This window comes from Diadema setosum, chromosome 8, assembly GCF_964275005.1.
Source record: "Diadema setosum chromosome 8, eeDiaSeto1, whole genome shotgun sequence".
NCBI classification, from domain to species: domain Eukaryota; kingdom Metazoa; phylum Echinodermata; class Echinoidea; order Diadematoida; family Diadematidae; genus Diadema; species Diadema setosum.
Window position 1 is genome coordinate 34070760 of NC_092692.1, and position 64133 is coordinate 34134892.

General features: G+C 40.0%; 1 protein-coding gene across 1 annotated transcript; it reads left to right on the forward strand.

Annotated features, from left to right (window-relative positions):
* Positions 1–31425: 31425 nt before the first annotated feature.
* LOC140232022 (collagenase 3-like) lies at positions 31426–60734 on the forward strand. The gene is made up of 8 exons (XM_072312173.1): positions 31426–31554; positions 39444–39775; positions 53737–54050; positions 55188–55343; positions 57848–57993; positions 58549–58690; positions 59278–59532; positions 60610–60734. The coding sequence occupies exons 1-8, from the start codon at positions 31426–31428 to the stop codon at positions 60732–60734; spliced, it is 1599 nt and encodes a 532-aa protein (XP_072168274.1).
* The last annotated feature ends 3399 nt before the right edge of the window (positions 60735–64133 follow it).

Below are 64133 nucleotides of genomic sequence, written 5' to 3' on the forward strand. Positions count from 1 at the left end.
TAAATCGATACGTTAATTTAGACCGGCCAATGTTCGAACAGTTTTACATTATGTTGCGGATATATTATATTAAACAAGCAATTATCTGATTTGGTCTAATCAATTACATTTTAAAGGAAGTTTTCACTACATAATATGCTCAAGATTAAGCCCCCGAAAAAGTTAAACCTCAAAAACTAGAGAATAATTTGACGTGAATATGATATATTAAGATCTATGTTATCAACAATTTAATATCAATACTTATATAATATATTCAAATGTTAGAATATAGCATCTCAAACAAGTAACATTTTGTGAAAGTTTGTCAGTTTAAGATTTCTAAGATGATCTTTCCTTCAAATTTGCATATCATGTGATTGTGAGTAATATCATCACTTGTTGAAAAGAAAAAAAGACAGATATAGAAACCTATGAAATCCACTCCTTATTTTAGTGATGATTTCATTGAAACTTTTACCATTCTGCTTGTTAGAGTTAACTTTATTTCTCAAAGTCAACCATTAACGGGAACGCAAACCCAAAGAGCAATGTGGATTGAGTGAAAGCAGCAGCATTAGTAGAACACATCAGTGACAGTTTGAGGAAAAGCGGACAATCGATGCAAAAGTTAAGAACTTTTAAAGTTTTGGTGGATTAGGAGACTACTAGAGGTTATGACGTATGAGTCGACAACAATACAAAGAAAATATAAAGAAAATTTAAAAAAAAAAATCACTTTTCTAGCATTATGAAAGAGCACTTGACTAACCGCTTTCATATAGCAGGGGAATAATTGCTACCCTTAGCATATGTTTCTATCAAGTTGATGGAATTTTTAATTTTCTTTATATTTTCTTTATACTGTTGTCCACTCATACGTCATTACCTCTAGTAGTCTCCTCATCCAGCGGTTCCAACACCAAAACTTTCAAAATTCATAACTTTTGCATCGATTGTCCGATTTTCTTTAAACTTTCACCGATGTGTTCTACTAATGTTGCTGCTTTCACTCAATCCACATTGCTCTTTTGGGTATGCGTTCCCTTAAACAAAGAGTGGATTCACACTTCAGTGTATTAGGCTCCTTTGATTAATAATTACTAACCTTCCTCCCTGTCCCAAACCTCTTCCTAATTCTACCCCCACTTCACTCTCTCTCTCTCCCTCTCTCTCTCTCTCTCTCTCTCTCTCTCTCTCTCTCGCTCTCTCTTGATATTTGGAATAGTTCACCACGATCACAACACACGTAAGATACGGGTGTGGAGTACGAACATCCAAGACAAATTATTCACGTCCGATATAATGGTTATGCAATACTTCTACAAGTTTTTGCCTTTAATTAAAAAAAAAATGCTTATTTTGTTTAATTTTACGGTACTTTAATCATTAATCTTTAATTAATGATTAATGAGTGAGCAGTGTATGGCTTCTTAAATAGTCACGGTGAGATGATTTTGGGCTCTCCGATGTGTAAGATTTCAGGGATACTTTCCGCGATCGTGTTCTAACAATGTAATAATCCGATGGCGATGCAATAATGCTATGATAATTTCTAAAACCCCCTTATAGTAACGCCTTGAGATTGATTAGGAGATCATTAAATTTTGCCAGTTTGATGAACATTTGGGAATAGAATTTACTTTGTTTCAATCGCCATGCTCGCCGCAGGTGTAACCTTTCACATCACATGATTATGATTATGATATTTTGAAGTGAAATTTGCAATAATAAGAATATAAGAATGATGAAAATCATTGTGGGTCTTTACTTTGACTGTATTATGTGCCCAAATTTAGTTCTCATATCGACAAGATCTAGTTAAACACAAAGCAGAAATAAAAAACAAGACCGTTTGATAACGTTCATAGGTATCACTTAGCGGTATCCTGGGCACATGCCTACAAAATAATCTGCGATTTCATCACATGATTGGTAGCGTGTTGGCATTTGCTCGTCAAACTTAATAACATTCTTTCGTTTTACAGGACATCCTTACTGCGTATAACTGCCACTATACTGACCGCATAACTCTCAACCTCGGTCTCCTTTACCATGTTTATAACTTCTTAAAGCTGCAGGTTTTCATTCCGCCTCCCTTGGTTTGAAAAGACTTCCTTTCAAAAGTTTAAACATTCCGTCGCTTTTGTTACTGATGAAAAGAAGAGAGACATTGGTTACTACACCGCCTTGCCTTGAAACCGTTTAATCCCTGTTTTTAGGCTCAAAGAGCATAGTTATTAATGGACTGACAGTTTACTGTACTAGTAGTTGTGGAGAACGGCATGCTATACCATTTCAAAGCTTTGATACGTACTTAATAAGTTTGCACGTTCAAGTTATGATTTTGTGGTTGTCATGATATAAGTAATGCGATATTGTGCCATGGATAAGATGGAATATTTTTTCAGAGCAATGATTTGTGGCTGTCGAGGAAACGTGGTAATTTACGCGTGTTTGTGCAGTGATACTCTTTAGATAGGCATAAATATTCTATTGATTTGTAGCAGAGGAGCAAATTAAGGGCACGCCTTTTTCAATGAACCTTGCAGGAGAAAGAGAAAGAGGAGCTACAACAATGTTCATCATTTATATGATAAGCAAGCACGATTGATACGTGTTTTGGAAGTATGGATTTATGTAACATATACTGCTAAGGGTGTGCGTGATTATAGTTTTGTTTGCATGTGTATACGAAGTATATGTATGTATGTATGTATGTATGTATGTATGTATGCATGTATGTATGTATGTATCTATGTATGTATGTATTTACCTATCTATCAATAAATATCGATGCATGGATGTTTGTGTGTATAAAGTTATGACTTGTATATGTTAACACCGGTAGCCTGTGGGTTAAGATGTAGGTATAGGTGCGTTGATAGGTGTAGGAGGATACGTGGGTGAGTAAAAGAGCATGTTTATCTTCAAAAAAACTCTGATGAACGTATAGCCGCTGTTGTGCCTATCTAAAGCATGCTTATTGGGAAATAAAAGGATCAAAGAATGAAGTGAAGTGAATCGTCCAAAAAGGCCGTGAAAAAAGAACAATACATTTCCTTACAGTGTTTGGGAGATTTTGGTCTATTACATAATTTTAGTTGAAACTATCTCCATGAAGATAATTTCAAACTTTGTTTGGTTATAAGAATTACAATCTATCACTCTTTATTCCCCAGGTGAGTTGACGTTTTTGTCAGTGCAATGTATGTTTATTCATTTGTCCTTATGCTGTTGTTCGTTTGCCTTTTAAAAGTACAGGAACTGATTCGATGGAAAAAAAAAATATGCGATTTGGATTTACAGGATTTTCATTGAGGCTAAACGAGCAAGACAGTGATCAGTCTGTGTTGGTGAGCCGGATTCTGATCTGAAGTCAGGATCTTCAAAAAGGATAGGTTCACAATTTTAAGGTATTAGTGACGATAAGACGGCCTACACATAGGCTTGGTAGAGGTTTGTATCCTCAGAGAACTAGTAGCTTATAGTCAGTCGATTTTCCAAGAAATTACGACCGAAATATTACTTGCTTCATTCGGACACTCATCTGCGAAGTCTTATACATAACAATCCTTCCATTTATGACCGTAGAAAATAGACGTTCTCTTCACCAGAGGTATGATCACTGCAAACCAAAAATCAGATAATCTGTTGCACAACAAAATCAGAAACATAGTTGGCTGCAACTATGCTATTTTCTTTTATTGCGATCAAAAATAGATCTTAGCGGGACGTTTTGTTTTGTTTTGTTTTGTTTTTTAACAAAGTAGAGGAAGAAAGGGTCCAAAAGAATGTAAAACATCGGAAAAGGCGTGCAAAGTTTATTGAGGCGTGGAAACGATCGGACAGTGTGTGCTTAACCTCGCCCTGAATCCAAGCAGAGTATGTCATTGATGCCGCATTATTAAAGAAGAAGACCAAAACAAACGCAAGCCAAAGAACCGACTCACGTTTAACACGGGGCCAGCACAGACTGTTCTCGCACGTGATTGGCTGGCGGCTGATCTCTCTCGGCCAATCAACTCACAATGATAACAGCAAAAGTTTTCGGCGCATGCGTGCGTAGACGGGTACATTCACCACTCACAGCGACGTTATCTAAAAAGAAAGAAAAAAAAAACTCATCTCCCTATCTCACAAAAAAAAAGAAAAAAAAAGGTACAGGGTATTTCTTCATGTCAATGGCACTGTGATTTTGTTGTTTTTCATTCAAAGAAAAGTGCATTCGTCGAAATGGCGCAAAAGAAATGAAATAAAGTTAAACTCTCGAGAGCAAAGTTCAGCGATCGCAGCAGCGATGCAGGTCTCGAAAGACAGGAGAGTCGATGAATGAAATGATCACAACACGGAAGAGCGGTTGAAGAGCGGTTGAGCTGCTCGCCTACTACCTCGCTCAACTTCCTCAGTGTGAGGTTTGGCATCCAAGCTGAGCGGTTGCCCGACCAGACCGAACTTGAAGGGAGCGGCTGTGAACGAGGAAGCTACATCTGCAGATTTCCTCAAGTTCGTATTTCACACTTCAGGACTATTTCGCTGGGACCCGTTCGCTAGACTGCGATCCGTGAGTGAAGTTCTGAATGCACCGATGTGACCCTCTGTCTTGATAGAGAAAGTCACATCCTATCGCACTGGGGATCCTTCCTAGAAACGGTGAACATCAGCTATGGCAACAAACTGTGGATGGATGTTCGCCTGAAATTAGATGCTCTCTTCAAGTGGATTGTTACCAAGCGGCGTCGATCGTGGATTTATAACATGCACACTGGAATGTCATAATATATTCTCTATGCCATTACCTGATCGAGTTAGAGTTTGAGGACCAAACTGAAGGCTTTTTGAGCTGAGCTCTTATCCATATTTGAGGAATTATGCGGCTGTGGTGAGTAACGATTCTCCCTGATTGTAGTTTCTGTATCTTCCGACACAAATATTTCCTCGTCATGATGCATTTTGTTCTCATGTAAATAATATTATCTACAATGTCAGGTCCTACGTTCCAGGTGCAAAATGAGCAAGAATTGTTTCCTGCTCCAACAGTTGAAGAGGACAGAGAACTTTCATGGTTTTCCAGGACTCTGTATGAAGACGTGTCAAAGTCAGCAGCTAATGGTAAATGGAAGATTTAAAAACCGACAACCTCTGAAATCTCATATACAGCGAATGTTATCACAAATTATAGTCAAATTCAGGTGAACAACGCAATAGCTTTTGCCTATTTACCTACAGTACACACAGTTATTCCAAAGAAATAGATTATCTATCGATCGCAAACATAATTCAACCGTCTAATTGGCAGTCGGCGGCTGCTATCCATAAAAGCGTTCGCCTTAAGCGATGAGAATTACATTCTTTTCTAATTCCAGCCCATCAATCTACCGTTGTAACGCAACGTGTCAAGGCAAACGAGCAATTCATAGCTTCAACACTGGCAGAAGAAAAGAAGCGAGCGAATCAAAGTAGATGCAGACCTGTTCAGGGCCAGTCGGTACCTGAAATTACCCAGGACGTGAATAAAATTGCAATTTGTGTGAAAGGCGAACGTCCAATTGTCTACAACAAACACCAGCGCTTGGGGGAAAGTTTTTGAAAAGGCAGCTATGAAGGAAGGTTATGAGATTCTTCATCACGGGATTTGTCATTACTGCACTGGATACACTTAATCAGTGGTTTTCTTGGTGTTTTTATGAGAATGTGCATCATCTGTAGGAACATTCAATCATTCATGCTGTACTGTCAAAAGGCATTCAAAACCTGGATCCCACGCAAAAGAGAATGATAGATACCACTGAATAAACCACTGCCCCGTGTGGTTGCCATGACAACGTCTGGCTTGTCCGGGTTTCGGGTACCGCGTACCTGGATGACGATGATGGGAGCCGATGTTAGAAAACACCTCGGTGTCAAGAGAAAAACTCACAGAGGGCAAGTGACGTCACACGAATAACTCAACTGGATTAGTTACCGCCGGCCAGCATGATGCCTAACGTGTCTTGCAGGCGTATGTTCTCAGACAAGCGAGACATACTGACGCCATGATCTTATATGTTGTGTACTGCTCCAGCTAATAATAATCGAGATGATAACAACACATAGGCCCTGCAGATAATAAAAAAAACAATCTAATTCTGATCGTACAAAGTGTCCAGTTTGCTCCCATGATTGCCTGTAAAATAGGACACACTTCATTAAAGAAAAGAAGAAAATCAATTCCTCTGTAACATTTAAACATCTGAACATGGGATCTATATGGATCACATTCGGAAGTCGAAAAACAAGATATTTCCGGTATGTTTACATTTTGACTGTCAAATGTAAACATACCGGAAGTATCTTTTTTTCTGGATAATTTCAGTGTGATGTTCCTCAGGCCCCCTTAAGCAGTGAAGCCAAAGTAAAGATGCTAACACGAAAGGTTTTTACTTTTTACGTTTATCGGAAAAGATGAATTAGCCGAGCAATGTCGTTCGCATAGGCCCCGTGGAAAGCCTTATGTGTATGTTATCTTGTCTGTTCTTTGACCGTCGTGGCCTGAATTCTGTGTTGCAGATCTTTTGTGGTTTCCTTTGAGATGGGCTTTCTCATTCACAGTGTCCTTCGACTTTATCCTTCATCTCCCTTCCAAAATGACTCCTTTATCCGATGTAATGAACATAATCAAACATTGATTAAGTGAAGACCCTGCGGTCACTCATTACTCAGGAAATAAATTAGGAATCCCATGAAATCTAGTCTTTGATGATAATCGTTGAGACCGGCTTTGCCATCTATAGGTGGAACGTTGCAACACGGAAATGTGGAACAAGTGTAAAGTGCTGTTGTATTTTAAGTGTGTAGTGATCATGTTCTGGAAGTCTACAGTTTTCTTCGTCGATGCAAGATTTCACTCTTTATCAGTGGATGTATTGGTCAATTATTGTTTACGTGCGTTGGATTTGTTATCGAAGTGAAATCCAGGGCGCGTGTCGGGTAATAATGATATGTTGTTCTATTTTCATCGAGATGCTTTCACTCAAAGAGTTACTTCATCCCCATTAGGCAATGTTAGGAGATCCCTGAGCCCCCAATTATCTCCAGGGTAGACGACGAATATGAGCGCAGCAAGTTAAAGAGATACGGACATGATTTATGCAAAATGAAAAATACAAAGATAAAAACTTGAAACGTGAAGATTTCATATACATCACCATTCAGCAGCTGTCGTGATATACATTGTACCTTACTTCAGAACTAGGGGAACCGTCTACGACATTGTTATAGGCAGGAACCCCAAGGTATCGTACTAACAAATCTCCTCTATCCAAAAATTTGTCCAAGGGCTAGATTCTTCAGTGTTGACACTGCTCTACCAGAGGGTCCTGACAATATTATTACCCTAGCGTTGCCAGGTACCCATTTACACACCTGGGTCGAGGGACATGGTGGGTAAAAACATCTTGTCCAAGTTAAAGTGTACACTGGACGGGATTCGAACTCGGATCATCATGCTGATTCGAACCCGGATCCTCTGATGCTGATTGAAAGTCCAGAGTCTTATTCACTGTAGGCCACATGGCCACGCTATACCCCTGAAGTATATCAGATCATTTGCATTTCGAGTCCACTGCTCTACGGATGGAATTTTTATTAAAATGCGTCTTGAGGGGATATTCAAATTTCAGTGAGCTCATCCTGTAATATTTCCTTACGCTGCATATACGTGAATTTGCTCTCCGGCATAATTCGCCGTAGATAATTAACAACGGGTTTAAACTTGGTACAGTGCTTTGGTGAATACTAAGTAATCTTTGCTAGTCGCTCTAACGGGGTGTCAGAAAGAGCCACCCTCCTCCACGTCGTATCCTTTAATATACGTCTGTTATTATCACATTCAAACTAAACAGCATAGGAAGTCATTGATATTTCCATGTTATGGACTGGAGAGGGGTACCAAAGGTTCAGTTTGTATTCCGCCAGAGAGTGCACCCATTCAACACAATGCGGCTTGATCAGTTGATATGGCCAGAATGATATCTGGCATTAGTTAATCCATAATATTCGATCCCTTCTTTTTTATCATCAGGTATATGCCCTGCTACCGCAAGAGTGTTCGTTGAGGGGGAAAAAGTTGACCTTGTCCATAAGGATGAATACACGATCATGAGGTGTTGAACAATAAAGAGATTAAAAGACAAGGCAAGGCGGGAAATTGCCTTCTGTTTTTTAATTATCGGTACATAATGTTGGTTACATTCGATCGTTGTGAGGATGTACTTGAAATACTCTACGCCTCGAGGGTTTATCCACTGTCTGTCTGCCATGTCTGTTGATTTCAGTGTTTGTTCGTTTGTTCGAATTATATTCGGAAGCATGTACAGCATCGAGTATAGTAAAACGCAGTAACTGTTCTATTATGATGTGCCAGCAACGCAAGCACGTGCACAGCAGTTTGCTTAACATTCACTTATAAGGGGTAATTAGTATACCCATAATTGATACCATCCTCGTGAATCATGCAACTGCCGAACTGATTGTCATTAGCAGGCAGTAATCCTGACAGTACATCGATGCATTTCAAGGGCGTGTGCTGTGGTTATGAAAGCAGAGAACTGGCAGATTATTTTTTATGGTATATGATGCTGAGCGGCTCAAAGAAGACGCATTTTCCCCTTTCGTGAGCTTCATGCACACCATGCTTCTCCATTCACCACTGGGAACAGATTTGCTAAATACGTCCTAAACATCATCGTCGCGCAGTACGCCTTCCAGAGCAAACGGGTGTGGCATCTCCTGGAGCCTCGGTGGTTGGCATTCGGTCGGAGTTAAGTCTCGCGACTGAATATTTCGTGCATCAGAAGTGTTCAAATTTACAGAGTAGTTTAGTGTCATGATTTTAATCTTTGGGACACTGTGGCATAGTGGATAAAACTCTTTACTTCGAATCGGAGGTATACTTGGACAAGACGCTTTTACCCACCACGTCCCTAGTCTCGATCCAGGTATGTATAAATGGGTACTTGGCAACGCTAGGGTAATAATAATGGAAGGGCCCTCTCACTGGTAGAGCAGTGGCAGCACTGAACAGGCTAACCTACTTGAACAAGAAGACCACAATCAGCTTTATGTTTGAGTGTCTATACACCCATCCCCCACTATTCGCTTTCTGTCACATTATGTGAGCATTCTAGGAGGCTCGCCAACCAAGACATACAACGAATCAACGAAATAACTTGAATAGCGCTGAAAGGCATGGTTCAGACAAGCAGTACATGAGAAAGGAAAAATCCTTTCCCGTCAGCGCTGTGTCATAGATTTATCTCCATGGTCATCCAAATGAATGACTTTTACGTGTTTCTTTATCCTGGTCACAAATGGCTTCCGGTCCGTGCCAAAAATATGTAGAGCAGCTATCCAACACATAATTACGTGACTTATTTCAGGTCGGCACACCGCTAGGAATCGTAGACAAAACCTCGACAAGCATACGAATAGTAAAAGTCGGTGGTCAGAATACACTTAAGACGCGGGGAGAAGGGGGCGCTGTTGATAACATTTAAAGGGGAAAGTCAATACTTTGTACACCGACAATTTCATAACAAGTGTAGATTACGCTTGGTATTGCTCACACTCCTCTGACTATAATACCTTCACCACAGTAGATCTTTCAAATTAGATCACAAATTTGACCATGGAATAGGACCATGTGATATATCTACGCTGTGACTCATGTCATATGTGATCGGCCAAAATTCAGAGGAATTTTCCTCCGATCGACTATGCGCAAGACGGTTACTTTTCATGCCGATTACGCCCCAAAGAAGTACAAGAAACAGAGAAACTGACCAGCGACAGTTTCAGCTAAATTGCAAGAATATTGACCTGATCTAAGATGATGCTCTATAGGAATGGGAACACTGGAAATAAGCTATCTTTTCTAACGTGACTGTGACACAGCAACAGAAACTCGTTTTTGTGTTTATATCTTTGTTAGACTGTTTGTTTGTTTGTTTGTTACCTCTAACATATTCAAGAGGAAGAATGATCTTGATTTTTTTTCATATGTAATATGATATGATATATATATATGGATATATATATATATATATATAGGCCTATATATATATATATACATATCATTATAAAATGAGTAACACTGTTACTTTCCAGGATCTTCAAGCTGTCTATCCCCTATCATTTTACCCTGTATTTTTAGTCAAATCATGCTGCATTGTCATTAAGAAAAATGATGGGTCAGAAATATTTCACGGGGGAATACAACTGAAGAGTTTCAGACAAATCACATCACTGTCACATTTACAAAGAAGCCTAGATCTATCGAGTGGACTCCTTACTTAACACCATGATAGATTACTACCCGCCACGAAGGAAGGTCGTAACTTTTGGTCGTATTTGTTCAGTCTTTTGTGTGTCTGTGTTTGTCCGGAACTGCACTCAACATTAACTGACAGGTTTTGCTTTTTGTTCTCGTGTTGCAATTCTCACGTTGGGGCGAAAAGGCGCTTTAAATCTGGTTCTCAATGACTGCACCTGTGTTCGAGCAGGCAGACGACGAGAAGAGAATGACGGGGGTATTTTCCGCGCCGTGAACTTTTCCCTTGCAAGTTTCACGAACATCCGTCTGGAAAGAGGTAACAACAACCCTAAATTGCATAAATTAGGCACAACGGATACCCTTATCATACGTTACTACATTGAAGAGCTCTGGTAGCGGAAAATCGTTATCCAAAATGTGCTATGACAGTTTTGTGGGGTTTTTTTTTCAAAATTACTTGCTACTCTCTGTGCAAATCTACTTGTAAGATCGCGACTGCTGATCTACATTTTTGACAAACATTTCGGAAATTTGAAGCCTGGGTATTTGTTCCGAAAGGAAGGGATAGCCTGGTGGTGGTGTTGCTGCCGAGGAAGCATAGTAAATAACGGTTTCAAATCCCACTGGTTCCCTTTTTTCCGGCATGTTTGTTAGATACATGTATGTAAATCAGCAGTTACGATCTTACTTACATTTTTGTACAGAAGATGGCAATTGAAAAAAAAAAATGTCATTGTACATCTTCACCCCTCTACATTTTATGTCTTTCTTTCATTATCCAATATTGTATTGTTTTGATTTCGTTGCTTGCAAAGCCAGGATGATGGAGAGTTGGAAAACAATGACACATGGATGAATGAAATCTGTCGAAATATATGACAGCGGTCACAGGTTAACGAGAAGGGGACACGCTGGGTGAAGTGCGAGACAACCAGCGATGCCCAACTCATTAAATAGCACAGAGACGGAAAATGAGTGTAAATACTCCCTTTTCTCAATCCGAGTTTCGCCTGATCGGTTTGTATGGGAATTTAATGTGTCAGACGAGGCGAGGAAAATCGTAGGTAATTTTCTACGCCGCGTTGCCCGAGTTAACGATCCGGTTCGGGAGGGAACATAATATGGCATTGTGAAGCCGTATTCACTGGCACATTCATATACCTAATACCTCTGCGCATAATCGCTCTCTTTTTAAACAGCAGACAAAGTTTACCTTTGTTCTGTCTGGTCCATGCTCTGTATTTTTTTTCTCCAGTTTTCAAAGACTTCAAGGATGTCCCGAAAAATGTGTTTAGCTGCTCTTGATTGAAACACCTACAATTGGCGTCCGTCAGACGGGTAGTCAGTGAAAGAGGATAAGGACGGGATGGAAAGAAAGATAGATGGTAAAAAAAAAAAAAAAAAAGATATAGAGACAGTACAAGAAAAAAGGAAATGAAATTGAATGGTATTTCAAATTTCTGGAATGTGTAGGTAACCATATTTATCGCAGTTTATATCACCATCCGCCAAAGGTAAAATTGATGCTCAGTGTAGTGGACAGGTGATAGAACTTTGCAACCGACGCGTCCGCTGCAAAGTTCTAAAATTCACTTAACTCCTTGACTACAATGGTAATCTTCGTAGCCTTTTTGTAAACAGCAATCCCGGTCCTGGTAAGTAATGGGTTAATTTCGTTGCTGACTTCCAGAGATATGTGATTACGTGCCTGCGAGTATCTGTGCATCTTTGGTACTATACAATGTACATATGCTTCACGGTATACTGTGGGACAAATACGTTCTTCCGATTCATTCCTGAATTCGGCTACTTTTACTAACACAGTGCCCTCTGGAATGGCTTCGACGGTGAGCTCTTTATTAAGGTTACTATTTGTCTTTCCAATGTCCCAGGTACCCGCGTTCAAACTTTTGCCCACATCCATGTCCTGTCTATACCTGAAAACTGATTCTAATGACCATGATTGATGGATCTCGAGAGGGTCATTGTGTCGTCGGCGGAGTGACCTCAGTGGCAATAATTGTCCTATTAATGTCCATATTTGTCTTGACAAACCAGCATTGGAGCGCGAAATAATGACATCAGCTTGAAATGAATACTATTGTACTCATTTAATAGCCTGCTGGTTCAAAAAAAAAAAAAAAAAAAAAAATCCCTTATTAGCCTACTCCAAAAGCCCGGTTTATTAATTTTCTGCCATTCGTGATACAGGAATATAGCTCTTGCTCTTTCCCTGCTTAAGATTTTAATAACCTTGTTGAATAAGAATGACAATCATGAAAATAGTTGTTACGACTTAGACGTATAATTCTGTTGCATGCTTCACTGTAATTATATCGTGCGTATTTAGGTCGGCATCAAGCGACTGTACCGTTAATGTTTCAAACTATACAGGCGCACGCAAAGGATCTATCATACAAGCCTCGCAGAGATGAGCAGGATTTTTTTTTTCTCGTTGCAATTACTGTTTTTGTATCAGATTTTACGTAATTCATCCAATTATGAGAAACATTAACCAACCCTTGAGTGTATGATGTGAGATAGTTCAGTATACAACTGCAGTGATCGGAATACAATGCAGGGCCTAGGAGGGCCTTATACATCTCTGTCTCAGTATTATCATCTCTTACTTTTTCCCCTCGCGGAACAATTTATTTCAATTCTTCCGTACCCTGACTTCCCACGATGCGTTTTCAACTTTGAAAAGTCACGAAATAAAATTGCATTCACTTGCGTATAGCAAGAGTTGAGAAGGTCTTACTTCCTCCAAATTCTTCTCCCCACGTTCAGGTAGGGTTGAAAATTAAATCAGGCCATTTTCCTTGACTTCTTGGTGTATCTGGGTAATCAATTCACGTGCGTTACGTCTGCCATCCACTGTTCCCTACACAGTAATCTAATAACTTCTCTGCTCAGTAGGTGGGTCTCTATGTGCTTTCTCACCCGTGGTGCATACGTTTGAAAATCCCTACTTCGATACAGGTGACGGTTCTTGCGGTGCTGGAAACCACGCGGAGAATGTCGGGATACGAAGGAGGAACAAAAGGGTAAAACAATAAGAAATCATGTTTTCGGCCATAATTTGCTGAACAGGCTGGGTCGGGATTCACATAAACGCATTTATAGACGCATTACATGGAATCATTTCGTGCGAAGAAGACATTCGCGCCAGCAGACTGTCGCGGGGAATAAAGGGAATTGTGAGAAATGTTCAACTCCTCAACATCAATTGTGCGCTTAGCAGATGTCAGAGGCACGATTTGATTTTCAGATGTCCTGATTATTTCCATTTGAGTAGCTCATGGCCCGTTGAACTCGAAGTACGTTAAAACTTGAGTTTCTTTTTTTCAGGATGTTACCCACCCGAGTTCTCGAAAATATGTTACAATACGGGACAATGTAATCCCACTTAAAAGATGATAGAAATTGTGCTATCCCAACACTAATTCACATCCCCGCACAGGCACACACATTATGTATATGACAGCGCACAGTGCTGATTTTTCATCACCTGATTTAGGAGGTATGACGTATGATATAATGATGGCTGCGTGGGAGACGTTGATATAGTCGTTCTGTAGAAGTCACTGGTAGCATAATAATCGCTCTCTTCTCCTCCGAATAAATTGTAAGGGCAGCTCCCCCTCCCTCCTCCGGGGGGGGGGGGGGGGGGGACTACCAACCGCTACAAAAATGAACGCTAAATCGATGTATCCCACTAGCACATGCATGGTAGAACTACATGTCTCATAGCTACCCCACCTCCAGTCGGAAATTCATTTGCAATCAAGTGACTATGTTGCCGCCGCGGCTCCAACAGAAGATGTGAGAGTGAGTATAACCTCTTGTGAGAAAATATACATTTGAAAAGGATCTCTTCGGTGTGACAATCTTATTGCGAAACTTTGCTTCGAATCGATTAAGTCGCCATTAATAAAGATGGAATAACATAGATTTAACATCATTTTAGAAGAGAGTACTGTGATATGCCTCGATAGTTTGGGTGGAAAACAAGTAAAAAAAAAGTTGGGGGGGGGACTCTTTTTCTCAATGATCTTATTAACTACAAGCTACCGATGACAGAAAGAAAAACAAACTGTTGAGCTGTTGTTGTTCACCCCCGCTTCACAACATACAACTCTTTCGATTCGTGGTAACCCCAGACGATCAAACTTCACCGCGAGACATCCTCTCTCCAACACCTCGGCAAATTTTTGGCTCACTCACCGCGTGCTACAACGGTGTGAAGAAACAGAGTTGATGTCACTGCCAATAACAAGAGTCTGTTCATGCTTCTCATTTTGACCTTGTCTGTTAGGGAACCTCTTCCCCTCTCTTTCACTCCTCCCAGGCTCGAATTACGTGAAACGCTCCACCACTTTATTAAGGTCGATATTACTTTAAGCAAAAGAGCGAAATGTTAACAAACTAGAGATAGGTTCATTAGAATCGGAAAGTTACCTAGAGTTTTAAAATCGTCGATTTTTTTTTTCCAGTGTGTATGGTTTCAATAGGTTTGGTCACAATCATGACATACACTTAACTCTATTTTCGGGGGGGGGGGTTAGAATTGCGATTGACAAAACTGTTTATAAACAAACCGGCAAAGAAGATAGTAAGGTCATGACGTCATCACCTGTAAACGAGAGACATCACATGATTGCTTCGTGAAAATGAGAACTGTGAATTATGTAACGTCTTGGGCGTATTTCTGTCTCTACATTCTTACTCAAGAAACACTTACAGTTTTGTTTCTTTAGCTTTACTCTATTAGAGTCATCATCACATGTAGTGAAGGTTCCCTTTAAAGGTAGAAGCATTTCTTTGAAATCTCCACTGCGTTCCAACATTTGGTGTCAAGATATAACTATCAAACATAAGATAGATTTAATAGATCAACGGTTACCAGTCATTATGTGGTGGAATACGTCATCTGTGCAATTTTTCTGTCAGACTGAACTCGTGGATTGTTCTGTTTTCCATGATAGCATACATAGGATGAAACAGGCACACCTATGTCCTCGGCTGTGAATTATAATGTTAAAAAATGACAGCTTTGTCAATGTGTTGCGGTTTGCATTCACTCTACTCTTGAAGGTTATACATGTATCCACACATTACGCGCACACACTCACACAAACATCTCCGTCAGACAACACATCACATGATATGCTTTCATCTTGAATGCCTGCACTTAGACCTATTATTTCATAGAACTTCTTCTGTATTTTTTTCTTGTTATTATACGCTGCCTATTCATGTTAAGTAGTTTCACACTCAAATCTTTTAAATCTAAACTTTTGATGAGATGACTTGAAATCGAACAATCTTATACGATTTTTCCTTCCAGAATGAGCGCAGATATAGTACAGCAGAATCGTGATAAAGGTAAGTTATCTGGACCTGATTGTTAGTCTGACAGCATAGTCAGAATAGGACAAATTATGTCACGTTTGAGTGAAATCTGACCAATGATAGAAAATGAATTAACCACTTTAATGTCCATTATTATATCTAATCATACAAGTTACATCAGGACCGAACAAGGCTTGGTTTCACCTAGATCGTCACTTGTGATTTCAACAACACAAATATATCAAGAAATTTGCTAATAATTGAATCGTTGACTAGAACATTTAGTTTGCCGCATCCTTGTTGAAAGATTGATAGCTTTTTTTCTTTCCTTTGGCCAACCAATCCCTATAATGGTAGTCGCTCTGGCTGCAGCGTCATTGGGGTATCTTACATACACTGACAGTGAAACATATTATACAAAACATCGTCTTCTACTCCGTCAACTTGTGAAATACTACTTGGATAAAGAAACATTGATCCTAGTATGGAATAATAATTCATTCTTTTCAATATCTTAGCTCCATCAAACTCTGGCTGACCAGCGGGGTTTCTGCTTCATTTGTGTCTGAAACACATAACGTTTGTGGTCAGCTGATAAAAATGGGAAAAAATATGCTGTTCATGTCTAAGCTTATAGAAATAAACATTCTGTTGCCCCAAATAATTGGCCCATGTATTGACACAGTCGCCTTGGTAAAAAAAATCCAGGTGATTTGCTTTTTCATTTAATGCTTCGTATTCACAAGAAGCCATCGTGAAAAGAGTAGACGATGTTTCTCCAACAATAGCATTAAAAGATAACTAAGAATGTGACGCACAATCAGTATGAATGACCTCGATGTTTATCACTAAAAACCAGGAATACAATCAGAGGTTCGTCGAGGTTTACGATTCGAAAATATAGCCTCTAAAAAGGGGGCCCGGCAAATAAAAAGTGATTTGTCCAACCGATGGCCGACAGCCTTTAGAAATGTGTCTCCTTGGGACGAGCCTATTCAATGGAGATGTGGGTGAATAGTCGCAGAGAAGCCGTGGTTATACCTACTACTTCTAGACAGACGGACAGACACTCTGGTAACCTCAGTTCGGTCGGGATCCCTTGTCGGAAAGGGTGTATTTCCTCTAAGAGGAAATACTCTTGTGAGAACGATATGGGCTGTTTAAGGAAATCAAACACTTGTACAGCGATAACAGTAAAAAAAAAAAAAAAAAAAAAAGGCTTTGGGGAAGATGGCAAAAAAAAAAGTAGCCGGGAAAAGAGAGAGATAGAGAAGGAGAGATCGAGAGAGAGAAGGAGAGAGAGGGAATAAGAGAGAGGATATGGAGAGAGATTATATTAGTATCTATGACGAAACCTGGAAATATGTTTCTGCTGACGTCATCTTTGGGGTGGATGAGTAAATTCCAAAATCGCTGAAATTGACAATATGCCAGCGAGTTTTCCCCAGGTCACCGGTTCCCAGCATCTCACACATCACTGTATCTTGTGTGAGATATCATGCTGGATATTGCCATGATGTATCTATATTGCCAAACAGTAGGCCTATGGCTGAACTGTCGAATAGTCTAGTAAATTATGTGGTTTAGAGAACTAAAACACACTATAATAAGAATTACGGGTTCAAATTTGATCCCCAAAATTGTCGCTATACAACCACCCTATAGGGTGCAACTTTGCGCCCCAATAAGCAATTGCACCCTTAGAGGTGCAATACGCTGAATTTTGAACCTGCAGGGTGCGAATTTGCACCCTCAGTTTTGTGCTAATCAAGGGACCAGTGCAACCATGCACCATAAACATTAATTCATTGTGAATTTAAAATTTGGACCACGAGTACCAAGGTTTTACTCGTAAGATCAAACTTACACCCTTATGGATATGTCTGCATTTATAGATATACGAATATAAATATCAAGATATTTAATTTTCTACTTGCATGGTAAAAGGTGCAATTGTGCACCCGAGGGTGCTGCTATAGAGACAAATAAGGTGCAAATTTGAACCTTTATTTTTTAGTGTGAACATGTAGAATGGGTCCTTGGACTCTTGTAAAAGATTATGTCGGCTTAAATCGCAATGAGATTCAAAGTTTCGTATACGTGTGCCAAATTCATTTCTTGTCTCTAGGGTGTGAAATTGTGTGCATTTGACTCGTTCAGTGCAATTACAAAGAGTTAAACTGATCATTCGAGACGAAAATCCGATGAAAAAAAAAACTGTAACGTATAACGTAAAATGCTGTATAACAGTTGTGCTATTGGCTTGGCTGTTGTTACACGTAAATCTGAGAGAAATAAGCGTAACTGAGCGATATGAGAGACACTTATTGAAGTTGAGAAAAAAAGAGAGATTAATACATGAGTGAAATATATTATGAAATACAATGAGTGGAATTTTGTTTCCAAACCATATGCCAAACAATCCAATTTCGACATTTTATTTGACAAATTTTTACTTTGGGTGTATGGAATTGTTTTGCAGAGTTTTGATGTCTTCTTTAGCATGGGTTTGTTAATTCGTTTGTTTGTTTGTTTGTCTGATGGCATGCTTTCTTGCTTTGACAATCTGTCATCGGTAGAATTCAGTGAAGAAATGGAAAGATAAATCTTGTATATTAAGTCACTCATGACAATATTATTTCTCCAGAGAATCACGTACACATATAGGTGCGCCTGAGTTTTATGACTAAGAGAGAGGGGGGGGGGGAGGAGAAAGAGAAGGGGTGAGAGAGGGAGAGAAAGAATGGGAAAGAAATGATGAACAATCGTGTCCCTGCTATTTCAATTCCACATAATTATGATCCTCAAGTCACCTTCTTCACCCCTTCACTAAATCTATTTTCAGTCAGACTTTGCCCCATGTTCGTCTCGTTGACATAGACTTTGTGGTCAGCTTATTCATGTGAGATATACCTTGCGAACTAAAATTAGATATCCTTTCGTCCATTCATTCATTTTGTTGAGTCACCCGCATCTCTGATTCAGTCTATTCTTGCGTTTGAGTGTGAATAGGGTGCTGTTGGATTTTTTTTTTTTTTTATCCCTTTATACGTTGTCATCATAGGACCGTACACGTTCTAGCCTGGCTAACTTTTTTTTTTTTTTTTTAATTTACTGGCTTATTTACTATGACTAACATTTCTTCCATATTAGCATGATTAGGCTTTATAGGGAAAATGTACTTCACTGTGAGTATGAAATCAGAAGGTAATTCCGTGATCGATGTACACGCATCGAAGAAAAATAGGCCAGCGTTTTAGGCTGTGCTGTTTGCAGTTTTTTTTTTTCATTCACAAGTCTTACTTTGAATATGATACCGCTAGAATGACTGACGTCTTTCACAAAATAAATGGATATAAGCTCCTCTACCTCGTCTCTTGGGGAATTGAACTGATTCCGTGATGTAAGTGTCCAAACAAAGTTTGCGCTAATTTGAGACTTCTGATTGGTCGGAAGTTGTTGTAAGAGAAACCTCCTCCGCAACGGTCACGTTGAGTTGCCCGAAATGAAGCCAGCCCAATAAAACCGTCAAAGTGGTGATTTATAGACCAAGCACAGTGATTTAAAGGAAAGGAAATTCTCCCAGCGCCACTATGTTGAAGTGCATGGGCTTACGTGTTTTCTATCAATCAATCTAGAAATCTGACAGACAAGCAGAAGTGAAATCCCCCCCCCCCCCGAATAGTCTGCAGAAAATATCCTAAGGAGCAACTTCTTTTTACACGTACATGACGTATCTCATTAAATTGTGTCTTTGTTGGTGTCATACAGATTACAGCGTATTTTTTGCAGAGGCGTTGGAGACTTTCGATGGGTGCCAGTTGCCTCACTGATTAATAACTGCAGTCACTAATCTGCAGTTTATCGCCAAAAAGGGAGAAAGGAAGAAAGCAACCTTCACCGTGGTTACGAGATAAAAGTAATCGATCTTGTAGTCATAATACAGTCGTGTTAAACGAAGAAAAAAATGTATTTCAAATTGAGCAAAGTTGCTAGTCATGATGCGTGTGCAAGCTGGATCCTCTTCTTTATAGTTCACTAACACTGGACAGTGGGCAGTTCCCTCAATTCAGGCGATACCTCCATCCTCCAATGGTCACTCCGTACACCGCCCTCTTTTGGCTTTAATCTGCCAGTTTTTACGCACTTTTCCTGCCCGTAGGTTATCTGCACGTTTGCTCTCGTCGCACTCTGCTGTGATATGCCATCGAATCCAACGTTAAGAACCTTTTTACTAATATCACAAGTGTTTTATTACTCTAATCATCACATGGATTAAGCTCCACGTGTATGCAAATTCTCTCATAAGACTGCATGAAAGAAGGGGAAATAGCATTATTAAAGTCGGACACCGTTGCAACGTGGTTACTTTAAAAGTCAGACACGCCCAAAAGGAATAGGCCCTGCAGAAGAAATGTTAATGAGCACGAACAAATTCAGTTGTTGTTAATTTTCTACTAATAATATGTTTATAATGGCACCACGGCTCTGGCGTACTTTGGACCATTCCTTTTGTGTATTTTGTTTCTCTGTGTGGTGTCGATGGTGGGCGATTATTTCTTTGTGCGTGCTTATTCGTCGAACAGACGTCTTAACAACATCTGGTGTAATCATATTGGAGAGAAAAGGGGACAAGTGTTAGGATTGTTAGTCCTGTTAACCGAATAACCGAGAAAGGGAAACTTGTCATCTTTGCTTTTGACACCAAGGAGCAACATTGGGGAAAACAGGGAGGGGGGGGGGGATGAGGGTAGGGAGGCGATGGAGCATAGAAGCACATGCCAACACGAATGCTCCAGAGGGTAGAAGGTTAATGCCGTGTTGTGATTTGATTCCCTCGACAGTGAGAGAGAAAATATCTCGCTGTAATTGACTTTGCGGCTGCTTATCTCTGTCGGTCACAATCTAATGGTCTACTTCTTCTCTAACACTTGTTAGGAACGGCTTCATTCGTCGGCGCTAATTACAGCGCGCCCCTGAAATGTTTACCTGTCTCGATCTTGAACTTTCCTGTATGGGCGTGGAAAGAAATGCTGTTACCGCCAAATAACACGTTTAGCCCGCCCTACTCCCCATAGATGATTTGTATGATCTCTAGAGGTTTGCTCGCAACGACAAGGCGTGTACACAGATTTGATCTTAACTATACTCAAGCATTAATTTGGCAAGTTAGTGTAGCTGTCTTCCTCTTGATGAGCTAAGTATGCTTTCCTCACAGTCTCTTTATAGAAAAGGAGCGAGCCGCGGTATGATGCATCATTATGAATGATGTTGCTGATGATGGCAATGAAAATGATGTGATAATTGCTCGATTTGGCCCTAGAAACAAGCGGACGTTCATGTGTTGAGATCCTGCACGAATTAAGAAAGAATTCTTCTTACTGTTCCTTCACCAACCTTAAGAAGCCCGTGGGAATCACGATTTTAAGTGTATAACTGTTTTCATGGATGTCACATGTGTAAGAAGACAAAGACAATGATGACCTTTTTTGCCATTTTTTCTGTTTTCCATCGGATGTTACCAGCCATTGGATTCGGCCTCGGTGTGCGATTGATCGGAAGTTAACGATCATATCTGCATCGTATTCAAGACGTGCCCGACGTGGATTGTGAACAAACGGGAGAAAGCTATCGTAATCTGCATCGCATTGAAAACGTGCCCCGATTAAGGCTTGCCAATAAATAGATGACAGCTATCACACCTGCATCACCCGCACGCTGAAGGCATTAGAAAAAATGGCGTGTGAACAAACGGAAGGTTACGATCGTATCTGCGTCGCATTAAAACATACCCGACGAGATACGTAATGATTTGAGACTGAAGGAAATGATCGTATCTCCATCGCACTCCTGACATCATGCCCCTGACGAATTCGTGTGAACAAATGGAAGGCGACGATCGTATCTGCGTCGCATTAAAACATACCCGACGAGATACGTGAGTAAGGACTTGCGATTGTAGGGAAATGATCGCATCTCCGTCGCACTCATATACAGCATGGCCCAGACGAATTCCAACGGGAGGAATCTCAGCAGCGTTCGTCCCGACGATGTCGATAGCAATCAGTCGCCACTCGCATACAATTAACCCTTTCATAACCTTCGGTTCGAAAAATGTTATTGACATTGTATAAGAACTGATCGCCTTTGGCAATGTCAGAGTTAAATACATGGTGAAGACAGGGAAGAAAGGGAAGGGTTTTTTTTGGCAGAGAGGTGTCAAGATTAATCGAACGAACAGGCGGCCAAAAGGGGAGGTGGTGTTAAGTCATGTAAGTGGCGCGTTATTGAGAAGGAATTGAATGTGTGTGAGGGCAGTGTGGGGAGGGGATAACGGTGGACATGGTTGAGGAGAATAACATGAAACGAGTAGTTGCCGATGGAGTAGAAGAAGAAAAAGAAAATTGTATAGATTGAAGAGGAGGAGAAATAGAGAAGATTGAAATGAGAAGATCGAGACATGAAAGAACAAGAAGAAAGTGGAAAAGGAAGACAGAATAAAGTGAAAATAACGAAGAATAAGAAAGACGAATAACAGTTGAATAAGAAAGGGAAGAAGGAGTTCGAGGAGACATTTGTAGAGAGCATTTGTAAAGAATTATGTGGGGTTGGAGAAGGAAAGATCTAATGAGTACATCAATATAAAAAAAAAATCAAAGAAGGCATATAGAAAAAGGTACGACCAGCAATTTTACGACGGGAAAATGACGCGTGTTAGCTCACATTTAGTTTTTAAAACCTTACGAGTCGAATGAAACTGCCTTATGAAAGTGATTACCCTCATCTAAATATTCGTCAATTACAAATTGATGCTGTCATAAGCATTATTGGGTTTTTTTTCTCTCTCTCTCTCTTATCATATAAGCTTAGTACCACGTGAAAATTTCGATGGGATTTGTTTAGCATGAGTGAGCCTCCAAAAGTGACAATTATCCTTGAGTATCTTTGAAATGCATCATGACTAATAAGTCGTTGGAACTGTTGGATCTGTCTGTTTGCAGCTAACAGTGTTATCGTCTTGAGATGTGCCTCAAGGATAGATCAGGGTAACTGATAATTGACATTATTGAAACGGTCCGGTATTGCTTATAATGCCTTATATAATGTAGCAAAGACAGGCATGCCAAATAGGGCCTAGCAAGGAGGCCAAGCTCATAAAACCTTTCAAGGTACTTCCGTCACGTATGGACTGCACGCCATGGAAAACTTTACAATGAAGAATCTTCGTGAATGGGCAAAGAAACGCAAACAGACAAATGATATGTGTGGCAACGCAAGTATCAACGGAAAAGCGTTGCTCAAGAAAACAAAACAAAACAAAACAAAACAACAAGACGTTCTGTTGTTGCCATGTGGATTACAGCTGTTTTTAAATGTCAAGGGATAACAACATACAGATGCAATAGAGACAAAGCCATGATCAATTAAACGTAAAAACAAAATAGGACTGACAAAGTGGCTGCTAGCTTTGTCACTGAGTTCTGTCGCCAGTTGACGAAGCCGCCTTCCCCCGAGTGACTGGCGATGATTGGTCAGTGGATGGTCGGTGGCAGAATGGTCCCTGAAAGTAATCTTGCGATCACAGTCCTGACGACTTGATGATGAATTGTGGACGTTGCTGCAACGCGTTGACGTATGGGTTGCTCAAGCGATGAGTGGTCAGAAGATCGATGGTAAGGTGGTGGCAGAAAGATTGTTGTGAGTCTGATCGTCCGCAACATCCATGAGGTACTGAATGTTCAGTCATGCAGCTGAACCGTGTCAGTATATTCTGAAGACTGAGAATGAAAACAGATGTGTTAGCCATAATTTCGAGTACAGGGGCTCTCACTCAACGTGTTGACAACCACGTTATCTATCAGGGTTGTCCAGTCATAGCAAACATCAAGAATTAACGTCATCACACATCAAACATCATCATAACGGCATCAACCATCAAGAATTAACATCAAGATCTAATGTTTAACATCAACTAGCGCTGTTTCATAGTGAGAGTAGCTGATGCATGCAGCCACATTGCAGGTGTATCAAAGAGACGTAACACTCTAATTACTCATGTTGTGTAGATGAAGGCCCGGTCCCACTGCACTTACGGATGCAAAGAGGATGTAAAGCGTACAAAAAATCTTGCCATCCGTTGGAAAACGCTACGAATCCGCTGTGTACCCATCGCATACGTGTTTCATCCGCTCTTTCCATCGAGCATCCGTCCACTGTGATTTCATCCGCGAAAAAGTTTTAAGCTGCTTAAAACTAGGAACGGATGAACTTTCCGCTGTGTACGATGTAAATCCGCGACATACGAGCAACAAACGTTGTATGTCCGTGCGGCATCCCTTAAACGTCCGCTGTATCCTCTCTGCATCCTCTGGGCATCCTCGCAACTCACATCTGCTGCAGCTGAAAACGGAAAGAGGGAGGAAAGATATGGTACGTGGAACGTCTTTACATCGTTAATAGCACGTTAATAGAAAGGATGTAAGCGTATGCATCTCGTATATAAAGCATTTCGAAAGCATCCCCCCTGCATCCGCTCTGCATCCACTCTGCATCCACTCTGCATCCGCTTTTTCTGCTATGCGTCCGTTTCGCAATTATCTCCGGTAACCCCTTCGGAGCTGTCATCCCCTTCCATCCGCTTTCATCCGCTAGGCTTCCGATGAACTCCGTTTAACATCCCGCTACATACTACCCACGTCCGTTCTATTTCCGTTCTGTTACCGCCAATTTTCGCCAATTTTGTCAATTTCTGGAGCGGATGAAAGCGGATGAAGCCATCCCCGAAATTTTGCTCGTCCGCTGTGTCCTTTCTGCATACGCTTTGTGTCCGTCGGCCAGTGGGACCGGGCCTTGGGAGAGAAGAGAGACACTCGTATATGATCACTGGTAACAATCTGAAGTCTCTAAAGCCGTCTGGACGTCACCCGGACGTCGTCCCGGGCATTTCATGACAACAAGGAGAAATCAGTGGAGTTTCTTCCTTCCTCGCAACTGAAATTGAAAGCAGTCTGCTGAACTAACACCATGATGGCATGTATATTCACTCTCCCCTGATCCATAACCTCAACCCTAACCTCACCTAAAGACTTGAAATGTGGTTAAAATGTCTTACCCTATACCGGTTGGCAGGGGTGGAAGCTACAGGGGCTAGGTGTTTTAGCTACATACTTACTATCTGTGATGAGGCAAAGGTTACGTACTTTTCATGAAATCAATCATTTTAGGACACATCCCCATTCTTGTTCGTTCTATATGGAATTTTAAAGGATCTCCTTTGTAGTTATGGCTAAATCTTAACTCAAAAAGAGAGAGCTCTGACTGGACAGAAGTTTTTGATGTGACCTTGTTAAGTTAACTTCGCGAGCTATAGGAAGACATTTTCTAGGAAGTGGCCTATAGATTCTTTCATTCTGTGTGCCTGGATCATGCTGTGACTGGGACTCTTGTTTTAATACAAGTTCAAGAAAGGAAACGGTAATTTCGTCGGTAGAGATATGACTTAGGCACGTGCAGTCAGTGAAACGTGCCTTATCTGACATCATGTTTCAGAAAACACAGAATGACAGAATTTAAGAATGTAAGTCGGTGGTGCAAAAGTCACGCATTTCTCATTTTACACTAGGTGGCATTTCTTGCAAAGATTTTAATCATTAATATCAAATAATATAATTACCGGAAGCTTTGCATTAGATGAAGGTCCAAAACATGTAAGTTCCCAAGTGGCGCATAAACCTCTTTTTATTTGTTTTTTTCTTCTTTTATGCTTCTCCTTAAGTAGAAATACTCTTCATCACCTTTGAAGGATATCGATCATTTCTTGTGTGAATTGTAGATAATCCAAATGTACCATAATCAGGAAACTGTGGTCTGCTGACATGATGCGGTTTACATGCACGTGGTGATGTAGCATTTTACGTCACAATGAACCCGTATTCGTTAATGGTAGAAGGGTACAGTCAGCGTGTGCTTCGAATATTTATAGCTTTATGAAAGTAAATTTGTCATGCGGATTTCTTTGTTTTCGCTGGATGTTTATGACGACGATCCGGGCATCGTATTTATAAGGAATGGGAGCTACATTGGACCATACACAAACAAAAGTGAGGAAAACACCTAGTTTAACTCAAAGTCCTTGAGTAATTCTATAACTTGACAATGCAACGAAAAGAGAAACAAGAAAGCAAACAGGAAAAGGTGATTTATCAACATCCATCAGCTATACTTGCAAGGATAATAACTGGCATGAGATTGTCCTATATACGTCCTATACAGAAAACTGTCACTGATATCAAACGTTTGTGAAGGCAAAAAGGATTTGCGCGTATAAAATTCTTTAACTTTCTTCTTTTAATACTCGAGGTGGCTCTCAGTTTATTTGAAATAGATACAGGACTATGATTCTAGTACAAAGTATACGTCATAGTCACGTGAATATGATTGGCATGTGAGCGATGCGAGCATCATTTCTTATCAATTGAAGGTGTGAGGGCTTGACAGCTTTCGGTCCAGAGGCACAAATTGTGGCTGCTGTGATGCAGACCTGCTGTGTAAGATTTAAAAGGCTAGATCACATCACGCAACTCTTCTCATCTCATTCATCAGCTGATGTAGCGTACCCATCACACAGGGCGGTATGACTTCCATACCCCTCGACTGTCACCCGCTCAGTCGTTGAACCCACTTCAAACATGTTACCAATACATGACTAGACTGTAGTGGTTTTCATTCATTATTCTCATCTGAAGATTGTGTGCTGTGAACATTTTCAGTAACCATGGTAACAGTCAAAGGTGTTCTCGGGATTTCGTATCCACTGGATGTCTTTGAAGATGATGCTGCTCGAATTTCTGTGGATAGAGAATGAAGTCATTTCCTACATTTTCCCCCACCCACAACGTATTGGCAATCTACTTTAGCGCTTGCTGTGATTTGAAGACGATAACCCATTTCTCAAACTATACTACAACGAAGTGAAAGCTCATGGAACATGACAAACGGTCTCTTTCTGGATTTTTTTTCGGTGGTATCATGTATCAAGAAGGAAAACACTTCCGAGGCGGTTAAACCCAAACCGCACGTGGCTCTAACATTAGTAACAATGCAGCCCATCCTTGGATGTACATCAACAACTGAATCAGCGTGTAACAAATTCCCTTATACCTGTCAGAAGAATCCGACACACCGGATATCCAACTCAAGTATGTCAAGAAAGAAAGAGTGCATCAGTAGCTCGTGATAGCGAAAAGATAGTATACTCCATTGGCTTTACAGATGATGACGTTCTGCGGTGAAATCCGTTGCTAGGCAACTGATGCTGAAGAAAATACACGACTGTATCACCGCAGCTGACGAGTATAAGCATGAACGCAGTCACAGCAAAACAAAGACACAGAAGATATCTACATGCATGGACTATTTGTCGTCATCACCCACGAACAAATTAAAGATACGCGAAACGCACTTTATTTCTGGAATGTGGCTGCGTGTATGTCGATATACAATATTTGAGGGACGATTGAGCGCCAAATAAAGATACCGGGAAGCTTTTCTAGGATGTGGTGATACTGGAGATTCTTTTAATGTCTCGATGAGATGATGGACTTATACTCAATAGTGTGAACTGCCTGCTACCCGTAGCCGTTGTTTTGAATTGAAGTGCACTAAACTGGTGTTGATGCGTTGCCGAGTGAGGTAAGCCTTGTTGGAAAGTTAAGCCTTGTTGGAAAGTTTCATTCCGTACATCCTGTAAATACAGACTGCATAACATTTTTTCATCCACAAGATTCAGGTAAACGATGTTCATTTTGTCATTATGGTTTTGTTATCATTCTTCTGTTGTCCTTACTGTACACCCTATCTCCGTCGTAGTTGACATATGGAGATTGCTTAGTGTTTCTGGTTTATTTGTTTGTGTGCTTGTTTTTTCGTTCGTTCGCGTGTATGTACGTTTGTATGTAGTGAGGGGAGCGAGGGGAAAATATCACTATGTCGCTTGTACCCTTAATGAGTACTCTCCCATAAGCGAAGTAGATGCTCCCCATAACCTGTATGAAAATGTACCGTTGCGACCATACAGTGTGATATCTGTTTTGTAAATATGTGATGGTTGTCAAATGGTCCAACCCACAAACACGGGTTGGGTATCCTCGTGGTGTGGGCAATGTTTGCGATTCACGTACACCACGATGATCTCATATGCTGCCCACTATAAGGCGGAATCATTCATGTCACTTAATAAAATTCAGCGGTTTCTCTTTCATGGCCGTCAATGGCGGTCATGAGGGAATCTATCGGGGGCGCTCTTTAGGAGTGGCAGTGACTGAGTTTATCAAAACGAGGTCATCTTCACAATCTTCACCGATGCCCAAGTTGGAACTCGCTTCTATAACTTTGGTACCAGTGTCCGTAGATCATTTACCTATAGTAAAGCCAATTCATGGCAACTTGTTTGAAGAATTCATGTCCAGAGGAGGGGTTAAAAAAAGACAAGAATATGCCAATGTTCAGAATTATAATGGAAATGTCGACTGTCTTGCTTCGAGTGACAGCCAAACACGAAGAGCAGCGAGCGAAACAAACCTGCAGGGCGGGGAAGCGAATCAAACACCCACTGGAGAGCGATATGTCCCTCTGTGACCTTTCCCTTTTTGTGTTTACGCATCAGATTGTTTCTGCATCTGTCGTGATCTAATTTACCAATTTTCTACAGTTATCCTTGACGGCGACTCTTTGGTCCAAATCTCGAAAAGAAAATTTGTTTCGTGACGTCTTCATCATCGACGTCCGCACGATTCCTCCCCCGGTTTTTCTCTGCTGGACCGGTTTCCTTCGAGGTCATTGGTAACGGGTAGCAGTGTGAAACAATTGACCTATCAGATAAAAAATCCTATAGCTTCTCAAGGGGAGTGGACTACACATTCATACGAAGTACAGTATGGGAAAAGTTTCGACAACTATTTTGTTTAACAGGTGCACCTCCATAAAAATTCATCTTCCATTCTCAACCACACTGCCCCCCCCCCCTTTAGATTCACGATGTATTGGTTCATACATAATTCTGAAATGTTCGGATCACTGGAAAAGTAAAAGAACACTGAGGCTTTCAAAGTTACATATGAACAGCTGAAAACTTATGTCTATACAGTCTATGTAGATTTTATACGCATGCGCAGAAAAAAAAGACGAATCAAGAATGCTGGTACTGTAAGATATTCAATGCTCAGTTTCCAGTGTTCTAATGTTGATTGTCTGCTGGAAATTCCATTTATGATATTCCACAATTCTCCTTTCTGGCGCGATATTGCATGAGTTTCAATTGATGAAAGTGATTACAGTAAACCCTATGTGGAAATAAACCGTTCGATGCTAGCTTTGCACAACTAGATGGTATCAGTTTGAAGAAAACATCAGTACCAAGTATATTTTCCTAGTCCCTGACAACAGAGTAACCTGGAAAAAAACTACAGTGAATTCAAACAGATTCGTATCTCCTTAGAACGTGTATGTGTAGGCCTAAAATGTTTGCAGTATAGACCCATTATCTTAAGATATGTTCCTAGTGTGTGTCTGTTTTATTTTCGTCTATTTGACGATAATTGTAATCTCATTTTAATGGTACCTGTATGTTTTCCTTTGTTTATTTATTTTTCGTTGTCATGGAACGCGTGGGAATAGGAGTTATGCAAAACGATGCCAAAATTGATCAAGTGCAAATATAAATGGAGGCCACGGAGAACATACAACTCATGACGGAAAATACTTTCTAAATATAAACCAACTTTTTGCCATTTATGAGGCTGATACTGCGCATGAGAACGGATTTGTGTGTTTCTCTTTCAATCAGAAGCAACGCGAAACTGGAGGATGTCATTAACTAGGTGAGCTGGTTCAAGAAATCGTGCCTAGTCCTTTGAGATACGTAAAGAAGCGATAGATCACCTGACTGGGCATATTAATTCTGTTCCTCGTTAGGAACTTTACTTTTTCCACCGCTTCTTAAACAGAATGATTTCCACGACAGGGTAAACATTCGGAGTCGTCGACCTAAATTAAGCGTGTGTCCTGCGCGGTGTGTCAGGATCAGATTATGTGAGCTATAACCGAGGACGTGTAACATGTTGAACTTAACCCAAATACGCTACTGCTCTCGGCTTGGGTTACATTGCCTGGCTTAAAGTCTCGTATTTCAGCGCCATGTTCTCCGATTCTTTTCTTTCTTCTACTCCGTTTCTCTGCAGCGAGCTCAAGTTCCTTCAAATTTAATGGGGTAGCTTTCACAACTCTTATCCCGACTTTGATCTTCAGAAGCACCTTCCCCGGGCCACTGAGTTCAGAGAGGGGTGGCGTAGATCCCTCCTACATCTCACCGCTGTCGCTGGGAAAACGTCCGGGGAAAGGAACGGGGGGCCTAGCCTGCTTCCTGTGCAGAAGCCCGAAGGGAAAACACATGAGAAAACAGAAAATCGCGCATGGGAATTCTTATCTAAGAAGCAAAGGATTCAGCAGCTCCCGCTTTACCAAGATGTTTGAGAGTGAGACCTACTTGATACGAATGATCCAGTTGTTGTTGTTCTCCTCAACGTGCATTTGCTTCCAAGTTCTTTTGGATGACATTTTGGCTTCTGGACCTTGACCATGTGCTCACAATGGCCATGGTGAAGGGAGTTCGCCTTCAAAATACTCGGCTCTGTTGACACTACTGCACGCTACACCGACCAATGGTCGACCTGGACGTGCCGAACAATAATCATGATCGATCGAACGATGATGATCAATTGACTATACCGGTAACTGTGCAGGAAGTTACTAAAACATTTATAAATAGGTGATTAGATTGTTCCATGCAATGTTTTCAAAATCGTCTCGTAACATCATTTTATAGCAAAGTGGATGCAGTTGTTTTGACCTTTTCTTGGATTGAGGATCTCTCACAATGTCCCAGGATCTTATTTCTTCTCAAATCGAGAGAGGTCAGGTACAAGAAGAATTCAGTTCACTCTCACCTCCCTGGTTCAATGTAGCGTAAGTTTGTCATTCGTTCGCGCGCAAGAGTTGCTACAGTGTATAAGGATGGATGGATGACAGTGATGAATGATAGGCTACAAAGTGGTGAGGGAAACTTCAAACTCGGCTTCATTGGTCGCAGAACAAACCTTCATAAAACTTGTAGCAAAGTAATGATTTAGATGTCGAAAAGCAATTGGGACCAGATGAAAGAATGGTTTCACGAGACACAGCTACGAGACAGACCCTCTGCTGTAGGAGCCGATGGCATGTGGTGAGAGTGTTGCGTTAATGAATATCCAAAGTAACCCCGTCACAACCATGGAAAGTATTCAGAAAGTTGAACAATTGTGGAACTGGATGATTCTGCGTTTAATAAAGCAACATCTCAAATGTTAAAGGAAGAGGGTCAACGACATTGTGTTCCTTGTTTTCTTCTGCTGTGTCAGCAACAAGGTCAGGACTTTAAGGAGTCGGAATGCACTCACGAGGATAACTCGTTTTCGGTAATCGGGACACTCAAGGTTGGTATGGAGACACTAAAGTGGTACATAGCCTTGGCCATTGATTACCATTAGCTCCAGATCGCAACTTCTAATTAGGGCAGATTTGGACAAGAATGTTAAAAAATGGTTCTTCAGAGCTCCAACTCTGAACAATTTCTGTTGAAATCTATAGACAAGAACACGAGTTCAATCCCTACCGCTCACTGTAGATTTTTGCCGGAGTTTTAACGCCGTGTGTCTTTCATTGTTCTTGCTTCTATCACTTGCAGGATGACGGTTACCATGGAAACTGCCTTACAGATTCTCGCTCTCCTCAACTTGATTGGTATCACATTCCCAGCCGCGGTTCCACCCAGAATCCCCCAATTTCTCACAGACAGACTACATATCTCACCCAAAGTAAGTATACTTTATTCAGTCCACAATATTTTACCGCAATGTTGCTCTCCCTTTTTCCAATCGATCTGGTTGAGACAATTTGTCATATCTTTGAATTCAAGTCACAGTAGTTGTCATCATTTAATTCAAAATACTTAGGCCTATATTTTTTAAAATTTACTTTAATTTCAATTCAATTCAAATATATTCCCACTCTCGACAGAATCACTCTTTGCTGTAATAAAGGAATAATGTAAATGATACCATATTGTGAAGGAACAGACTATATACAACAATAACAAAACATAATGATACATCGTCGTAGTAACGAAACACTATATGATTAAATCACCAAGAAAATCAATGTGTAATGCGTGAAATATGGAGGAACCTACTGGAAAGACGAATAATGATTGTAATTTTGATGAAGCTGTTAAAAGAGCAATCAATGTCATCATCAAAAGGATAATAGATTAAAGCATTTATGACATACGTCTTTGTCGGTTATCTTCATTTCAAAAGTCCATTAAAGAATATTGGAACAGCCCTGATTTGTTGGCTGTTGTAGTCACTGATGCCAATGTTGTTGTTGTTGTTGTTGTTGTTTTGGTTTTTTTTTTTAGAATACGGAAAAAGGCGTGATGGTCCAATGCATTTTCTCGTGATTATAGTCAGGTGATTTCCGTAACGTCTAATGATCTTTGGATGTATCCTCCACAAGAAACCACATGATGTGCTTTGATGTGAGATACTTTCCATTTCAGACACGTATTAACTTATGTATGAAGTGCAGTGATGCTTCTGTTGTCTATATATCCATCTCCTGACTATATGACTTTCTCGTGTATTTCCTATTGCATTACAAAAATGTCTTTCTCTCAAACAATTTCGAATGTCTTATTTTGTTCTGCATATCGCATATTTCTCTGACCGGGTTCAGCTCCTAGTTACTGGAGCATCCAAGAGTTACCTACGGACTCCTGAATCTCTTTCATACCTATTGCCTATACGTACTGATGTTATGGCTTCTCGTATGCTTTTGTTCTCATTGGCTTTTCATCTCGGTTCTTTTCGAGCTTGTTCGATGAACGCATCACTGTCTCGTTTGTTTGTTCTCAATTCTCTTGACCTGAACTGTCAAAATAACCAAGGTGACTGTGAACTACACGGCAGCAGACGATAACACGTAAAGATCCTTTTTCCCCCTCTTCCATTCCCGCCGTCCGCAAGCTGTTATATTTGGTTGTGCGCCAAGACGACCCAACGTATACTCCCGGCTTCTCCGATCCGAAAGGATGTGACCCCGGCCGGCCACGTTTAGTGGGCTAACGAATCACCCGAATAGTACAGCGATGTTCCGGCATTCCTTACTTTCCTGGATTGCGAGAATCCAAAAAAGAGATTATTGGCTCTAAACCAGCTTTTATTTGTCTTGCCAACTGGATAACAGCTGACAGAGGAAATCATTCAGTTCAAAAGCGGGACATGTCTTTCAGCGGGTTATTTGTATTGTTAAAAACACCAGTGATGTGGACAAAAGATGATTAGAAATTATGTTTTTCGCTAGGGTTTTATTACCGTCACCTTATACCATAATAATAATGTATTGATGAAGCGCATCACGTCCCTACTTCCACGGGAGCAAGCATCATCAACTGTCTTTGTACATACCCCTTGCCAAGTAAGCCTAAACATCCGTCGGGGTCTTCATTGTTTCAAAGGGAATGTGTAGATTCAGTGAATGCAGAAAATATATCCAGTAGAAAAAATTAGAGAAGTTTGAGGAAATCTGGACAATCCATTCACAAGTTATTATTAAGTTTGTATGTTTGTTTGTTTTAATTTCATTTCATTTCATTTCATTTCAGTTCAGTTCAGTTTATTTTCATATTTCTCACATATATCACAATAAAGTAGGCTATATAAATACGAAAATTATACAAAACATAAATTAGATGAGACTTCATCGGAATGTACAAAAGTTTGATTTGGTATAAACGCAAGGTCTGTATACATGCGAATTGAACTGTGGTCATGATGCGAAAAAATATGATGGGGCCTGCGTAAAAGCGTTAGCTTGTACAGCCGCAGGTCCCGTGATAAATCAGATTAGGGGAAGTTTAAGATGCAGATGTTTTTAAGACCAACTATAACTGGGGGAACCGATTAAAACAAACAGAACAAAAAAAATCCAATTAGATAAGTGTTACTAAATAAAATATGAATAATTATGCCGTCATCGCTGGATCGAAAGGCAATATCGGTTCATAATGTCACAGTGGTGGAACGAAAAACAGTTGATATGAAGAGAATACCATATAGTTTCTGTTTTCATGATGGAAGAGCACTTGACTTGCCTCGACCGTTTCATAAGGCAAAGGGAATAGTAGGATATGCCTGTCGAGGGACTGCAATTCTCTTTATGCCTTCCGTAACGGTGTATTATTTGTAACATCACGTAGTGTTGAAACCTTCCCATCCATCAAATATGGCACATTAGAAAAAAAAAAGTTAAACTTCATAACTTTTTTGACAGCGTGTCAAAATGTCCTTAAACTTATAATAATTATTTCATAATGATGTAATGATATTATTATGGTCTTTTCTATCCAGGGTAGCCTCTTCAGTGTTGGCACTGCTCTACCAGAGGGCCCTGCCATTATCATTAGGGCTCACACCTGTAAAATAAAATGGAATGTCCCGGACCCCTCCACAAATTCGTACCAAAGATAGCAAAATAAATGAAGAAAAAATAATTAAAAATCATTAATGCGGCTTGGCATAAAACTGAATAGCTGCAGATATTGAGTATGAATTCCTCTACAAACTGCATTTTGGCTTAAAGATGAAAGCTTTTCTCATGGAATTTGAAGGGACTATATTTCATTGGGTGCATGTACGGAAAATAGGTGATTTTTGAGTGAAAAGAACTCGTAGTCTGGCTTTGCGGACCCTTGGAAATTTGATGGATGACAGGGTATAGCTCACTTATCCAGGTTAGTGAAGATGAAACACCTCATTTCTCCCAGCTATTCTACAGAATTTTTTGAATTTTGAATTTTAAGACAGGTCTCTATGGGGAGTTATTTACCCGTGTGAGCCCATTAGCGTAGCGTACGTTGCTAGGACTGGTAGGCCTATTTATACACCTGGATCGAGAAGGAAGAGGGGGACATGATTGATAAAAAAAACATCTCACCGAATGATGTATAGCCAGGTATACCTATAAGCGAAGAAGCGAGATTTTATACTGAAAGAAAAATGGACGAGCGAACTTATAGGCCTATTCACTCTTGCTGGATAAATCAATTTGTCTGTGCCTTTTGTGTGCAAAAAATAGCCTTCATAACATATTCTCATCTCCAAAAACTATTAACGATTTTGCCCCTCCCCCCCCCCCCTCAAAAAAAAAGGAAATTGATGATGAACTTGAGTTATTTCATAAATAGATTGACTGGTGGACGTAACTTTTATATTTTATAGGCCTTATAAAGCTCTATGATTATGAAGTTTCTGCAGCAAGCATATATTTAACGAGTTGAGTTGTGTACGTTTCCATACTCCTCCCCCTTTTTTGTGGGGGGGGGGGGGTGTTGTTTGATATTTGCAAGAGGGAGTGGGTTGAATCACTAGGACGATCATATCATATTTTGCTGGACATCTATTCGCATCTTTCACTCTGTACGGCGGCGTCTGGCGCTCTGCGCGCGCCAGTGGCACGGACATTTCATCGCCCCGATTTGTCCGTCTGCTGCTCGAGTAAAATGCTTATGTCTTTCTTTCCGCTCTCGGCTCGTACCACCCTGGGGATCGAGAACGTACTGCTGTATTAAAATCTGACTGCCGATCGAATGCCGTCTGTAAATCAAAACAAGTTTACATCTTGCTGTCAAGGTGATCATTGCAAGCAGTGAGAGGAACAACACTGTAATCTCTGATAGGACTGTCACAATGATGTGTAATTCAAAACTATCATACAAATCTATAGTGAAAAGGTAGACCTTTGCAGAGTCTTGTTTCATACAGTTGTTCGTAAAGTTACTCATGACTTTACGAATGATTGAAATAAAAAGTGCCAATACGTGTGCCCATTTTTTTCTTACGTTTTGACAAAGTCTGGCTGTATGTCAATATTCATGTACGTTGGGGCAAAAATAGACTTTCAACTAAAAACGTGTGGTAAAATGTAAGAATAAGCATTATCATCTGCAAATTTCACCTTTAGCCATTGAAATTAACAATGATTAGGAAAACCATTTGGCTTGCCATATTTAATGTTCATAAAGTCGTGCGTATCTCTAGGAACAACTTTATGAAACAGGACCCTAGTAGTGTCTTGATGCCATCAGTTTCCTCGGTGCGTCGTTATGCACTGCACAGTGCTAATAATAATATAAGGTGTAGAACAAGTCGTACCTCTAGCTCTGACTCAACACTTACTCACCGTTAATACACTGCAGCAATCATTCAGCGGTGAGCACATGAATGTTCACAGCTTGGCTGGCTGCTTACCGACAGATAACAAGCTAGGAAGGGGGAGGAATTAAACTAGAGGGATATACAGAGTAATAAGCAAGCCAAAACTGCTGCACGGACAAACGCACCTGCACAGTTTGTCATGCCAAAGACGTCTGCGCTGATTCAGGTTTTCTGGCGTTCATCAGCTTGCCTCCACTCGTGTAACTTTTGACGAATCTTTGCACATGCTGTGTCGGTGATAATGAAAAGAAGTGTCGAGAGAGACAGGTCATCATAGAGCTACACCAGTTCCATGGACAGACCAAGGAGGTATACATACCTCAATGGGCAGATCATCCCATCTCTAGAATACTACTGCGGCACATAAACACCACCGTCGTAGAATACTGATCTACACAATCATGTTAAAAGTTCGAATCATTTTTCTTTTCGTCTATGTAATGTCTGTCTGCAGACAACTTGCACTTTGTGTATTTTTCCTGTTTGTCTTCATGAAAAATATTGATAATAATATCATAATGATGTTGATGATGATAGTAGTAGTAGTAGTAGTAGTAGTAATAATGATAATAATAATAATAATAATAATAATAATAATAATAATAATAATAATAATAATAATAGATTATTATTATTATTATTATTATTATTATTATTATTATTATTATTATTATTATTATTATTATTATTATTATTATTATTATTATTATTATCATCAATATCATCATTATTATCATTATTATCAGTTGCAACACTTATTGCAACAGATAGTGTATCATTGCAAGAAACATTTGACAAACTGATTAGAGATAGTGAAATAGATTTTATCATATTCGACATAGTTATGAATCATATCAACCAACAAGTAAACAAATACGAATACTTGATCACTGTTTACTGCAGGTCAGTCCATGCATGTAGGCTGGGTATACATACTCTGAAAATTAATTCACTACGAGTCATTAGCTTCTTTAGAATATGAATTGCTGTATTCCCTATAACCAAGGAGGTACGAGAGAACCTTCAATTCGGTACTAGTATTTAAACGGCTGAACGTAGGTTAATCTGGCCTGATATCTCATGGTCACCTAACCATCGTCATCAGCTATTAATCAGTAGAATCAATTCCATATCTTTCTCTTTCTCTCTGTGCTTCCATGTGGTCGCCAACTAATCCGCAAGACTTCAAAAATGTCACGGGATTCGCGTGGGTGTCTCGCAAAAATATTTGTCGCATTCTCACATACGAAACTTAAAAATAAACTCGCCTCAAAAAGCACACACACACCGAAAACTTTCCGGGGGTGATAACATCGACCAACATTCGTTCATTCTTCCGGAGGGGGTTAGAAGTAAAAGCCATGAGCAGAGTCACCGGGGGCTCTTCTGGATATCTGTTTTAGATCGTATTTTGGTCCCGTATCGATGTCAGTCTACAGGGGCAAACAAACTTTATCTTCAGCCAACACTAGGGGGAAATTCAGCAAATTACAAATCGGAATTCTCGTTTGGCTGGCCGTTTCTCGAAATAGACTTTCATGGCATGATTGTGGTATACATGACAAAAGCAGAAGAGTATGGATCATTCTCTGTTTTCTTTTTTTTTTTTGCCTCTAATTCTTCTTTCTTTCAGAGATTAGTGAAAGTGGAGCACTAAGTATAGTAATTATGCCAATATTTTATCCCTTATTGTTTGTTTAGTTGTTCTGTATTTCTTACAGTTTAATCCATACTCAGTTAAAATATGATTATGAAGTTTGAAAGAATATATGTCAGCGTGCTGGAACATTTTTTTCGATAATTCGATAACCACTAATACGTTGGCAGACTAACTTAAACAATACTTTCCATCTTCCAAAGTACGAAGCTTTTTTTTTTTTTTTTTTTTTTTTTTTTGATCGAGGACTTTCATTGAGGTTTGGGTATCAAAAATCAGAACTTTTTAAAGGGAAGTTCAGACTTTATTACACTGGGTGGGTAACGAATGTGTAATATCAATAATTTCCACAAGATGTCGGTCACACTGAAGCTCACTGATAGCAATACTCGAGGTCAAGTATTTCATAATATTTTTTTGTTATGTTTTCCTATTTGTATCTTTTATATCTTTTTTTATTATTTCTCATTGTCTTTCTGGACCCCAAAGAAGAGTAGCTATGCCAAGTATAGAGGAACAGATGAAAGGGAACTATACCTTCTTTTAACCAGTATATGTTTTAGATATGTCACACCCGTATCTTGCTCTGTTGTATTCCTCTATGTATTATTTCGACGAAAATGGACCTATGACCAAAGGAACAAACAAAGCAAGCCAACAAAAGGAGGATTGTGTTTTATATTTGCGTTAATGTCGCTGCATTGCGTTTTGCGAAATGGAACTCTTTGCAGTTAACCAATGTATCATTAAAACAACTGTACCACCAACCACTGTGATTCCACGACACGGGCCACCGTCGAAGACCAAGTCTTGTTTCACTTGTCACGGATCCACCAACTATCTCGAACGATGAGATTTTAATTCTTCGTCAACAGTTCGGTTAGCTGTCACCACGGTTCGCAGTGTTGTGATAGGACGACACCTTGACCGCGGACCGGTAACTCGTCCCTTTGTCTGGGAGCAGACCTGTCTTTCATCGGGGTGCTTTTTCCGGTCTAATCGGATTCGTTACGCTAACTTCGCAGGTTTCCATCCTTTGCTCATGCGTCTTCCCACGTGTCAGCGGCAAAGTCAAGGGTGTCAACGACGTGCAGTCTTAAAATAGAACGCTCTATAAGCATTGCTAAGTGGTAGCATCAATTGGAAACTGTCTTGGGGGACTGCTTCATCTCACCTGTTGAATCTGATGCAAAAAGCAATTGCTACAAGACACTGCACAAGTGGAGTCTGTTTTGTTGTTGTTATGATGATGGTGATGGTTGTGGTGGCGGTGGTGGCGAAATGTGAACGCTTTTTCGATCATTTGACTTATCAAAATGTTCAATTTATCTACAAAGTCCTGAGAGAATTCTTATGTAAAATGATGACACTGATTTCTTTACTACCAGAGTAGCCTTTCTTCCAGGCCGTCGTGTCGTTACCATTATTTGGTAACCAAACTTTGACATGTACTGACCAACACACCTAGGTCAGGAGAACATTCTGTTGTACAAGAAAGTATGGAAGAGGAACTAAAGCATAACACTCAAACATTCATTCCGTTATTTAAAGGTTACTTCCTCAGAATATTGCCTGCCCAACGTTGAGCTGCGTAGGGAAAATGTTTTTGCGTTTAGTAAATTGAACATATTTTTTTCTAGGTTTAGATTCTCTGGTTTGGTACGCTTAAAACGAGAAAAAGGTACTCATAAAATAATTTCAGTTCGCTTTTTCGTTTCGCTACATGTTTGTCATAAAGAAAACATAACATTTAAATATCATTGTGTGTTTGCAGGAATACAACTACCTCGTACACAATGGGTTCCTCAGACCTAAGGATTATCAATTTACATTCGAACCGGAAGAGGATATTACGACGGTTTCGGATGCAATTACAAGATTTCAAGAGTTTTATCGGATACCGATGAACGGTGAGATGGACGAGAGGACGCGGAGTATGATGTGGGAACCGAGATGCGGTTATCCGGATATTGGCGAAGCGATTCACAACGAAACGAACAGCGCGGATTACCCGCACAAGTGGCGGCATCGTCGTCACCATCGAGTTAGGCGGTATGACATCGCAGGAGGGCGCTATAAGTGGGATTCGACGCACATCACCTACAGGTAAGGTCAATGGTACCTGCTTTGCTGTGAAATTCATAACTTTTGCACCGATTGCCCGATTTTCCTCAAACTTTCACTGATGTGTTCTACTAATGTTACTGCTTTCACTCAATCCACATTGCTCTTTGGGTTTGCGTTCCCTTTAAAGGGATGGAGAGTTTTTTGTTGAAATGGGGCTTCAGGTTTCCAATTTTTAAAGAGATACATTGTAATGAGAAATTTCATATGAAATATTAAAGAGCATAAAATTCTAAGAGGATTTTAAAGTTTCATCGATGAAATTCGATTTTGAAATGGCTGAGATACCCAAAAGCAAAGTCTGGTCCTACTTAAAGGTGTGACCCACCTTTTTAGTACAACTGTATTTTACTTCGAATTTTGTTTCTTGTTTTTATATCTCAGCCATTTCAATCCGACTTACATCAAATAACGTTAGAATTCTTCTTGGAATGTATGCTCTTTAATATTTCATAAGCTACATCTGATTATCTCCCAAAAAGTTAAAATCTGAATCCCCCATCTCAACCAAAACTATATCATCCCTTTAATTAACTCACACCTCAGCTTCACGGATGTTTTGTACTAAAACGAAATGATTCACCCCGCACTAGGAGAAAATACCCGTTGTCTACGTTTAAAGGTAACACCCAGTCATTGATGTATATTATACTGTATCGTCGTATGACTCCCGTAAAACCATTATTGTGACATCTTGCCTAGAGTGTCCAAATTGTTGATGATGTTGATGCTGTTGTTGTTGTTGTTGTTGTTGTTGTTGTTGTTGTTGTTGCTGCTGCTGCTGCTGCTGCTGCTGCTGCTGCTGCTGCTGCTGCTGCTGTTTCTGTTGTTGTCGCTTTTGTGAATGTAATTTGAAAGAGCCTTTTTTTTCCGGTAACTTGCATTAAAAACTGATGTCCTTCTCAGATGGTTGTTGCGCTGGTAAGAAATCACATCAGTATGAAATAGAGAGGTATAAAGGTATCCCCCGGGAAGCATTTTGACATTGCGATCACTTAGTCAACTTGTTTCGAAATCCCGGAGCTGCAATATGTCATCACTGTTTGTGTTCTTATCGAGGTAATGGAATACATGAGAGGTTTAATGTGACACCGATTGGGGCGTATTAAAAGATGACAACCTGAATCAAACTTTTTTTCTAAACTACGGTCCCCAGAGAGAACGATTAGTTTCGATTCATGTCAAATGATTTGAAACAAGCCGAGGTGTCCCAGATCATTCAATGTTGGTGGTGGTGGTTGTAGTGGTAGTTGAGATGGGGTGTGTGTGTCTCTCTGTTGTGTGTGTGTGTGGGGGGGGGGGGGGCAGAGAACACGCAAGAAATGGATAACGTATCCTATACAATTTTGCCCCTGTGCATGTTGCAAACTGAAAAAAAAAAAAACGGTTCTCCGTTTATTTGTTGGTGTATTTTCTGAAAGCAAGCGATACAAAAAGAGCAATGAAGGCTTTCGTTTATCCATTTATCACTGGGCATATTGTGTATGACAGCCAGCGTATATAATAATGGATGTTTCCGCTATTCTCTCGCGCTATGCGCTACACGATTATTACTATAATTACTGTCTTTTTTTGTTGGTCCTGAAAGATAATGTAGAAGAGAGATTTGTATTTCTCCTTCTATTATTGGAAAGAGTACCTGCCAGAGCTAAGATATCGATACGTCTGTTATTTTCACTCGTCGTCTGTAAAGCTACAGAGAATTCACCGGGGTTTTAGTTCGCCGTCCATGTTTAGACGAATCCTCGGAATAAGACGGACACTATGAAGGTGATAAGCTCGGCCATGAGACGAGTGGTCAACCATGACATTATCGCGCCAAGGTGTGATGTGACGTCACGCGTCTCCGTGTCTGTTATTCCCAGGTCCGTTGTTATTCCCAGGTCCGTATGAGTGTCTCGACAAGTCGGGAAACACTTTGTTTTGACTTTTTTATTCAGAACTTGAAGTGTGATTTAGTTTGATTCAATACCGTAAATGCTGACTTTAACAACTTTCCATGTGATTTCGCCGAGGAACTAGTAACAACTGTTACGAATCCCTGTAGTTTTATGATCCCTTCGTTTGGTTGATTACAAGCATTGAATTCAAATACACCTATGTGATTGAAAATAGCAGAAAACACGAGGCAGAGTCTACAGGTCTAGTTTCTAGCGCATTCATTTCATTTCGGTTCTTCTCGTTTCCTGTCGTTTCTTTTGTTCAGTCGTAATAAACGGAAATGATCTTATAATGCAACGAGGCCACAAAACCTGAGTAAAGGATTGGTTTTCTGATCTGTTAGATGATAAGAATGGAACGATATCCCATACCTCTTAATACAGCAATAGAGTCACATCCCCACGTAAGCGAGACATGTGTACACGTCTCCTTCTTAACCGATTCGCACAATGTGTGTGCTTGCAATAAGCAATATTATTCAATTCAATTCAAACTTTTATTTTCACTTCTTTGAACAGAATATACCAAAAATATGTAAAATTTGACATGCATTTTAAGGAATGAGAAAGATACACAGGTAGCAAGGAATAACATGTTCATGTCTGTAGTCATTACAATGGTTTTTGATAGTCAACAGATGGCAGCTAAATGACCACAGATCATACTTGTGAATGTGTAACAGTTTAGTTAATGTGAGGCAAATAAATCAACGTTCCTCATTTGATCTCATCATTGGGTCTCATCTTGGTGATTATTGTTAGCAAAACGATTATGTCCATTCTCATCTTTGATAAAATCTTTGTGCTCTCTGACCTCGTGACCTTTTGAGGGGAAAGGGGTTAATGGGGGAAGCGGTGTGAGGTTTCCACGAAATTCTAGTTGAAAATCAAGGGAATATCACTCCTTCGTGACGTGTGGTAAACCACGACTATCAATCTCACCCCTGCAATCCAGTGAGAGAGGAAAGTTTTGATTGTATTCTGTGGTATCGTTGGTTTGGGTTGTTTCTTGATCTCTTCAGGAGATTCAGCGACTTGTGTTAACTCTCTTTGTGCCACGTAAATTACGTGTCCATAGATTTGTGTGTGAAATTTGTGCACATTTGTTTCACTGGCACATAAAGGGTTAAAGGCCTTACGTGCCTTGGCTGTCTCGATAACTTTTGTGGGCGGTGCACAATGGGGTGAATGTATCTACGAAAACAAGTTATCCAAACATCTGTGGTCACTTTCCTGGCACTGTTGACCATTAAAAGCCATTAAGGTATAACTTTAAAAACTGGATTGGGTTTGCCTGTTAGAACCTTGATGGATTTACTGGCTAATTCATGTCTGCACACATTTAGATTGTAATAAATGATCACGAGTGCAATAATTATCTAATAACAGAACAATGAATATACCACAAGAAGGCCATTGTACAGACATGAATAAACCGTGAAAGGACTATAAAACAACCGAGTGTAGACCTCAATTTGACCTGAAAAAGACGATGATTGGACGAATTTTAGACTATGCATGAATTATATGAAATAAATGTGTAATGAAAAGACCACAAGTTCAGAAGGAATGAGCCAGTATGGGTATCGAGTTTATTACCACGAAATTTTCATCGGTGGAGAATGAGTTATAACATACTGTAATGTGCATGATCAAAAAGTGAACCATGAACAGACCACAGTAGTGCCCTCGATTCATTTTGATACATACATAGAAGCTTAGACAAGCAATGGTTGGACCAAGAATGGACCAGAAAGGCTCCAGTGCCCTGTTTCATAAAGCTGTTCGTAAAGTTACGAACAACTTACGAGCGACTGGTGATCAGTTCTGATGTGCTATACTTATCAGAATTTCCATAATCCAGCACAAGAACTGATCACCAGTAAGGTTGCTCGTAAGTCGTTCGTAACTTTCCGAACAGCTTTATCAAACACCCCAGGTGTACCAGGAATAAATGGATATAGACATAAAGTACTAGTGATTAATTCTCGCTGGTGGGACTTTTCCGCATCCTCCCCCTCCTCCCCTTGCTACTTAGGAAGTACTTCAAAGAGACATTGGTTGTGTAGTGCATGAAAGAATAAGTATACAACAGTATCTGATCAGCGAAGATTTTAGCAAAATCGGACCAAAATCAACCTAAGACAAATCCTCTCCCTGAAAAAAAAAAACACAAAACAAAACAAAAACAAAAACAAAGATGAGACATTTGACAAGTAACCAAAAATGCCACGAGCATTCCTCAGGTATGTCTCGTGTCAATCACTCTAAAGGGGAAGTAGGTCCGCCACTGTTTGTAACCCGGAGCCAGCGACTTTCTGTCCCTGAAAGACGAAGAGAAATATGAGAATACAGTGTCTTCCATTTTGAATACTGATATGATGATATTAATGATTTACAGTCTGGTATGACGTTGATGATGAACCTACATCTATGACGACGTCAAAAATGAATTTTATCGCAACGTCTTTGCCTCACGATGGCGGGAGTGATATTTTACTTCGTCGCTTTCGACTACTACCCGCGACTCGCATGGAGCTAACAGACCTCTGCATGCCATATTGATTTCCTGTCCATAGTTTGTCTGTGGAATTTGTGCACATTCGATTCATTGGTACCGAAAGGGTTAATGAATGTATAGCGAGGTATTTTGTTCAGCTCTTCTCGGCCCGTCGCATGACAGAAACAAATACACTAACAGTCAAGGGATGGGAGGCAGAAGTTCAAGAACTCAGGTCGAGAAAGATGGTGACAGTATGACGTCATAAGTGCCATTAATCACTGCGACTAGCCGCACGCTCTCTCATGGGGGCGTTCCGTCGGTTCGACGTCCCTGAAAGGAGCCCCTAGACCGCCCCCTGCACGCTATACAACATTCACTAGGTCGTCGCGCCGCCGCGACGGTTCTAAGTGTGAACGACGCATTCCACGCTCCTCGGAAACGTCTCTCACATAAATTCATTAACTCTTAAAGGAAATTGTACTTTTTCAGAATATCTTAAGTAAAATTGACGAAATTCAAGAGCAATGGGATAGGTAGGGTCTATGACGTATTGGAACATCTGCCGGGAAAGTTGCTATACCGTTTGCACATCAACTCTTCACCACGATTGACATATTTCCAAAGTGAACAACGTTCACAGGGCATTGACGATACAGGTATTCACTACATATCGTGTAATAGGAATGAAGAATTACGAATGAAATTTCAAATGCCTGGAAGTGAAATACATAGTAATATCATAATGGTAATATATGATACATATTAAATAAATGTCTGGAGGTGCATAACAATAATGGTATCAGTAATACATAGCTGTATGTCATTGACCCACTTCATACGAAACGCCGTAATCTTCGTATACTTGCAACAAGACTCAAAAGTTTAATTAAATGTATTTTTTATGATATTACTTTAAGACCTTAAGCTTGGGATTTATTTTTACCGCAACATTTGACCATTCTAGGCTCCATTCAATTTTGCAGACAAAAAAGAAAGTGCGTAGATTATTTTGACAACAAAAGTTGAAGAATAATGTTCAGGTAGGTCTATGTGTGTGATTTTAAGGGCATTCCCCTCCTAAGCCAGTCTGCCACGCACCGTCTGTTTTGGGGCGACAAAAAGTTGTTGGTGGGATGACATATCTCTGTAGTTATTTATCTTTTTTCTCGTGGGAGCTCACAGCTCGCTACCCATGAACTTTAAGTGAGCTGCTGTACGGCTTCCTGAATGTACCTGAGTGGGTAAGCCTCGGGGAGGGTGAAGGTACGTGAGCTGGTGTAAGTAGAGAGGTGGAATAGCCTCTTCCACCTTCCTGTTTGAAAACTCCAGTATTTTCCCCTTTATGATTTGTTTAGAACAGTTATGGAATATGTATGAATGACAGAATGGCACGGTAATCATACTTTTACAGAAATTCTAATAATGATCATGTTTATCTATTTCATTCATAGGGCCCACGCTAATTTAATATCATCATCACTTTGGACATTCCGACACGGAGTTTTTTTCTTTTGAAAAGAAAGCAGAATAAAACAAACAAACGTCGACGAATGGTCGGACACCTCTAGAGTTGAAAAAGAAGAAGAAGAAGAAGAAAGAGAAGAAGAAGAAGAAGAAGAAGAAGAAGAATTCCATCTTGGGGTTAACGACCAGAGTATTATATCCAAAACCTACAGAGGTTTTGCATCCACTCTGATATGAAATAATTCTTCTCACTTCAGTTGTTGTTGTTGTTGTTGTTGTTTGTTTTTGTTGTTGTCGTCATTGTTGCTGTTGTTGTTGTTGTTGTTGTTGTTGTCGTCGTCGTCGTTGTTGCTGTTGCTGCTGTTGCTTTATGCTAATATGTCCAAGAGGCCTGCAAGTCATGCAAGTGGAAGAAAAAAAACAAAACCGAATATACTGGATATGGTCACAGGTGTGATGTGTGTGGGATACTCGCAGAAAAGAAAAAGTACACAACATAATGTGACACTGCCTTTCCTGAACTTTAATGACAGTTGAACAACAACAATAACAAAAATGGATTCCGAGAAAGAATCTTTGTTTGTTTGTTTTTTTTATTTGTTTGGGGTTTTTTTTTCTTTCTTTCTTTTGGCTCTTACGTGCATCGAAAAAAGGGAACACATTAATCTCGCTTCAACAAGACAAGTGAGACACTGTGTGTGTCTCTGTCAGATCTTGTCTTCTTTTTTTTAAACTGAGAACACGTGTGTCTAGTTTGTTCTTGATCTCCCCGGATGAATTGGGATTTTCCCTCAAATGAAAACCACATTTTCCTTTCATATCGCGTCACCTCCTCATCCTAATAATACACACCAGCCCCTTCTCCTTTTCATGAATGAACACGTACTTCGAGAAACGCTCGCATGTAACCTTTGTTGGTGGTATACTACGCATTGGGATCTTGAAGGAGGGCTGATATTTGGATAAAAATAGGTGACAAGCAATATCAAGGTCAATTCTAAGAAAGCTAGATCTCTCTCAAGATAACCATGGATGTGTGTAAAGAAGAGAAGAATCCAATCACAGACTATGTCTTGGAAATTTTCATGATCTGCGTACTGGTCATACCCGTCGAGTTTATAAGAGGACGTCAAACAGAAATGTAAGAATCCGAGAGAAAACGTGATGACATTTTATCTTACTCAACACAGCATCAACAGATCTGTGATAATGATCTCTGAACTTATCTTGAAAATGACACAAAAATTAAAGTCCAGTAACCTGCATTTTTAATACAGCTACTTAAAGGGCTAGATATATCTGTGGTACGCAATCCTAAATATGAGTCTCATGTGCAACAGCACGACCAAAGCTCAAGGGAATAAAATAATCTTGTGCAGTCAGTCGACGAATGATACTGACCTTTTAAGAATTTTCTTCAGCGGGAGAAGTGGCCATTCACACATCAAATAAACGTCGATGTTGTCATCCAAAGCGTTCCGCTTGGTATCATAATCCGAATCTACCCAGAAGAATGCAGAGAAATCTCGCATCCGCACACTTCCCTTTGAGCAACTGAATCGGGGGATACTATAGCGCAGGATTTTTAAGGCCAAGTCGCGCTTCCAAAGCTCAGGCTTTGATTACTGTCAAAGAAGCATTAGTATTAAAGAAGCCATTATTATGGGTGTTATCGTTGTTGTTTTTAATAATTATTACTGTGATTTTGATGACGATGATTATTTCATTTGTTTACTTATTTGTTTAGCACCTTATTTATTTAACGGTATTAACTGTGTATGTATTTATTTATTTATATATTCATTCATTTCTATCTATTCATTTGTTAATTCATCTATCTATTCATTTCTAGTTGTATTTATTTATTTATCTTTTTATTTATTCATTTATTTACGTATGCATTCTTTATACAACCGCGTAGTCTCTTCAGCACACAAAACTTCATTTACAAGAGAATGCTGTTTTACTTCAAACAATTTAAAGACAGTTTTTTACCATTTAAAAACTATTTTTGAACATTGAACGTCCACATGCAGCATAATAATACAATACAAAATAGTAGGAAAATACAGTATTGAATGAAAGTGGCGTGGTGTGTCTGTTTGTTTGTCTGTGTGTCTTCTTTAAAGCACGAGGATAGTAACAGGGGAAAACATGCATATTTTAAAACGTGCATTTGTTCTGCAGAACCTTGTATCTGGTCTGCAGTCATTTTTCTGAGCCTACTCCTTTGCTGAAAGCTGCTATTGTTGTTGCCATTTTTGACATTTGCGCACTTTTTGAAGGTTGTTTTGTAGACTTATGTGATCAATCGACAACTGCGAGAACAAGGATCGCCATAGATTACTCGTAATACCTCATTAATCTTTATGCCCGCCCCCACAAAATTCCATATTCAGTCAACAACAACAACATAAAGATCTACGTAATCTACGAATCGATGAATGCTTCTGTTGTCACTGTAATCGGTGCCTATAAGGGATTGCCCTCAAGGGGGCGTGATTTGTTTTTTGTTTTTTGGTTTTTTTTTGTACAACTGACCACGGATGAGTACAACAAAGTACATACATTGTACTTTTTTAGGAGTTGACGATAATTAGGGGTGCGGCGTTATTACAATAACTGGATGTGGCTAGATTATAACTGGATCGTGCGGCAACACACAAAAACCGCAAACTACAATTACCTCCTCCTGACAAGGCGTACTATTATCGAAGTGGGCGTTTCATCATGCAGGGAAGTGCCAGTCAGGGGTGCCAGTAAATTATTGGTACATTTTAACCAGTGTAATGTCGAATGATGCTCATGAAGATTTTGTCAATTGGACAGTTGATATTATACGTGGCATATTACTCTCCCACTATTCTGCATTTTTACCATGTTGGTATGCTACTCCCTTCAAAATAAAATCATTATTGTTGTGTTTTTTTTTGGGGGGGGGGGGGATGGGGGTTGGCAATTTGTGTCAAGTACTCTCTAAAAAAAAATCGAGTGAAAATATTCACTCTTAAAGGAGTGAATACAAAAAAAAAAGTGAATTTAGAGTGAATGTGGAGTGAATTTAGAGTAAAAATTTTAATTGAACACTAGAAATATCGTGCTGATTAAAAAGATGGACAAATTAGCCCATCCCCCCCCCCAAAAAAAAAAATGTCTGTAACATTGGTTTCGATTGTTTTCCTTTCATCGCTTAGATATTTTAACAAGTAACAACACTCCACAAACGAGAAACTGTGAAACAAGGGCATCAACTCTTCTTTGTCTTGCAAAACACTGTCACTTTGATAGTATAGCGCCACCAATTTCTCAACTGTCATCCTCGAACTGGATTTCCGCCACACGCAATTCTTTCGTTAACATGAACTGACCTAGTTTTTATTGTGGTCCTGTCAGGAATCTGGTGTCAAAATATGTCTTCACTTCGAAGAAAAAACTTCTCTCACGCAACAAGGAAAACGAAATCAATATCACCCACGGGGATCCTCAAATGTGATTTAGTGCCTGTCAGTCTTTTACAGTGATACTTTGAGGGTGGAAAAAAAAGAATAAGAAAATCTGCTGATATTTGAAGACATCGCATTCAATCTCCGTTCCTCTTGCAAACAGGCACAGTTATTAAATCTGATTCATTGCTTCTTTTTTTTTTTTTTTGGAAACATAATCTCGGGCATAGATGACACCGATAATCGCATTTGCGCCCCGGCCGCTGACCCCCGTGAACTTTGACCCCTAAGGCGTACCATTCTGTTGTGGGGAACCAGTGTATAACTTGTGATCTTGAATTTCCAGCCATCGGGTGTAAATTGCCTGATTCCCCGGTAAAGACAGAGATATGAAGTAAAGAGTACGAGAAGCGAGATCCGATACAATACAAGCAAATGACTAAAGGTATTTATTTGCCATTTGCAGATGAAACAAAAACTCAGCATTAGTGCTTTAATATAGTTATAAAATGCGAGTTAGGGATAGAAACAAGCACTGTAAAAATCTGAATCAGTAAATTCCATGTTCAGTATTGTTAAATATGCAAAATATGAACAATAGTTATGATAAAAATGTGTCCAGACTAAACCATCTACAGTTACGGTTCATTTAGAGAAAAAAAAAATGAATTCTGATATCTCCTTTGGGCTTTATTGCTAAATTTTTGTCTTGTAGAATGTTTTGTGGTACAACAGACCGACGCATATGCATTAAATGGAGTATCTAGAACACTTTTTAAATCACTGCTCCCAAAAGTAAACTGGACCTTTAAAGAAAGCCATACAGGGTGACGCGGGATAGAGAGGGAGAGAGGGAGAGCTGTTACTATAGAGGCAAAATAGCCAATCATAGACCTATTATCTGAAAACAGGTGGTCCTTTAGTGGTAGTAGTAACAATGATGACGACGATAAGAATTATTCCCGGAATTATGATTTTATTTCCATAACTATCATCATTATCATTGGTTCTTATTGATCATAATACTTATCGGGCGTGAAACACTTTCATGGGGAAGTATAGTCCGACTATCATCACATGGACATTATTTTCATCGTTGTCAATCACTGCTTTATATTTTGCGTGAACAAACTCTGAGAAGTCTTTTTTTTTCGATGTTCTTGTTCAGGAACGGCAGCCATCCGTCTTGTCATAATCTAACAATAAACTTTCGGCAAGCAGTTGGCAAGGAGAAAAGACATAACAAGGATATACGTATGATCAGCAAGATGCCAAAATGCATTTGATCTTTCTGTTTATTTTAGCTGATACAGCATATAAATGAATTCAAACATATCTATACTCTTCCCGCATGTCACCCTTAACCAATGTTTAGGAATTTCTTCATTCTTCCCTTTTCTCACGTTGTGTCATGATGCTTTTGGAGGAGGGACGTCCCGCGCTTGTTAACGGAGTGAAACTAATGTCGCCTGACACTTTATCGACGAAGAATCACGTGCAACTGATTTCTCTACATACTACAAAATACACATGTTTGCGTTCATGGCTTTGTCAGCACGCTCGAAACGGTGTTTATTCGTGGAGAGGCCCAGGGACAGTCGCAGAAATTGAGAAGACAAATCGTGAAATTCGCTGTGTGACGTCGATTACCTTTACCCGCTCTCGTCATGTCCTCGCAGGAGAGCATTCTAACCCCTGACCCCAGGCGGTCGGGGAGGCAAGTTGGCTAGGAGTCGGTAGGATTCAAGCCCCGAGGCCTGTTGGAAATGTTTGCTGGATTATAATGAATCGTTTGGATAGCTAAAATAGCTTATAATCTGTTTGCAAATAGTTCCATAAGTTTCTTTTAATGGCTCTGCATTTTAACTTTGGCATGAATCTGGGACCACTACATCGAGTTGACTCCTCGAAGAACCATGACAATTGAGCGCTTGGTTCATGATTGGTTTGTGAAATGACAATTTCAGCTCTGACATAAGTTCCCTAATAAATGAAAGTCAAACCATCGTTCCGTGAACTAGTTGGATCAAGTCGCATCTTCCTATCTTTTTTTAGAAGAAAAATAAAATCTCTTTAATTTATTCGCTTATTAATTGTTTCTGATTTTTAAAGGAGTGGTAGCAATGCACATACGTTATCAGAGGAATGGGTTCTTTACTGCAGTTCTCTGTATTAAACGTAAAGCTGATACAATATATGTGTATTTCTATAACGTTAGCACTGTAATACTTTGATATATTCAACTGTTTGCGGCCAGGCGTGTCTCGGGGAATCTCGCGAGAGACGAGAAACATTCCAACGAAACGTCACAATCGTTTGAGAATGACGCAGGGGATGGATAATGTTGCGTATGACAAACTGGCATTCCTTCATTTTGATTTCTACCTGTCTCCTCTGCTTGAAGCCTCAGAAATCTACACCTCACTCGCTCCAGAATCAATGTTCAAGAGGAATAAAGTTTTTTTTTTTTCTCTCTCTAAACTTTATGTTAATATACCCTCTGTATCGCACGAATTTGGGAAGAATTCATATGGATGTTTTTAATCAGAGGATGCCAGCCCGAACCCAGTTCGTGCCACGCTCGAGGCAAGGAGCATGGATTTGTTTCTTGATGTCATGCAGGTCGGCAGGGAAATGAAAAGCCACGATCCCCAAGAGAAAGGTGTTCTCTTACTTTAGTTCTCTTACTTTAGTTGTATGATGGTGAATTTCTAAGAAGAGCTTCAGCCAAGAGTTTACATTATGCTAGATAAATAATGAAAACAAAAATCCAGACACATTAATCTTACAAATTGACTCGCCGCAAATACACAAACTCACACACACACACGCACACACGCACACACACACACACACACACACACACACACACACACACACACACACACACACACACACACACACACACACACACACACACACACATAACTGGACAAGAAAAACAGGTTAAAAAAAATCCTGCAACCATCCCTCAAGTTCATCCAAGAAGTCATTGACCAGACCCGTCCCCTTTCTCGTCAACAATCTACCCCCACCCCCCGCAACTCAGTCGGCTTCCACAATTTGCCAGCTTCACTTCCTAGAGGAGATTGCGACATAAATGATATTATTAAGTCGTTAATTTCTTCAATTTTCTCCCTCCGGCTAACATAATGCACCTCTCGCTTCGATTCATTAAGCCGTAACCAGCCGTCTTTCCCGCGGCGAGAAAAGTTTGACTGTACTTTAAAACAACGGCCCCACATTGCTGTGATTGTTTCACTTCGTCCCCATCTCGTTCACACCCGTCCTCACCTTCTCCAATTTCTGGTTTCCTTCAAACCGAATCAATGGAAGCAACTCCAGACGCGGTCTACAAGTTATCTAATTAGTCATCCGATTTTCCCATTCATGCCCGAGGATTTTCTTCTGATTGGTTGCGGTCAGAACCAGCTGGTCGTCAGAATTCTTAACCTTTGCGGCGGCAAAGAGTTTTATTCGCGTGCAACTCTTTAACCTTTTAGATTCCAGGGATTTATTCTTGTGGTTTGTTTTCCAGCGAGAAGATCTCATCACTTTACTTCTTTCTTTCTTTACACTGATTTATTAGCTTGTTGAGAAGACGGTGACACTGACCTACAATCAACTTTGAGCTGAGTAGACATTCTTCCCAGTACGACGCCCCCACTCGTTGTACGTGGGATGAGCTCGACCGGAAGTTAACTAAGGATATTGATATTACAAAGGTTTCACTTTTTTGCGAGCCAAAGATACTAAAACAAATCTGGAAAAAACAAAGATTAAAAAAGATACATAAAAAATGAGCCTGTCAATAACGGATTAGGTGTGGTTGATGAGGGTAAATTCCCCTGAAAAATACCCTTCCCTGGTTTTGGAGGCGTGGACGCACTTTCTTTTGATTCAGGGAAATAAGGGGGACTTTATGGACAGGAGAGGGTAGAGAAAAAGAAAGAGCGTTAGCATTCGCTCCGAATAACATTGACCTGGAACAGAATACATTTTGTTTTAGGCAGAGATAGTTCTGAAAGTGTAATTGATGTCAAGTACGTGAGAAGGTGGAAACTAATCTCATTCCGTTTTAACTGATATTAGAGGCCTACGAGCTCTAGATCTGCGACGCTCATATACGGCGCGGCTATTAAATAAAAAGAAAAAATAGAATGCTGTTCCGCACATGCGCGAGACAGCTGTTCACACTGTTCAACCCGGGAGAAGACGTGTCATAAACATTAGTGTCGCAGATCTAAAGCTCGTTAATTACTTATGATGCACCCTCCACATTTTCAACGAGGACGCTAGGGTGACATGACAATGTTTACTTGGAGTTCAGCGATGATTATGAATTTCACCGAGACCACAATGAATGATAAAGGCAAGGTCAAACTCTTTGACATGATTTTGACGAAGGAAATATATAGGGCCTACCCTGGCTTAATCAGTCATTACAATTACCTTTAAAGTTTAGTATTTTATCATTATTACTATCTTTTAACCGTTTTTATCCATGATGTAATTATTATCATCATTATCATTTTATCATATTATTATCATCATAATTAGTATCATCATTATTTTCATGTCGTTCTCATGTAGCATCGTCAACTACCCGACGCGGGGTCAGATCAAACCCTGGGAACTCCGGAATACCATCAAGCGGGCCTTCCGGGTTTGGAGTGACGTCACCCCGCTAGAGTTCACCGAGTTCACCGGACATCGCGTCAACGAGGCCATGATCCGGATCGCCTTCCTCAAGGGCCGACACTCGCACGACCTCGAGCACCCAATCTTCGACGGCCCCGACGGAGACCTCGCCCACGCCTTCTCGCCGAAGAGCGGCTGGGGCGAAGTCAACGGCGACATCCACTTCGATGACGATGATTTGTTCACGATGGACGACGATGATAGAGGTACGTAGTAGGCCTAATAACTATGAGAGTGCACTTTGACTTTTGTTTCAAAATGCTTTTTCTTCAGGCTTTCCTCTGCTACAATAACCGTCTCAAGACATTTTATCAGCTTGACCAAATCATCTATAAACTGATAAAAGGTTACACTTCACACCGAAAAATCTATCCACCACGAACAGACCACAAAGGCATCACTAAATGGCCTGTCTTAACAAAAGGAATGGAAATGGAATGTGTGTTTTTTCTTGGCCTACATCTGTACACAATTGTAAAGCTTAGTTTACTTCTTTGTTGTGAGTCAAGCAAATTGCATTGTGGCATTACATTTACTGCTGCTTCTACTTTGTATATGTAAACTAGACTTTAGTTTTGATGGGAACTAATTCAGCAGCTATCATTTTGTGAAAGGTACTTGACGACCGCTACTCCCTTTCTTCTAACCACCAGGTCTAATTTTCAAAAACATGAAACTATAAATTTTTCTCCAAAAGTCATTCATGACGTCAAAACCATAATTTGCACAGGACGCACAAATGTTAAACCCACAGAGTATTCATATCAGGCAATCTCGCAAACGGATTTAGCGAAATTTAGAAATCATTGTCGTGGGGGTCGGTGGTCTGATTTTTTGTTTCCTTGCAGTTATGCTAGAATAGAAGAAAAAGTAGAAGAAGAAGGAGAAGAAGGAGGAGGAGGAGGAGAGGGGGTATCAACAATAGCGATTTGACTGTCTGGTTTGACAAAAATACTCTTCAAAATATGCCGCACCCATACAGAATCCGAGCCCTTGTCCCTACTTGCGAATTAAGCAGTACTGTCCTCAGATCAGAATGTTATGTATTGATAGTAATCCTGGTCTCTGGTGTGGCTTTACATGAAATCTAGTGGTGGCTCAGGAGATTCAAGGGATGGGTGAGCGGTGCGTGGGTTTCCTACCTGCACCCAGTTTTCGAAACGTTTTACAAAAATGATGTTTTGCAGCTTATCTCTTTTGTGAGTCCCTGCTTCTAAAACGTAAAGTTTACAACTGCGCTCTCATTGAAATAAAGATGACGATAGAGGGCGTTAAACAGACCAGACCATCAGTAGATGAACGATGAGTGAAATATGTTTGCTTGCTCTATTTGTCTTGTAAAGGTTATAACTTCTTCCAGACCGCGGCACACGAGATCGGCCACGCCCTCGGGTTGGACCACTCCGACGACCCAGGGGCGCTCATGTGGCCCCATTACCACTTCATGCGAGACTTCAGACTACCAAAAGACGACATCCTGGGGATTCAAGCTTTATACGGTAAAGTATAAAGTATAAAGATCTGCACGTCCCTCTGTGCGCGCATTTGCGTCGTCTGTTTATATCTACATTTTTTTTTCAATTTCCTATATCTTGCAGTTTCCCTCCCTCATCTCTTTCTCTCTCCATCCTTTTATCTCTTAAGCATCTTCAATCAGAGGGGTGACGGTTGAGGTGTGAATTTTTTTCCCCGACCTGTTTTGTTAAATTATAGATCAGCTGTTGCGATCTTACAAATTTCATTCGTAGAGGATGACAAAGTGAAGAGAATTCACACCTCAACATGAACTACTTTTGAAAGAAGACTTATGGGACACTATCAATGAGACTCTGAAAAGACGAACATTCGTGCATTCGGCTCGTGGGAAGCCTCTCTCGTCCAGCTCTTTTATGCGATTAAAAGGGAGACGTCTGGGAGTGAGACTATCAGTTAAAGTAAAGGATGACATGGATGCATTTCGAAGCAAGATAGCTCGTTGGTTAGACACTATCTCTGAAAGATCTCCTGAGCACATACATGCACAGCCAATATCCTCCGTTCTTCCCGAGACGTGTTTACTCACGAGGAGAGGATGCTGGTCTTTTACGTCACTGATTGGCTCCACTTAGGAGCCCGCAGAGTCCCGGATGGGTGCACTGGTAGGGTACAGGGAGGTAACCTTCCACCTCCCTGGTAGGGGAGAAGTTTTTGGTGCAACACCCGCCAGTTCCCTTCCTCAGACCTTTTCACCCATCAGCAGTTGCATCCAGGGTTCGACATTCCCATGTACAAGACAAGTCGAGAGATGGCGCTTTCCACATTGAAACACCAGAGCGGCCGTTCTCTAAACTCTGTGAAACACCTCCCCCAGATTCTGGACCCCCGTGCTTTGCAGTTTATGACTTTTTCCGTAATGAAATAACGCCAATATTCATGCTCTTATTCCCTGCATAGAAAAAAAAATTAGAGTCAATAATATCAGTTCTTAGTCTTCTCAAATGAAAGCAGATCGACCGGTCAGATCACAATTGCCGCATAATTATTCACATCTACTTATAGTACTAATAATCGTGATGAACAGTTTCACAGCTATGTAAACGTATCACATACCTCGTATATGTTTTCATACCCCGTTCACATTTGACCAGGAGAGATACTTGCTCTATTCACATCTACAAAAGAAGTAAACGCCATCAGTATTCATCATAACGAACCATCAATGAGGAATTGGAAGTGTTCTAGATCTAATTCTTTTAATCTGTGATTTTGGCATCGATCTACTCTCGATCATCATTCATCCTGCCGTTTGCTTCCACTGTAGATGATTGCAGGGTATCTTCTGTACTTAAACCACTGTTGTTTTCCAGTTTAAAGGCCATGCACCATAATCATAATAAACGTTTTGTTTCGCACAGTGTAGTGACCAATGATAACCAAACGTTACAGACATGTCTGTGTGTTTGTGTCTGTTGGTCCTCAGGGCCTAGCCTGAAATGGTTGCGATTAATGCGCAAAAGGCGAAAACACAAAAGTAAGAATCCTGCAGCAGTTTCAAGGAATGCATTTTCTGACGAGTGGATTTCAGGCTTCTTTTTGCCCGACAGAGTCACGTTGTTTTAATGAGTGTGATGCTCGCATTTCAGACAATCGACAATTGCAGTGATATTAAAGTTCATGTACAATTCCTACTACCTCATCGCCCTTTCTAAAACTATTTTCCTTCGTGCCTTTCTTCCTCTTTTTCTGTGTATCTGCATCAAATAGTTTGACTGTGCCTTGGGATTAATTTCATTTCTTCTATCTTTAAGTGTCTGCTCGTACAGTTTTCGGCGTGACCACACAGTCTTGCTTGTCCACACTAACTTTGCACGCACGCGCACAATCTCATTCTTCGCTATCTCCCTCTATCTCACTTTCTCTATATCTCACTATGTCTCTCCATCTCTCTCTCTCTCTCTTTCTCTTTAAGTTTTATCTCTGCATTTTGCTCTATTTTCTTCTGTTTTTTTTTTTTTTCTGAACAATTTCCGCCGTGGTTTTTTTTTTTTTTTTTTTGTCCAGTGTCCCCATTGTAATCATGTTTGCTTTCTTTCTAATTTTCAGGCATGACAAGCACTATATCTGTTATTCCCTTCAGAAGAGATTTCTCATAATATTCATTCATTTCTGTTTCTTTGTTCTGTTTCGTTCAAGGGGAATGTGTTTGCTTGTGATGACCTTCTCATGGGTGTGTGCGTCCTGATGTGTGTGTGTGTTATAACGACGGGTTTGTTTGTTTGTTTTTTGTTTTGTTTTTGTTTGTGTGTGTTTGTTTTTCTTTTTAAAGAATTTGTTGAATTTTATGTAATACTTTTACAATCATTATAATCTGTGCACGTTTCTCAACCGGTTCGTCGATTTTTTCGAACTTTTCAAATTCGTTTTGTTCTTCCTACAAAAAAAGAAAAAACTTATAGTTTTTTGTTTGTTTGTTTTTTTGGACATCATGCTTCATCACCACTTTCACTCTTCCCAAATAATACAGGACCGGAAGGGAGCACGCCTAGTGTGGTGAAGAATGCTGTGGAGACCCGGCCGAAACTCGCCCCTACGGTACCCTCACGGAAATCGTACTGTCAGGCAGGGTTTAGTGCTGTGACGTCTATTAGTGGAAGCATTTATACATTCAAGGTAATTGGGGCGAAAAAAAAATATCCATACCCTAGAAGAACTGAAGTACCAACTGACACTAGCGTTAGAAAGACACTATTAATGCAGCAGATGCCAGGTTCAAATCCTACTGATTCCTTTTTTTTCCCGACATGTGTGTTAGAATGTAGATCAGCAGTTGCGATCATATAAATGCAATAACTATTTTTTGTACAAATGGCATGTAGAGGGTGACAACTAATATAAAATCAGCCATAGCATAATAATAGCGATATTTAGTCAAACTTGTAAAACACTAAAAAGACTCGTTTATTCTTGTGTCGAGTGATTCGTTCAAATGATTATGTCAGGAGACTTTCGTCAAGTTCTACAATATAAAATACCGATGTCCTTATTATATACCCCCGGTTGTTGGGTTTTCACGATTTTTCCAGTAATTCGTCATTCAAAATTGCAACATCACATTGACGTGATAATGCATATTTTCGTTAAGATACAGCAAAATATTATATAATCTAATCGCAATTAGGGCATGTACACTCATGTTAAAACTGACTCTCACATTTTCCGAACCAGGGTAAAAATTACTGGCGGTCGTGGCGACGGTTACTAGTGACTCCAAAAGACGGGCGTAAAATCTACGACAAGTGGTATAACCTTCCCGCCAACATTCGTGCGGTGTATCATCGCAGGGACGACAGGACGGTCTTCTTCCGAGGTAAGAGTCGACCATTTCGAACGATATTCACATGATGACTTCTGTCGGCGTATAATTCTGGTAAAGCGTGGAATGAGATATTGGGTACATCGCTGTGGAGTCTCCACTCCCCTATAGTTTCGGCTTCATTCTGATCAGCTAATGATGGACTACATTGTAAGTCTGTCCACACACCGCCTTTCCATTGTCCTTGTTAGGATTTACTTCAGACAGAGCAAGCCAGATATATGAAGTTTTTGTTAAAATAGTTCTCTCTTTTTTGTTCCTTAAGAATAAGGTAAGAAGAACGGGAAACACGGCATAAAATTTTGAAAAACTGAAACTTCGCAAAAAAAAAAAAATCATCAGCATGCTACAGATATCAAAACAGAAAGAATTACTTGTCGTGCTTGTGGCGGCAATTAGATTCAGTAAATATAGATCATCAAGATATTAATGTCATCTATGGTAAAGAGAGCGCTGGGTGTTTGATAACGGCTTATACTGAAAGAGTATTTAACCTTTTACTGAAAATCCCTTTGTAGACAGGTAGAACTGAAAGCAAACAAATAATTACGATGTTTGTGCTTTTCTCTTCGTTCTCGAAGGTTCCAAGTACTGGGTCTACTTTGGCTCCCGAATGGAGGAGGGCTACCCGCGCCCCGTGTACGAGCTCGGCCTACCCAAAGGCGTGGACGCCGCTCTCTCAAAGACCAAGGCAAAGACGTTCTTCTTCAAGGGCAACCAGGTGTGGCGGTTCGACGAGAAGAAGCAGGCCGTGGACCGGGGCTACCCGAAGATGATCGAGGAAGTCTTCAAGGGAATCGGAAACAAGGTCACGGCGGCATTCCGACACGATGATGGTAAGACGGTACCACCACCACTTCCCGCTTGTTAATTCATTTCATTTCAGTTCAATTCATTTCACTTCACTTCAATTCAATTCAGTTAAAATTCCATTCCATTCCATCTAAATTCTTCCAACACTTTACATAAAACAGTGGAGAAACGATGGAGGAATTGCGGTATAAAATCAGCACACTGTGACATACCCACATAATGGCAACAAAGCACATTAAAATTGCCTCAGTTTGTCTAACGATAAAAAGATTGTGGAAAAATAAGGACCTGTTTATATTTTAATGCCTAACACTCTTTAGGCAATTGGGCAGTTTGCCAAATGAAACAATATTCATGTAGAATATGATAAAAATTTGTTGTTCCCACAGAAACCTGCACAGCTTCATATAGATTCATGAATGTACTACTGTTACATGTTAGGAAAGTTAAAATTACTTCTTTTATGTCCGGAAAACGTGTTAAGTAAGAATATTGATTTACAATATTTATGAAGTTCTCATCACATTTAAATATCTTTTAGTGCCAAAGTGGTATGAACATCATTCTGATGTAAGGAAAAATCTTTCGTCAATAGATTTTGCTGTTTTCGGAAATAGGAAGCTCTAGGTATATAAACATGATCTCAAATGTTGTTTTAAGATAGATTATACACAAAGAAGTAGTAGTTTCATCATATCATGATAAGAGGTAACAAGATATTTTATTAGTGCAGCACTGTCGTTGTAATCATTGTTCATCTGTCTAAGGTCTGATATTGCTCCTTCACGTAATTGATAGACTTTCGATAACATTTCCAAGGCCTCATTTCATGAAAGATATCAGGATGGCAAATCTTGCTAGAATGGCAACTTCCAATAGCAACAACCAATCAGGAAGCTGGATACCTGTCGCTACTATACCAATTGCCATTCCAGCTATAGTTATCAACTTTTTTATGAAATGGGGCCCAGGAGACATGTATCTCATTAATTACAATAAGATTACAATCGCCGATCACTTGACTGCCTAAACAAGGGAGTCGTCACACTTAAGTTTTGTCGCCATCTTTCTTTCACGCCTGATCTTACCCATACTCCCAGGCAACTCCTATCTGCTCCGAGGGAAGAAGTACTACCTAGTAGCAAAAGGCAAGTACGAGGCCGAGCCGGGATACCCGCGGAAGTTTACGACGGACTTCTTGGGTTGCGCGCCGATTACGGAGTAGCGGATACCGTACTGGCCGGAAGGATTAACTCTTTCGGCATCATTTGTTTAACAATACCATTGCAATTGGTATCAACAGAGTTAAAACTCTGACTGACAACAACTCTTTCTCTTCGGCGTGATAATTTTGATTATTGAGTATGTGCCGGCATATGAACGTTTCGGAGCTCTAAAGAACTCTACTGCCCTGCTTTGTGATCTTGTACGAACACTGTCGACGGAATTTGTTGCGGAACCCTGGGACGGGATCGGTGAATATGGACGTATCGTGCGTGATCCTTTCATTCATGAAACTGTAAACGAAGTCATATTTGGCTATATATAAGAATTTAAGAGAAGCTGGAAGGAAGATAGAGTCTTCCCAAAGAAAAAACCGGTGACTCAATGCTGAAGGCTGGTAATGGTTGCAGAAGCATCAGCTACAACTTGTAGCGAATTCGCGCCGCGGAACGTGAGATTCTTCTCCACTGGGCAGACGCGGGACCTTCTGGCAGGAGGACGGAGAAAGACTTGGATGAAACTGCTGGTTGATCGGACCGGCTTAGAAGCAGAACAATACACGCGACTAATTTATTAAACAGTGGTGACCTCAACATGCGAGATGCATATCCCACATATATTGGACAAGGGCAAAATAATATATGTCCGATAATATTGCTATTAATTTCTCCCTTTTGAGAGTCGGTCAAAAGTACATCGTGAAAGTCTAATGCTGTGTGGTTACCAAGATTTGTGAATACATTATTTTTAGCACAAGAGAAGATGAAAGCAACAGAGGGATGGAGAGATATGGAGACACTTAACCCTGAAAGGGCCGGGGGCGGAATCCGCCCCCCTCTCGACGTTTCGCGCTATAATTCTGTAACGCGAGAAGGCTTCGTCGCGAGGCTTCTTGACTCTGTTTGTTCAAGTCTCGCGCAACTTTTGAGACCAAATTTGCAACGTCCGCGCATACTTTTGCGAAGCCACGCCCATTTTTGTAACGGAATGTCGCCCCAAAACGGGCACAATTTTGTGATTTTGTGTACATTTCCTATGGAAAACAGTGCTCTGTCATGAAAGTCATAAAAACCTGATTATTTTTACAATCAATCACTTTCATTGATTAATTTTGTGCTAATTATGGTAGAAAAGTGGTCAGTGACAATTTCCAATGAAAAACAAAGAAAAAACAAAAGTTGAAAAACAAAGAAATAAGTAAGAAATTCTGAAAACAATAAAATACATAAGAATTGAAATGAGTTTTGGAAGTTTTTGTGATGTACAATTGTTGAATATGCTAAAACAGAGTTACAGATCAAAAATTAGACTCTCAATTCTTTTAATTAGGCTAAAATATGATCTTGAGCTTAATTTGCATACTTAAAATTAGAAACGGGGGGGGGGGGGGCGGAATCCATCCCCCCCCCCCCCCCCCCCGGTCTGAGCATAGCCAAAAAAGCCCGGCCCTTTTAGGGTTAAAGAGAAAGAGCGAAAAAGAGTGGGTATGGTGTGTGTGTGTGTGTGTGTGTGTGTATGCATGTGTTTGCGTGCGTGCGTGACAGTGTGTGGTGATATGAATAGAAAATGAAGAAAGGTATGTTATGATTAGACATGGTGAATAATAATATATAAAAGAGATTTAGAAAGAGACCAAAAGGAAGTAAGACGTTTGTGTTGTCGTAAGGCGCTTTTCTCGTGGCTTTTTAAGGGCGCAATGATAAGGTGAATCTTCTTCATAACTGGAATGGAAGTCTTAAATGTACTGCTCTCACAGTGCCAAACCTGTCTCCAATTATTTTTTTCTCTCTTTTCTTTTCTCTCTCTCTCTCTTCTGCGGGTTATAACAAATGTGAAGTGTTGGTGTGTATTCTTACGTGTATTCATTGTGTTTGAATCGCTTGGTTACAAGTAGAGGTAACTATAAAGCGATCATGAGTATACGTCGTGTGATAATACATCAAGCGAGTTGGAGTTTTTTAACAGAACTATACTGTACAAAAGTTGTAATATAATGGTGTCACCTTGTTGTAATTGTCTTTTATGATAAAAGAAAAATACCAAAAAGACAGAGAAAAAAAAAGAAAACATAGCTGTGTATTTAATCTGTATACACATAGATGATGTTTACGGTATATAGTGTATATCTCTTGGTTTCTTGAGTTTTGTTGTCGACCCGACTTGAATTGTTTTGATCGAATTAGTGTCTTTGTACGCCATGTGTACACAATATTCTAGTTTCTTTCGAATTAGTGTCTCTGTATGCCATGTGTACACAATATTCTGGTTTCTTTCTCTTTTTTTTTTCAAACTTACAACTTGGCAATTGGATGAGTAGGATTGCTTTTCTAGCAAGAAGCGGTAACTCAAGTAACCATGGCAAGTACCTTTAATGCTAACTTTGGTTGGTTGTTATCTGGCGGTTACTATAGTAACTGAAGTCGTAATTATAAAACGGGTCCCAAGTAAAATGATATGTAATTTCAGTAACTGCGGTCAAACGTATTAGTGTTGGTATAATTTCTATAGCGAGGCAACTAACCATGAACAGTTGAGCAGTTTAGTGTCGCTTTAAAAACTGCTTTTTATGGGAATAACGCCAACACTTGCTAATTAGAAATTTTGTGAAGTTATGATGATTATCATCCGTAAATTGAGTTTAGTCGTTAAATGATATGAATGTTTATCATGCCATAATCATGTTTTAAATTGTTATCTGTCCTTAACTATCTAGGAATAGCAACAAAAAGGGAAAACAGTAGCCGTTTGTTTGAAGGTTGGTTAGATGTATATGACAAACAAGATTACTAAGCTATGTTTACAGGCTTTCTTACAATACAAATTATACTAATAATGGAGCTATATTATAGCTCCATGTATTAACTAGTTGGTTGTTAATCGGCACGTAAACTTCAGTTTGACTTTACTTTACATTTGAACAAATATGGCATGCAACATCATTACCCATCGCACAAAGACCGAGAGACCAAATATTATTTAGAATTATTGCACTACAACAGCAGCACATCTTGCGCAGAGTCGGTAAATCATTGTGTTAATGGCCGTTTAACTTTGTCCACAACAACCCTGTTCATGTATAATGCAATTTTACCCGCATATCTGGTTTTTGAAGAAATTTAGCATTTGTCCCTTTATTCAAGTATCCCCGTGAAAGTCTCTATTTTTGTCGAGAACGCCTTTCCTATGATATGGATTGCGTCATTGATCGGTCGTCTGGAGAAAGATAAACTTCAAATACGAATGAATTACATATACATTGATAATGGTTATTTCGGAAGGTGTCTTGGTCAACACCGATCGAGTTCTGTAGTTTCACATTCTGTATGCATAATTACTATTTACAAGATAATTATTGTCATTTCTGCACCCTATCGCACGGCCGTCCCCCAAGAAAATTGAA

Bases quoted from the DNA above. Each gene is read 5' to 3' on its own strand.
- LOC140232022 (XM_072312173.1), top strand. From the start codon at position 31,426: ATGACGGTTACCATGGAAACTGCCTTACAGATTCTCGCTCTCCTCAAC. The intron at 31,555-39,443 runs GTAAGTATACTT...GTGTGTTTGCAG, and splicing joins GACTACATATCTCACCCAAA to GAATACAACTACCTCGTACA. The intron at 54,051-55,187 runs GTACGTAGTAGG...TGTCTTGTAAAG, and splicing joins GATGGACGACGATGATAGAG to GTTATAACTTCTTCCAGACC.